We start from the raw sequence: 52390 nt of genomic DNA, 5'->3' as shown, positions 1-52390 counted from the left end.
GTGAAAAGATCTACATTATGAGCCCAATTTAGAAATTCTATAAAAATTAGTTTACTTGTGAATTGCAAGCAGACACGGAAAAAAAATTTCCCGATTTTTTCGATTAACTTGATGAATAATCAACTTGTGGTATTGTAATTGATGCAGCAGTAACTTCAATCCCTTTCCCAGAGAATAGTCGAAGATTCGCTCACCTAGTTTCATAGTTGAGCAACAATACGCGACGAGGCAAAATCCGCGGATTGCCCATACTTTCGCACGAACGATGGTCACATGGTGCCACAAAATCGTGAAGGTAGTCTTCCATGAGTACTTTCTGGATACAGAAAAAAAAAAAATTTCATTCACAAAAACCGACTTTATCCGCGATTTTATAATTTTTGCTCATAAACAAATAGGGATATCTCTGACAATTTAATCCAAATTCGAATGGATCTCAACAGATTCTTATTGCTCTTTCTTCACTGAGTATTAAAAAAAAAAAACCTGAGTTTGTTAATTAGAACCGCAGATAACAGTATCTTAGAGTTTGGCTAATATTTATTGCTGTATTTGATATTAAGAAACGAAAAAAAAAAAAAAATTTGTCAAATACTCCGAGGAATGACCATGATTCTTTTCAACATCGTGAAGGTAGTTAAAAATAATGAAAAAAATTATTGAGCAGCGTTGAACGCTTCGAGCCGTGCTCGATCGGTGTAAATGCATGGTGGGGGGTGCTGAGTCGCGTGGTGGGAGGGCCGAGCGACGCGGGCTGACCGATTACTTTGACAAATAAATATCTCCGTTAATGATTGTGGATAAGAAATTTTTTTTTAAATCTGCTTGTCTTTTTTCTAAACTTTTCGAAATTCCACTTGTATCTTCGATCCGACCTATATTAGGTCCTTTCCAAAAAAATTCATATGTATTCATTCGAAATATTGCTATAAATTATTTGAACATCATATTCAATGTAGTTTGAAAAATAAATAAACATTTTCACTTTTTCATTAACAATTTACGTAGTCAAAAAGTAAAAAACTCAAATTAATCATATAAAAAAAGTTTTTTTCCCGAATATTTTCATTGATCCATTTTTTATCATCGAAAGCTACATGAGAATGATTGTTTTTAATTGTGATCTCGCGTTGTTTGAAAAATTGTTATAAATAAATGCGTTGTTAACGAGATAAATGAAAATTTTGTTTTGGAAACCAAATCTGTGATGCAAACGATGATTTGTGAAAGAAAAATCGTTCCTTGAAAAAATTTATTTACAATTTAAAAACGGATTTGGTGATTAACAATTTCTTCATACTATTTATAAATAATATTAAAGAACCGTTTTTTTTTAAGTCATGATTCGCCTTGATCTTCGATATTTGGCAAAAAAAAGTTTGTTTCATTTAATTTATCATTGTTTATTTAACAAATAATGTGTTATAATTGAATAAATTTTGAATTTATACTTTTTTCATTGTTTTACTAAACAAAAAAAAAACTGCATTTTTTAATATTTATTTCCCAATTTTGTTATTAAATTACTTGGGTACTCTACCATTTATTTTTGGTGAGAAATTAGTCTTCAATGGCAATAACAATACTTTCGCGATAAAATTCATTTAGGTATGTAAAAAATATCTTTCCATATTGCATAGGACGTGAAAAAGAGGCTACGCAATATGTCAGCCTGAAACGCCACCGACTGTGCTCGCTCCATTTTTCATCGGACGGCTTCCTGACACCAAAGCGAGACAAGTTGACTAGGCGAGCAATTCCAATCGACCATCGTGACGCAGAGATCCATAGCGAAATGGAGAGTTTCGATAATAGTCGAGTTGTGAGGACTTACGGTATCACCCCACAGATACCTCTAGCTGACCTGGTGCCGGATAATTATTATCCGTATGGGTCTTCCCGAGCTGCAAGTCCGACGGCTTCGAGCGCTCATTCTAACGAAGATGAAACTGAGCGCCTACGATCCGAAAATGAGAGGTTGCGCAGCATCATTCGAAAAATGGAAGGACGAATGAGTCAACTTGCCACCAGCACTTCAAACCCCCACCAATCGCAACTAAAAGTTTCGGGTGATCCGGTGGATTCGAACGAGCCAAGGCCCTCCACTTCCATCGACATCAGCGGGGTGAAGTCTGAAGAGTCGCACGATGATTGACATGCAGTTGCGCCCCGAAAACACCACCAAGGCCTTCCCTGAGAATCAGCGAGATCTCGCCATGAAGATGCACTATTATTCCGCATCGGGGTACGAGAAGTTGCGTCAAATGGGACTGAAGTTGCCAGCGGAGAGGACGGTTCGCAGATGGATTGCAGAAACCGAAATCAACGTGGGGTTCTGTGAGCACGTATTCACAGCGTTGAAGCAGGCCATGCTAGACATCCCTCCCGAACAGAGGTGTTGTGCGCTAAAGTGGGATGAAATGTCCCTGATGGAACGGGAGGAGTATGACGTGAAGACCGACGTCATCGAAGGCTTTGAAGACCTTGGACCTCTGGGTAGAACTGAGCGACGCGCTAATCACGCCTTCGTGCTCTGCTTGAACGGACTGCATGCGGGCAACCAATGGCGAACGATGTTGGCGTATTTTCTGCCATGCAACAACGTGTCGGGCTCAGACATTGTTCGTTTGGTGAGGCAATGCATCGGCAAAATCAATGACGCCGGAGCTGACCTCAAGATGACAGTCTGTGACCAGGGAACGAGTAACGGCAGAGCTTATTCCGAATTGGGAGTAAGCGAAGACCGGCTTTACTTCTTTCACGGAGGGAAAAAAATCATCGCGCTCTTCGACTTTCCGCACGCGGTAAAAAACGTTCTAGGATTGTTCCGTAAGTGGGGTAAGATCACTGCAGCAGATAAGGTTGCTGTTTATTCGGATTTCACTAATACATTCCGTAGCGATCTTGGATGCGCAACGTCTAATCTTTTAGGTCATATCACGGAAGCTCACATGTGGCCTAACGCTTTCGAACGGATGAATGTCTCCCGAGCTTTTCAGGTTTTCAGCAAGCGGTTCGCTTCTGCGATGGAATTGGCGCGTCATTCGGAAGCTGTGCAACAGTTCGAGCATCTTCAATGAGAACCCCGCAAAGAGACCTCTAAGCGAAGCGAACCCACAGGTGGAGGAAGTCCTTGTAGATTTTCTATCTTGGGCGCCGCACATGAAAGTGTGCGCTAAGGGTAGATGGAAGCGACCTGTATCATTCGTAGGAATAGTGCAAACAGTTCGCGGTATCCTTATGCTTTATCGCCAGCTGCGAGAGCAGTTCCCAGGATACAAGTTATGTACAGCATTATGTAACCAAGATTCGGTGGAACAACTCTTTTCCAGATTCCGAGAACGTGGTGGCTTCAATCCCAACCCAACGTGCAGAATGTTCCGACTCACCGCACGTCACTTGATATCGGTCCGCAACATTATTTCCTCGAAGCGGGGTAATGTCATCTGCGCTGACCTGCCATACTTGGCTGTTGCAATTCCGACCGAAGAACCGCAGCTCGCCGGTGATCTTACGGATCGGCAATACGAAGCCGGTGTAAGTGCCGTCGAATTCTTCGAAGATGGGGAATTTGCACCAGTTGTTGACGACGAAAACGACGAACCTCTCGATGCACGGAGCGAAAGCGACAGTGACAGCGACGTTGAGGACGATGACGACCTCGACTTGGCGACGCAGTTACGCATGTTCCAACCCACCGCAGCTCCTGTAAGACCAGGATCGTACGAGGCTAACGCTATAGCCTTCTTCGCCGGCTATACGGTAAACAAGTTGTCCAAGGTGCACCCTTGTGACCGCTGTCGAGATATGATGGCCAAAAAGGTATCCGATACGGTCAATTCTAATGAAAGGTATACGGTATGCCGAGAATACATAAGTGACGACACGTATCTAGCTACGTCATTAAAAAGACCAACTGACAGGTACCATAGGATTGTCGAAGCTCAACTACAGTCTTTTCTTCCAGTGTTCATCCAGCACAAGCACGAGGGTGGCATACTGAAGGAGCTCGTTGGTCACGCAATTGATGCAACGACCAAAATTGACCCGCAGTGGTTCGACGAATCTGATCCGTGCAACGGCCATAGGATCTCCGGAGTAAATATTTTCACACAATATTACCATAGCATTACTTGGAGAACCATGATAAATAAACAGTGCCTATGGGTTTTCTAGGTATTGTGAGATAAACGTGTTCCTAAAAAGTACCGTGGAGTCGCCATTTTTTTGCGATTGATTACGTGATATCGGTATATTATTAATATGAACGTATTCTTATATTATTATTATTACATAATTTCATATCAATACGAACATATTAATAACTTACTACTATTACATAATTATATGTATGTGAAAAGGGAACGTTGAATTCAAAGCCGTCCCGATCCTACCGAGAGTTCAGGGTGAGCTGCTCGTGCAGTTATATTGCAGGGATTAATACCCATGTGTAAAACAGAGCTGTGAATTCGGCAGAAGTTCTTGAGCGACTCCGCGGTATGAAAAAGTCGGTCGACTTACACTTTCCTAATAAGAAAGCATTTAGTGTGATAATGATCCGTTTGGAGCAATCCAAATGTGAGCTCCCTGTAGTATGGCTATTCTGTTAGGAATAGTTCTCCCTGTTCTCTCAGGTAGGATTGGGACATTGTTGACCGACGCACGTTCATCTCATGTTCTTGTGATCGGTTTATTAGACCGTTCACTGTAACAATGGCTCTCGGTATTTTGTTGGTCTGCCGTCATCTTGCAACTCGAAGACTTTTCGCACGTCGAAAGCGAAAAGACGGGGGAAGACCGGGAAAAGTGGACTCCATTTTACTCCGGTCTCCTCCATGAAATTTGTGATACAATTGTTCATGTTTTTTTCCTCCGAATTAGTATACAGATTGTGCGTGCAATCGATTCGTGTTTGCCTTTGATCTGGCGATACTTATAAAGTGTCAGACAATCGTAAATGTGTATCGAGTGTAGCGTACCGCTTACTATCCAATCTAGGATTCAATGGGATACAGAGTGCTTCGATGGATGCAAATTCCAGTCTGACGGCAGAACTTCGTTCCCTAATATCGATACAATGATTATGAAACATGCGATTATTACTAATTCAAAATTGCGACTTTCAGATTCGGCAAACTGGCGTTCATCGTCCCTGCCGGACGAAATCGATGGACCCTATTGTATTATACCTACAAGTAGAATCTCTCATCAATCGAAATATCACTCATTGTCTGTATTTATATTTTAGGATTCGTGGCTTCAATAAAATAATTTTGGATTTTAAAATTGATTTGTGGCCTTTTTGTATCCAACTCCGACTTAATTTCTATCATTAAATGTGCCCTGAATTCTACTTTGACCTTCAATCGCTTTCAAACCTTTAGACTTCTCAAAGAATGATGGATACCTTTTGCTAGGGACATATTCAATTCCCTACAAAAATATGTCTGGGATCTATGCGGATGCGGAATCCGTCCCACGCGAGTTCGGCTCGCATTTTTTTTTAATACGCCGAACAAATCCATTAATCCACAGCTATTTTTTTTATTAGATTCTGGCGGTTGAATTGTTATTAAAAACGAAAACAGCGCGAACACTACCTAGATTTATGCAACGCTAGGAAATATTATAGAAATATGATGGAAATACCATAGAAATACCATAAAAGAGATACCATAAAGTACTATTTTCCCAAAGACCGTCAGCTGGCCAATTACATTAAATATTTCGCCAACATATAATCACGCATGCAGTCATATCTGTGATGATATCTGATATCAATATATCTATGATATCATGTTCAATATATCTATGATATTGATATGATCAATTGGTGCTCAAGTCATTCGAGTGGTACGAGCATCTCGTCGGATTGCTGCGCTCCATTTTGGATCGTCCGAATGGATTATATTTTATATTGCGTCACCGCGTATATGCCACGTGATATTTTCAGTCGGCGAATGAATTTGTTGATCATACCTACGTATCGGTCATGCGGTTGGCCGCCAATTTTCACGTTATCGATCAAGACCCTGTTTTACCATAAAATGCAGATGGCGCCCTAGGCTGGAGCTCTTATTTTGTAACATACTACCGTATGACTCCGACTTTTCGCAACTTGTCCGATCTAGTTCAATATATCTATGCTTATACATAGACGATGACGTGCGACAAATATAACAACCGCAATGAAGTTAGCGTGGAAATTCAATAAAATTTTTCAAACCAAATGTAGAAAAATTGCTCCTCAAACGCTCTTTCAGAATCCGTAATTGCTCCAGTGATTAGATGATTATTTAATTAAATATTTGCAATCAAAATTACAAAAATGGTTTTCCCCATATCTCAGCAAATTATCATTTTTTTTTAAATATTTTATCAACCTAATAAATTCCTCCCGATTAGTTTTTTTTACATTAGTCAATTTCATTCGGCAATAGCTTTCATTTATGGGCCATTAATTGAAATTACTAATTACCATTTGAATAGCCACCATAAGACTATGATGACGACATACTATAAGAGCCGGTTCATAAGAATCACACTTGACGGGCCATCGTTCACATGGGTATATACCAACAAAATCTCCGTATAGTACGGACTGTAACCTTGCAGCTCATTAAAGAACTTTCGGTTTGAATTTTATTTATAGTTATTTTATTCTTTTGAGGTTGAATCTATATTTTAACTTATTTAGTGTCATGATTTCCTTTTTTAATGATTGATTCAAGAAAAAATTACCTAGAGCCTTTCTAGAAGAATATCTTCAATCAAGTAAATAATATTCGACTGTGTTCGATCAAAAAATTTTTATGATTTGCACTTCGCCGTTTTTTTCGATTTCATAACATAGATTCGAAAAATTGCTAATAAGTGTCTTATGAAGAAAATAACAAATTATTGAAAAAAGAAATTCACGAACTAATTAATAATTTATTTCAAGCATCAAATTTACAATGGATGTTTGCAGGATGAGTTATCAGCTTGGAGGACTTTGAAACATGCTCGTGCTGATTTTTTTTTTGATGGAAGAATTAAGTAGTAGATTTATGTAAGGCATGATTACAAAGGTTTTATTGGCGAGTGTGAAATTATATTTAATATACGTAGTAATTTTATCAACTAATGAAAAAATTAATTTGAAGATTGGAAATCATCGCAATTAAGGCAACGAATTCAGATACCTCGTTTATTGTGTCTTAATATGTCCTAATATCTCGAAAACGAGGAATAACACACTTCTGGAACTTGACTCTATCGCTTTGCCGTATCATGGGGAAGCTTTGGTATTTTTTTCAGATTTTTTAACGGTGTCGATCATCGCGAAAATGACTCGTGAATGCCGCCGCGGAGCGTCCACCAAGTAGCGACTATGGAGAGTAGACAGGGTATTCTCTGTCGCTCGACGCGCGTCATTACGAGCATAGGCGTCAACAATCTCGAATTTACGCGCGCCGCCAACTTTGATGATTTTTTACTCAAAAACGAAGTCGAACGCTTCTCTGAAATTGATTCACAGGCTGTAGTATAGTTCAAAGTATATGTCAGCATTGTTTTCAAAATCTTTCGGTGCTATCCGTCAGTGTTTTAAAAATCATTTAAAATCTCATTGTCAAATAAACAAATGATAAATAAACTTTTTCGGCACCATTCATTTTTTTTCTAAATCTATGGCCTCAGCCGCGTGAATTCTAAAAAAAAAAAGTTGAATCCAACATCATTTTTGACGAAGTTATGATTTTTTGAAGAAATCGCCTCTCAATTTTTCGATTGTTCATAATAAATCGAAATTTGCACTAATTCAAAAATTCTTTGGCACAAAAATCTAACTCCCCATGGTCAATCGACATGCCAAATTGAAAAAATATCTGAGAGGTGAATGATCCGGTTCACGTGGAATGGCCCATATTTGTTTCAGTTAATAAGACATATTTCGAAAAATATTTGACCAAATTTCCTGTACTGTAAATATTTTTTTCAATTCCAACAGTACTGTTGTTCATGAAATAGTGTTGTGACAAAATTTGAAAAGAAATCGAAATTCGGAAATTTTGATATTACTGAATTGTGTCGTAAATTACAATTTTGTTGATGTACTTCAACATAAAAAATACGTTGAAACTTGTAAAAATTGAGAGCACGAAAATTTGTATCCAAAACATAAAAATTACGATTATTTGGTGTTGAAATTTCGCAGGAACTGTTGAAAATTCTTATTTTCAAATATCTCGGTATTTTTCACATCAAATCCGCAGTAAACGTGAATAAAACTAAATCAACAATTGAATATGGTCGTTTTCTGTGTTTTGTTTGCTGAAAATAGGGTGAACCCTACGTTCCAATGATTACCTACATTTGATACCCGCTATGAAAGAAAAAGTTGTTTCGATCCACATTCATCTATTCTTATGATTCTACAATTACTTCAACGTAATTGGAACGCTTTCAGCGATTCAGCGGGGATTTATTTTTTCACAAACATTTTTGGTAATTTCGGACGACATTCGACACTATTGTATGAATACATTTTATCAGACATTTCCTCGGACATTTCGGTGAGAAACCTACTCAAAATGACCGGTTTCTGTTTTTCATATTACGGTTTTTTGATACAAAACTCGCAAAATTCCAATTCTACGTGAATCTCGGCTCTGTCGCTGTTCGTCAAATGAAATATATCTTCCGCACGAAAAGTTTGTCGCAGGCAAAAATAGAAAGCCAAGACGTTGCACTTGGATACAAAACCACAAATCAAATTTGCCCGTTCGACTAGCAGTGACTATTCTAATAATTACCAAACTGAATTCAAGATATTTTCAGATTTCGTTTCTCATAAAACTTTTGCTCATTTTTTATGATCAAGTCGTTCGCGTAGTGGTGTAGTGAGTCGAAAAAGCCCGAACCCCCGGATCAACATGCTGGACTATTAGTAAAGAAAAGTTGCAATCCAATTCCAGAATATCAGAGTTACCATACGTTTAGTATTTCGAGCAACCAAAATTGAGCGATAATTTTTTTCACTTCTATGGATTTTGAAATTTTCCAACTTTCGGTCAGAAATTTTGAAATTTTTTGGAAAAATTGAAGATACCTTCCGGAGGAATACCCAAATGTCAAGGTTATCAATTCTCGCCGAAATCCCATTTTTTATGAATTATGCTACTCAATATCTGAAAGGGTTCCACTCGCGTGAGACTAAATGGAAACTAATCACCATTGATCACAGATCACCATACGATAGCTTCTAACTGAGGTATCCGCCTAAATTTTTGACCACAAAAGTTTCACTACGGAAAAGCATGAATGCCCCAGTTATGGATAAATAAAGAAATATATTTTACCTTTGTGCCCAATATTTATTGCGGCTCCAACGCGGTACCGAATACCAGCGTGAATTAATTCGCTTACCAGGCATTATTACACAATCAACAATTCGTCACTTTATTTCGATGTAACAAGTGGTTGTGATCACCGTTATCAGTTCAGACATTACGCTTACAGTGCGCGGCGCTGAACTCCGGCAGTCGACGGAGCGGAGTTGAGCGCTCAAGAGAGCAAGCGGCAGCGGAAGCAAACGCTCACTTTCCGCCTTTGCGACGAATGAGCGACGTAGTTTAGTTTTTGAACTTCAACGGACATCAGTCTCGTGTCAAGCCAAAGCTGTGGCGAAAGCCGTGTGATATTTCATTAGTTTGATAACCGTTTATCACTTGTTGTAATTGCTCTGGTGTAATCAACCATTCAAATGCCCTGGTGACCCCGATCGAAAAATATAACCTAAAAAAAAGAACTGAAAAACCGGGCATGAGTTTAACGCGAACTCCTGATAAAACGAATAAACAACCGCCAAGCTCAATGTTGGACAAAGAAGGAGCCGCGGGTGGAGAGGATCCGACCACAATTCTCCTCTGACAAATAAAAGATCTGCAGGAAGAAATCCGAGACATGAAAAATCAACAGGAAACAGAGAACCGCAGAGACTCAACGAATCGGCCCAGTTCCACAAACCAGCAAGACAACGCTCGACAACGGAACGACAACGGAACAACAACCACTCGGAAAGAAACCGAGCTCAATGCAATTGCAAATTACAAATTACCAATGTTCTGGAAAACAAATCCAGCGGCATGGTTCATACAAATAGAATCAACGCTGCGAAAAAAGAAAATTGTCTCCGACTCAGCCAAGTACGATGCAGTGGTGGAAGCCCTCGACGAGGCAACCATATGTGAAATAACAGACATCCTTTTCAATCCACCAGCAGAAAATCGATACCAAAACGTGAAAGATATGATACTAAAACGATTCACAACGTCCTCAGAGCGTCAGTTGCAGATTCTACTCTCGGAGATTCAACTGGGAGACCAAAAACCGTCGCAACTGTTAAGAAAAATGAAAGAGCTGGCCAACAACAGGGCATCGGAAGAGCTTCTCAAAACGGAATGGCTCAGATTACTACCAAAAACGGTACACAACACTCTGAAAGTCGTTTGCAACGCAACGTTGGACGAGTTAGCAGAGCTAGCTGACAGCATCTTCGAAAACACAACGAACAACGTCATGTGCGTGAACACACAAGGTGAGGAAACCACAATGTCTGTGAATGCAATAAAAACACATGAGGGAAAAGCTCTGGAAAGCAAAATTGACAACATTGAAAAAAGGTTAAACGAAATTGCTGACTGGATAAAAAGTAAACAAAAACAAAAACAATAATCGAGAAAATCAAAGGTCTAGAGCCCGCTTGCGAACTCGATCTTCATCAGCAGGACGCACCGGTCAATGCTACTACCACCAAAAGTTTGGTGACAGGAGTTACCGCTGTGCTCCACCGTGCACGGCGAAGCCCATCGAACAACCTACGAAATCGGAAAACTCAAAGAGCTGTCATCTATACAGGCGGTTGGCGACAGCAGAGTAGACTTCAAAGAACACCGCCTGCACATCTACGACAAGACGACACACTTCAAATCTTTCATTGACTCTGAATCAGTGATTTCAGTAATTCGACAAGAGTCAATAAAACAAAAATTGAAAGTTTCAGAGTTCCAACTTTCCGCAGCCAACAACACAGTCATCAAGACATTCGGAATCCACTGGACTGAAATGGATCTGGGACTGCGCAGAGCATTCAAGTGGCCATTCATCATAGCTGACGTAAAATCAGCAATCATCGGTGCAGACTTCATAGTTCACTTTGGTCTGTTGATTGATCTGAAGGGACAACGATTAATAGATTGAACAACATTGCTATCGACAAGAGGAGAAATCATCAAAGTTGCAGTTCATAGTATCTCAACAGTCGACATGAAAAAAACCTCTCCGAGCAGCGAAGGTCAAGAGTACATGGCCCTGTTGAATCAGTACATCGAAATAACAAAACCAACGTTCCAAGCCTCAGACGACAACAACGAAGACATCGCTCACTATATTCCAACGCAAGGACCTCCGGTAGCAGAAAGGCCAAGAAAATTGGCAGGGGAAAAACTGAAGGCGGCAAAAGAAGAGATCAACATCATGTTGAAGCAAGGAATAATCAGACCGTCAAAAAGCCAATGGTCAAGCCCCCTGCACATGCAAAAGAAGAGTTCTGGAGCGTAGAGACCATGTGGCGATCACCGAAAACTGAACGATCGAACAACGCCAGATCGATACCCACCACCGATGATCCAAGACCTGTTCCAAAAACTTCATGGTAAGAAAATTTTTTCCACACTGGATTTAATGAGAGCGTATCACCAGATCCCTATAGCCAAAGAGGACATTCCAAAAACGGCAATAATAACCCCTTTCGGATTATTCGAGTTCTTAAAAATGCCTTACGGACTGAAAGCAGCCACCCAAACGTTCCAGAGATTCATGTACAAAACATTCCGCGATTTCGAGTTTGTGTTTGTCTACATCGACGACATCCTCGTCATGTCGGAGAACGAAGATGAACACAAAACACACTTTAGTCAAGTCTTAGAAAGACTAAAAGAAAAAAGACTCACAATCAATCCTAGCTAAGGCTTCTTTGGAAAATCGGAAGTTAAGTATCTCGGCTACACGATAAATGAAAACGGGTACAAGCCACCACAAGAACGCATTGAGAAAATAAAAAATTATCCAAAACCTGAAAATGTTAAAGAATTGCGACGATTTCTAGGCATGATCAATTATTACGGGAATTGATTCCCAACGCGGCGGAACTGCAAGCACCGCTGAATCATCGTGAACATAACGATCACAGTATTCCCATCACCGACTGCACCGTTAGCCCTGGTAACAGACGCATCTGACAACGCGATCGGAGCAGCGCTGGAACAGGAAACAAATGGGACGTGGACACCCATCGTATTCTTCTCACGTAAGTTGTCTGAAACAGAGAAAAGGTACAGCACGTACGATCGAGAACTATTAGCAGTTTTCGCGGGAATCAAGCACTCTCAACATCTCCTGGAATGTCGACAATTTTCGGTCCGATCACAAACCGCTGACCTATGCCTTCACACAATGATCCGAAAAAGCATCGCCTCGCCAATTACGACAACTCGGTTTCATCTCTCAATTCACAACGGAGATAATTCACGTGAAAAAAGAAGAAAACAATGTAGCTGACGCCCTGTCCAGAATAAACACTATAAACATGCCAACAGTATCTCGAGTCAAGAAATCGCCGACGCACAGGAGGGAGACGACGAATTGAGACGACACATCGAGGGAACCTCATCGTTCAAACTACAGCGACTTAAAATCGACGAAAAAGAGATCTACTGCGACATTGCGAAAGAAACAGTCAGACCGTACATCCCAAAGGCCTTGAGAAAAACAGCGTTCACCTTGGTACTCGGACTCTCACACCCGAGTATCCGGAACACGGGGAAAAAGATCAGGGAAAAGTACATTTGGCCTGGAATCAAAAAAGACGCATCGCAATGGGCCAAAGAGTGTTTGGAGTGCCAACGAGCGAAGATCCACAGACACAACAGAAGCATCCCGAACAAGATTGATGTGGCAGACGCCAGATTCAATCACATCAACATCGACATCATTATGATGCCCAACGTCGACGGATTTAAATACTGCCTAACGATCATAGATCGATTTTCACGCTGGCCGATGGCAATTCCACTCAAAGACATAAACACGAAACCGATCATAACAGCACTCTTTGATAACTGGATCAGCCAGTACGGGACACCACTCAAAATCACGACAGACCAAGGACCACAATTCGAATCTGCGCTATTCCGCGGACTGACCCAATTCATCGGGGCAAATCGAACCAGGACGTCTCCGTACCATCCAGCGTCGAATGGAATGGTCGAAAGGTGGCACCGGACGCTAAAGACTTCGCTAATGTGCAAGCCGGAAATCCCATGGACTCTTCTTCTACCATCGGTGATGCTCGGCCTCAGGACTTCGTACAGAGACGATATCAAAGCGTCGCCGGCCGAAATGCTCTACGAAACAACCTTGAGAGTCCCGGGAGAATTTTTCACGCACAAGGAAGAACCTGCGGATCCGGAAAAGTTCCTAGAAAAGCATCCTAGAAAAGCATCCAGTTCCTAAGAAAAATAAAACCATCCCCAACGGCTCACCACACCAAGAAACGCTTATTCACTCACAAAAACATGAGCGATTGCACTCATGTGTTTATTCAACTCATGCGCGCTATTCATGTTTTATCGCGCCTAAAAACCGAACCCTAAATAGCCGTTTACCGACTAGTGACAATTACTTGTCATAACTCACAATGGAAATTTCTACAAGCTCGGCAACTGTGGAGTAATGAAAATAAACGTAACTATTTTCTGAGTTGTAACGAAATAGTGGGTAACAACAGCTCTCCGTTGTTACCCATTGATGCTAAAATTGAGATGCCGAATGTTTTTGACATGGAGTTTATTTGTAACCGGCTAACCTCAAACCCCAGCATTAAATCGTGCAATTAGTATCATCAACAGTTTTCTAATAAAAAAAATATATATATATACTAGCTGACCCGGCCACGCGTTGCTGTGGCTAAAGTTTTTATTATATTACATTATAGTAAACAATCTAAGAGGAACAATAAGAGAACATCAGTCACGGAGTCCACTATGCTTTTTCACACAGATGGTATTTGTAAAAAAATATGGTGATCTCCTTATTTGACTTTCTACTACTATAACCCTTTAGTACAATGAAATTATTTACGAACAAAGACGAAAATGTTGATGTTGGTATACAAATTCACTGGATTGAGATTTGATGGGAAAGTATGTTGAACACAATTAATTAAAATGTTCTTACACTTGATATTAAGCAGAAATCAATAGGTACAAAATAAAAATTTATCAGATTCATTATTTCCATTTAATTTTATAACAAATATAAGTATATTACAGTATAATACAGTAAATAACATGTGACGCTTAGACTCATGAATAAGGTAGGCAAGGCAGACAGTCTCAAACTTTTAAACATTAATATCTATTTTTTTGAATTATAAATACTTTCAATTTTAATTTAATTTAACACTAATCGGTGCACAATGTTTTTGGTTAACCTGTCTTTAGCTAACACAAATAGATTCGACGGTTTCCCAACACGTGAACACGCAACATATAGTTGCCCATGAGAAAAACATGGATTTTCCAAATCTAAACCACAAATGGACATTGTTTGACCTTGAGATTTATTTATAGACACGGCGAAAGCTAAACGAATTGGAAACTGTAGCCTTTTGAAGGGTATGGTAGAATCTGATGGTATCATCGGAATACGTGGCAGCAGGACCACTTTTCCTTTAAACTTCCCAGCCAAAATGATTGCTTCAAGAATGTTTCCGGTGATCTTTTTGATGACCAAACGCGTACCGTTACATAATTGAGGTGGATTCAAATTACGGAGGGGAATAATAGGGTAACCAATCTTTAATCGAAGATTATGTGGTGGCATTCCAGGGATATCTAATGAACTTAAAAATTCAATCGGAAAATTTACACTTTCATTTTCATCAACAACAGTATCGATTGATTTAAAAGACATCAGATCGCCTGGTAACAACTGTTGTATCTGGAAGTTAATTTCGTCAACATCAACGTTTTTGGCTGCCAAAATCGCCCGTTGACTAAGCCATTCATGATTCAAATAATTATTCTGTATATCCGGGAAAATACTCAGAATCAATTCATTTTTATCCTGAACAACAGTGCAAAAATTGTCTGGTAGTTTGATGCATTGCGTATTTGGTTGCAGTTCTATTTTACCGTTCCCAATATCTAGTAGTTGTTCGGAAAATATTTGTGCTGATGGATCATTTTGCAATTGTCCTCGCATATTTATGGTCAATCGAAGTGTTTCAACACTTTGCCATAAGAATGATTGTTTCAAACATGCATTAATCTCATCCGCGAAAGTAGAGCGAGGTATAACCGGTAAGGTCTGCCGGAAGTCACCAGACAAAAGTAAGATAGCACCACCGAAAAGTTTATTATTGCTTTTTAAATCTTGCATAGTTCTGTTTAATGCTCCAAGTGAATATTTGAGTGCCATTGTGCACTCATCCCAAATTATTATAAAACTCTTCCGCAACACTGCAGCTATTCCACTATTCTTTTTGATGTTACACATTGCGTCTGGTTTATTATGAACGTCCAATGGCTGCTTGAATGTTGAATGTGCTGTTCGCCCACCATCCAGTAAAGTAGCCGCAATGCCTGACGATGCTACTGCTAATGCGATTTTTTGTTGCGACCGTATTTTGGCAAGAATCAACGTTATTAAAAATGTCTTACCGGTTCCACCGGGTGCATCCAAGAAAAAAAAACCGCCTTGTTCAGCAGCAACAGCCAGCATAATCCGATCATAAATAATTTTTTGTTCTGCTGTCAGTAATGGTTCACTGTTCATGATAATTGTTGCTAAACTTCCATGGTCATATTGATTTTCTCGTTGTAAATCGGTATTGACTAATTGTAAGTCGGCGGCTGGACGATTAGGTGATGGCATACCATAATGATTAAGTGGTGAATTTGAAATATGCTTCATTGTACATCTCTGGTGTATAATCTATGTTTTGGCATTGATTTGTTTGTCTAATTCGGTGCAAGATGTCTTCTGTCATACAATTTTTATATTTTTCCCACAAAGTTTGTGCTTGCGAGGGATAACATGTCGTCAAAATAATTGCAAACAACTGACGAATGTTATTCGGTGTTGATGTCAACGCAGCATCAGCAAGCGTTAAGTCCCAATGGTTATCGTCTTCTAGCAATTGCAGTTTACGACATGCATCCTGGTATGTATTGAATACTCCACCATTAACTGTTCGTAAAAATTCAAAAGACATTGGTCCGGGAACATTCACCAATAACAAACGTAAATAGAAGCACTCACGTTGCTTTGGATGTACCGTGTAAAGTCTCCCCAATGTCTTAGCTTTGAATATGCCTGTAATGGAAGGATGTGGTTTTCCTTGTTTCCGTGGCTCCTATTTTTTACTGGATTTGTTCCATGTGAAATAACGTGGAACATCGCCATACACCAATGTCTTCGCGAATTGGCCAAAAACATCAGGTTTTTGACACAATGTAAAAAATTCAGTTAGAGTCGTTTTCGGAGCTTGGAACGCTCTTTGGAGAACATTTTCTCCAGTGAAGTATACACGTTGACCGTTTTCAAGATGTATTGCCAGATGTTGGATAGCAGGATCTCTTTCGTGGATGGGAAAGCTGAGAATATGCCAAATAGCTTCATTGCTGCTAATGTATCTGCCCATTTGGTATCGTGCTATTTCGTCATTTTTATTTATGTTTTGTACTTCAAATATGGCCAAATCACTGCCTTTTTTTATATATTTACAAATATACTTAATTGATTTAACAGAACTGCAAAGCTCAACATTGATATGAGCTTTGTAAGTTTTTGAAAGTAGTGGTGAGTATGGTACCACCCACTGATTATCAAACTCAACTTGATTTGGAAAGTTCGGCAGTCGCATTGTAAATGTGTGGCCACCATTCTCAGTACTTCTGCGGCGATACATTGGATAACCATCAATATCCGTGATCGTGTCATTCGTATGCGGCTTTGGGAAGTTTTTTTTACATTTTCCATTTTCCATGCACGGTGACGTCATGTTGAAAGCACCGCATGGCCCATGGATCATGTGTTTGGTGACAATATCAAATAATTCTTGATCAATTAATGGGTCTGGAATTTCGGCTGAAATTATTTGATCGATTTCTTCAGGACGGATTCTATCTTTAAGCCAAACCAAAGTGTAGGCAAGAGGCAAACCTCGCTTTTGCCACTATCGTATACAACCAACAACGTGTGATACCAAAGATTGAATATTTAACAATAAAATCAATTAAGGATTTCAATTTTTGTTTAAACACGCGTGCAGTTAAATCATGACGATGAATGGCTTGTTGTCCTGGCAATAGTAAAGTTTGTATCTCTTCCCAATTCGGATTACATGTGAATGTAATAAATAAATCCGGTCAGCCGTAATGACGTACGTAATTCATCGCATCTTGTATGTATTCTTGCATGTTCCGTGGACTGCCGATGTAGCTTGAAGGTAAAATGAAAGCATTACCGATGTCATTGGGATTTAAATTTCCATCGATATTTCCAGCGACAGTATCTCGTAGGTGAATATATTCTTCCGATCGTAGTTTTGCCTGGTTGAATCGAAGGAATCGCAAGCGTTCGCTTTCGACCTTAGCATACATATCAACAATGTATTGATGGAACAGCTGACGATATCGAAGGATATAATTAAACGATCAAACGAGCCCGCCGAAGGCGGGCGAAGTTCGATCGCAATTATATGAAGCGTCTCGTTCGAAGATGATTTTACTTGTAGTAACGTCAGTTGCGGCATATTTCACAATTTTCAGAGTTTTTTTTTTTTTTTTTGTGTGAGGGCACCCCTGACTGCGCCTCTGGTGCTATCCGGTGGCGCCCTCTATCCTCATATATTTTAGAGATGAAATAAAAAGTTTTAAGGTATAGCTCTCATGACGATGATCCGGGGTTTATAAGAATTTTTGGTGTCTCTTTAGGGGTAAGGTGGGAGGATCATCTTCGAACGAGACGCTTCATATAATTGCGATCGAACTTCGCCCGCCTTCGGCGGGCTCGTTTGATCGTTTAATTATATTACGCGTCTCGTTCTCGATGATTTTACTTGTAGACATTTAGCGCTGTCGTGATAGCTATTTTGTATTTCCGTAAGATGGTCGATACAAAAAGATTTGTTTCAGTTTGAATTGGCTTATTGTAGAATCTCGCGAAAACCTGCGAGCGTTCCGACCATCCTGCTGTTCTTCTGATTGTCCCTACATCCACGCCCTTACGTAGAGCCGCTGAAACGGCCGCGTGTCGTGTACTGTAGCCTGTGAATTGTTCTGTATTCACGCCGGCCCTTTTTAGTAAATTTTTTATCCAGTGCCCGATGGTCTGTGCCGATGCATCGTGGTGAGGCTTTTTTGTGGCGATTAACAGGTTCTTGTTGAGCGCTCCTCTCAAGTCCCTTGTATGCTCCAAATACTCTATAATCGTAGTGGCTGCACATGGTTTCGGCCTTTCTTTGAAAAAGGGGAGGGAAAGTTCTGGTTGACTTTTGCCTGGCCTTGATGTTTTTATCATATCAGGAATCTTAATAGTGATTCCCGCTGTACTTATTACTATATTTTCTGTTTTTATTAAAGCTAATGTTTGTAGCCTATGCGCCGTAACCAGGGCCAGCAAGGTTGCGATTTTTTCTGTGTTTTCCTTGAACGAAAGATTTTGCATTGCCGGCATTTCCTCGATGTAGTCGAAGACTGGTGCTACGTCCCATGTAGTGTCGTAGCGAGGCTTTGCGGGTTTCTTCCTATAAACTCCTCGAAGAAAACGAGAGATCAGTTCGCTTTTGCCGATTTCGTGTGATGAAATCAGTGCAATCGCCGATCTGTCGGAACACAGTGTCCCATAACCGGCTCCTTCGTGATATCTTTTCGTAAGAAATTGTATTACTTGTGTACTGCCCGCCTGATACATGTCGACTCCGTTATTTTTACTAAATTCTCTCCATCGCCGTAGAGAGCTTTGATATTGTTTCATTGTTGAAGGAGCTATCGAGCTCATCATAATCTCCACAGCCGGGGCATCTAGTCCTCTTTTCTGAAAAGCTTTCCGGATATATTCGCTGCCTCCAGCGACAGCCTCGCAGCTAGAGGATGAGTCTTCTTCCTGCAAGGAGATAACAGCATTCCGATTTTAGGAGGAAGGATTATCGAGTCCGAGACTTGTAATTCCACGAATAGCGGATACCACGCTTGGGATGGCCAGTGTGGTACAATTATTGTGCATTCGGCTTTTTCTATGATGATTTTTCGTAGGGTTTTTAAGACGAGAGAGAAAGGAGGGAAGGCATAGAGTCCTTCCTTGTCACTCCAGGGAATGGTAAATGCGTCGACTGTTTCTGTGTTCGGCTGTGGGAATCTAGAGCAGAATCTTTCACATTTTTTGTTCGCGTTTGACGCGAACAAGTCGATCGAGAAGGGCCCGAATTTTGATTCTATCTTCGAAAAATTTTTTTCCGAGATCTCCCACTCCGTGACTATATTTCTAACTCTCGAGGCTTTGTCTGCTTCTACGTTTTCTCCCGACGGTATGTATGATGCAAACACCCAAAGTTGTCTCGACTCACACCATTCCCAGATGTTCCTAGCTAGATCGCTCAGGTGGGGTAATTGTATTCCCCCCGCTCTATTAATATAAGATACAGCGGTCGTGTTATCGATACGGAGCAGTATTTCGCAATCCGATAGGTTTGAAGCAAAACATTGCAGTGCATAGCTCGCTGCCAGGAGCTCGAGGTAGTTGATGCTATATTTCTCATGATTTTTTTTTTTTTTTTTTTGTGGCAGTTCTAGTCTATATTCTACTGAATTAATAATCAGACCAAGAAATTCGCAGCGCTGGGTTGGAACTAGTGTACTCTTATTCTCGTTAATAATCAAACCGAGCCGCTCTAAACAAATCCTTGTTTTTGCGATGTCTTTCATACAATTTTCATATGACCGATTAATCAGTAGAATATCGTCAATATATATGACAGAAAGGATGCCTTGATTTCTTAGTTGACTGAAGACCGATTTCATAATCTTTGTGAACGTAGATGGGCTTGTATTCAGACCGAATGGGAGACATTTAAATTGAAACAATTTTCCTTGGAACGAAAATCTTAGGAATTTTCTATGCGGTTTATAAAGAGGTACTAGATAGTACGCGTCCTTCAAATCTATTTTTCCCATAAAATCATGCTTCGATAGTAAGTTTTGTGCAGTTCGGATGTCCTCCGTTTTGAAATGGGGCGCTTCTATAAACTTATTTAGTTTTTTCAGGTTAATTATGAATCTGTTTGACCCATCCGGCTTGGGCACGAGGAAATACGACGAAAGAAACTGCTCTTCGCAACTTTCGCACTCTTCGATTGCCTCAATAGAGAGTAACTCATATATGCTACTTTTTAGGAGCTTCTCCTCATATGCTGATCTAGGCGGTTCTTTGGGAGGAATTGTTTGAGCCGGGTGAAACGTAAAGGGGATTCTGTATCCTGTAACGCATTGCAGGGTAAATTTATCTGTCGTGATTTCTTCCCATTTTTTGGTGAAGAATTTTAGACGACCCGCTTTGACCCTTACCGAGCTTATTTCCTCCTCGTTTGTGACGATGTTCGTGACGACGGTCGGGGCTGCGGTCTTCCCGTGTACGGCTTCTGCTTGAACTTCATTGATTGTCGTTTTTGAGTTCCTCCCACCTGACGATAGTTTGCAGGTGGGTGTTTCCAGTTTCCCTGGGTCCGTGTTTTATTCTTTTCGGATGGTTTTTCCGCCGATTTGAGATCGGCGCACGCTTTTTCAACGGTTTTTGCCTCCTTCAACCTCTCAGCGAATTTTTCGCCATACAGCCATACATCCGATTTTGCTGCGTCGATTATCGGTTTCATTGACTTGTTTAGCATTGGCGTGATAAACGACTTTCTCGCCACCGTTTGCTGGTGATGCACGTCCGTGAATAGCTTTCCTGCATCACAGAGGTACTCGAGGAGCAATTGCTCGTCAACCCCGTCCTCCGGTGGGTTAAGAATCATGGAGATCGCTCCCCCAATGGCAGATATACCCGAGCCTACACAGTTTTGCGTGTACTCGAAATGTTGGTCACGTTTTTTCCCTATATCCGTCATCGTGGTAACGATTTCTGGATTTATCATTGGGGCTTCCGTGTACAGTTCTGCTTTCCTCGGATATTTTTCAAGGGTCTTTTTCTTGGTTTCCTCTGGACACCCATCTTCCATCCATTTTTTCCACCTTGTCTGTAAGTCTACGTCGAACGCAATCTTGATTTCTTTTGAGGCTGTTGGGTCTTCGCCCAGCAAGTCCAGAAAGTTTTCTTTCCTTGCAGCTCGTTCGCAAGTCTCGAGCTCCACGATCTCCCCTTCCTCTGATACCTTGTTGGTTTCAGGCGAGGGGTTTTGCTCTTCGGGAGTTTCGGTGGTACTTCCCGTCATATTTTCATTCTCCCCCTCATTCTGTTTTCCTGTTGAGAAAATAAGAAGAAAAGGGGGAGCGGTAGAGTTGACCTATTGGTTCGTCATTGTCTCATTGACGCTGACAGGGCGATATATCTTCTAGTTGAAGATTACGCAATTTTTTACCGTCATCTTCTCGGAAATTCGTGTGGAATTTATCGAGATGTGCAACCTAACCTCTAAAGTTCGTGTGGAACTTGTCGAGGTTTGTTTGGTCTTACTGCGAGAATTTTCTCAATGCCGATTCCGAAAGAGAAGAGAAAAAATAGCAGACAAAACGGGGGAGGGGGGCGATGAACCTGTATAATTCTTACCTGGGAGGGAATCTTGGTCATTCTTTTCTTTTGGCGGCGTGGGTTCACGCGCTGCCATGCTCTGCGTCAGCTCGACCACAAGGCTAGTGAGGTTATCCAATTGCGTTTGCATATTTTGGAACCTCGTCTCCTCAGTCCTCTTCCTTTCGTTAGATCTCGACCTCGACCTCTTTCTTTTCTTTTCTTTCGACATATTTGCGTCTTCGGAATTCTTGCTAATTTGTGTATAATTCGGATTCTTCGTACTCTTACTCGTTGTTCGTGTCGCACAACAAAACGATATGAGGATAGAGGGCGCCACCGGATAGCACCAGAGGCGCAGTCAGGGGTGCCCTCACACAAAAAAAAAAAAAAAAACTCTGAAAATTGTGAAATATGCCGCAACTGACGTTACTACAAGTAAAATCATCGAGAACGAGACGCGTAATATAATTGTCCTGATGTTGTCTAACCATTATTCGGTGTGCGTAGTAGTTCATTGAGCTAACTTTATTATTTCTGTAATCACCTAAAAAAATAAAAAATAAAATGCAATACGAAATTAAAATCTATACATACAGTAAGAAAGTAAATAGATAATTGTCAAATTTACCGGTATTTGGATCATACTGTTTGATATTAATGTGATATTCATCTTGTCCTTGCCAAAATATCAATCGATATTGTAGTGTGTCATATGAACGGTGTATGTCCGAAATCGTACTGACAGTGTTGTCTCGCCGTGTAATTTTTATAGATCTTTTGTCAGCTGGATCACCAACCATGATAACAGCAACCTCATCAACAGTTGGAGCGTTGAATCTACCAGCATGTTCACCTAATGGTACTTTGTCGGCTTTTATGACGATTTGATAATTGTCATTTTGCAGTCGTGGCGAAACTCTTTTGATCAATTGAATTAGTTGATTGTGATCTTCTAAAAAATTTTCCAATAATATCACAATTGCTCTTTCCTCTGCTTGTTCAATAAAATTATACAGGCACCGAGTCGTCACGCGCTCTTCACAATCGCCCATAAAATAAATTTGAAGAAATTTCGGATTGTTATCAGGCATTGGCATCAGTGATCCGATTTTATGGTACACCTGGCCTTGAATTTTGAATGTAGTTTCAAAATTACGTCCATCGGATGCACGATCGCAAATTTTAGTTGCCCCAAATGACGTCATTTGTAAGCAAGAATTAAATTTGCGTATCTTACGCAAAAATAATTTGGAATCATCTGAATTGCCAGTAAGAAGGGATAATAAAGGCTCCGGCGGAGCGGGTAGAGGTGACAGCACAACTTTTCCTGATGCGCAGCACATGCCGGCTGCTTCATTCCGAAATTTCAATGCCTGACAATATTGACATACTTTATCCATTCCACCGATAGCAATTTTTGAATGCGCTGAGTAGTTAATATCTGGTGCATATTCAAAGGCAAGCCGAACGAATGATGCACGTGTTAATGAGCGGCTGATCCGATGCCTTTGTCGATCCAGTACTCGTACTGTAGCTATGTTTCGTTCTCGTGCCGTTTCTGCCGTGTTCTGGTAATTGCTGAGCTTTTTCAACACGTTTGCTTCGTGTCCCTTTGCTGCTCACGTTGTTGAGATTAGATTTTTTCGGTGGCATTTGACTGAAAATAATAATTTAATCGTTTAAATATTAGAAAGATGAACTGCAAATCATGTTATCGTAGCACATTGAAATAATGAGTGCAAAATAATTTTCAATGGAGGTTAAATAAAAATAATATAAAAAAATATCTGTACAACTATTTAAAAAGTGTAGGAAATTGTGTATCATTTTTGCATTGACATTTTAATTAAATTTTATAATTATGTGATAATACTTACATACATATATTCAAATTAAATTATAAAGTTTTGATCAATGAAGCACAAATATTCCATGATCGACAGTTTGGTCTCAAAATCCAGAGAAATTCCGGACCGAATTCGAGAAAAAAAAAAAACATTCTTACAGTTAGGACATGTGCTGCGTTGTGCTACGAGAGCACAATCTTTTACTCCCATGACATTTTCTCTCCGATCGACCCTTGTCTCTCAACGAGCCGGTATTCGATTTGAGAAAAAAACCAACTTTTCAAAAAATTAATTTTGGAAAGTCGCGATTTGTGCTGAGTTGTGCTACAAGAGCACAATCTTTTACTCCCATGACATTTTTCTTTCCGATCGACTCCTGACTCTCAACGAGCCAGTAATTAATTTGAAAATCAAAACGAATTTCGAAAAAGAAATAATTACCAATAAAAAAAAATAGAGAAAATGAATGAACTAACTTCGAATGGGACGCGAATGCGGTGTTCGGGTTTTTTTTATCGTACAACACATTAACAAGAATGAAAAATATTATTTTATACGATTGCTCCTTTCTAATTTGTGATCAGTTTTTTTATGTTTTATTTAAATAGACCAGGTGATAATAATCATAACAATAATATACTAATAATAATTGAAATTTTTATATGAAGAATGGGCAGCTCATCGGAACTCCTCAGATCCCGACAGGATGTACTTGTCCTTACGTATTTTTAGCCAATAATTAAAAGCATGGGCTAATATTGCTCTGATCTGTTGACCAGGTACTTGAAGAATATAAGTGAACGGTTCCAGCAATTTGCATTCTATAATCCATAGGCAATATAAATGTGTGTGATCTGATGCCGTACTTGCAGTTGAAAATTACGGTGGTATACGCCGATTTTCAAGTTGGTCGATATGATATTGTCTTTTTTCCTTTTTATATTCTAATTGATGCGTTCAAAAGCGATCTGCATCTTCAATACGTGCGATCAGACACAATTGCGATTGTCGGTATACGTATCTTATTACATGTCACTCTGCCTGGGGGATTACTTTCACTTCAAATTCGACCGTTGTGATTTGAGGATGATCATTAAACTATCCATGACACAGATATACCGTCTTATTTATCACTTGGCTAGACAATTTATTGTATTACGATTATTATTATCATCATTGGTTAAACGTTGAATTATTTGTTCACATTACATTCTGCACGTTCATTATTAGTACGGATGATTTAAAATCGTTCGAGCTTCTACGTCAAATTTGTGGGCTGAGCAACGGACGTTTCGAAACTGTCTTCCTGGTTGTCTTCCCCAGAGTCTTGATCCGGGTCCTCTCCTTATTCCTCAAATTCCGTGGCGCACTTGACCCATGAGACGGGCGGGAAATTTAACTGGTTACAAATTTCTTTTTTTTCTGTTCCGGATGTGTGATTTTTACGCGCAATCGCTTCGTTTCCGCTCAAGTTGTCGCGTATGATCAAATTTTCATGACACCATACTTTTTTTTTTCCTGCATAATTGCTTTTTGTCAGTTTCTGGATTAATAATTTGTAATATCAATATCATGGTTCACTCAAATTACCTGTAATTAGCAATCTAAAATTAAAAAATAAAAAATTAGAAAACCTGGTGCTCCCGATAATTGTCTATCGGAACCATATACAATATATGTATTTCTTAGAACAAGGTGCACGAGAACACAAAGCACGTATGTAGTCGCTCAATATCCTCGTTCATAGCAACATCAATGTCTTGACGCCTCCCTGACGCTTTTCTTAACTTATTCTCCGTGTTTTGAATAGTCTGCTTTCTCCGGTTCCCATCAGAATATAACGTATATGCACAAGTGTGCTTGTACTTCCGTGCTATCGTCGACTATACGGGACTTTGGTTTTTTATGATCATCGTCATAATGTATTCAACGGTTCGCTAATCGTATATACGTCGTATAGTGTCCGACAGACCTGAAACTCTGGCCACCTTGGTAGCCTATGACTCCGGCGATACGGTAATGCTGTCCTTCGACAATCGTCAGAATTTCAGGAAAGTCCTGCAGCGGACACGGCATATTTCCACAGTCACTTTCGAACACAACCTGCGATCCGTAGGTCCTTTGCAGACGAGGAATTTCCCCACAGCATTCCTTCGGAGGATGATGGCCCTGTGCAATTGCCTCGTTCAAATGTTTCACTCCTTCACGGGACAATCTGTCATAATTGACACCGAGCAGAACATTTTGTCGAGAACCGGAGTTGCCACATTTTTCACAGCTCCACGTCTCTCTGAAACTCGCATCGTCTTTCAGGAGATATGTGGCCAAGTTAGCAATATTTGATGCTGCGTTAATTTTCATAATATCATTCCGGAACGGTTCCTGGGGTAATTGCTCGATATCTCGCAGAAGAAAAGCACGATTCTTATAGAACTTTGCGCAGAGGCCCTTGGTGATCAAGTCGACCGCGACGGAGAAAATGCGGGACGATGTATTAATCACTGTCGAATTGCAGACTTCATTGTTCGACATTTGCATCGCCAAGGTTTGACAGATGCTATCGAAACCACTTGTGTTATAAGGAAGGAGCACCAGACCTGTGCTATCACGGACGCTTGGACAGTGATTTCTTCCATTTGGTATGACTGGCAGCTCTGTATAATTATAGCATTCTGATTGATATTGCGGTAAGGGGTCAGCATATCCAAATCTTTTTTTCCTCTCATCATTTTTATTACGCCAATTTTGTTCGGTAATGAGTTCCGAAGGAGCCGGCAGATCCTGATCGTCGGATTCCGCAGCGTCGTCTGTAGCAGTAGCCACCCGCTCTGTCGAAAGATTCAATTTTGAATCTTCCTCCGGCAAATCAGTTCGGATGAGGTTTGGCTGATCAGACTTGACGGGCAACGGTTCTTCACTATCATTTTGCCCTACCATCGCAAGCTTCATTCGGCCAGAGAAAGATACACATGCCAACTTACGAATTTATCCACACGGAGGGGCAGCACTTGAATTTTCGCCACCCGATGTTTTAAATCGTTGAATTCCGACTCGACAGCCGCCGAGGTAGCATTCACGGTCCCGTAGCCAAATATCGGTCGCATAACTTCGGTGTATGGTGGAAAATAGGGAAGTAGGACTCTCAACTTCTTGGCTACTTCGGGGCAATAAAATCCATTAACGTCATCGGATTCCAACTCCTTGCTGACAAATTCAACGCAATCTTCATACATCTGACCAGCCCACTGCCATAGGTCCGTATCGGCCATGCACTGAAAGAAATGACTGAGGTTTAGGAGCAATATTTATCTGGCTGGACAATTCTTGCTATGGTCGACAGAAAATTTTTGTCATGCCACTCTGCTGTTCGTTGTATTCGCAAACAATAACGTGTTGTTACCGATACGATTATTGCTGATAGCATGTGCTCAGTGCAACAATACATTGGATGACCAGAATAATATGCAAAAAACTGATTCAGGCAGAATGACTTATTTCTGATCTAACACCACAAAGATATCGTGTGGGAAGCATTCCTAATTCCTCTCACAAATATATTTATTTCGTACCGAGACGATTTAATGTGTGTTTGCATCAAAAATGACGTATCATCAAAATCAAAAACTATATCATATTACTCGAAGAATATCTTCCACTCAATACACTACGGATCGCATAGCTGAATCAGCTATATTTAATATATTTAACCCGGGTGCATATACGTAGCTCATCCAACTATACGCTCTATTCGATTTGTACCTCCATTGTATACGTAGCATAGCTATACGCGTACCTAAATGCACGTATGGTTGTACCAGCCATACGTCTGACTACCATTGCTATAGATATACCTGACCTTGTAGTAAGCGGCAAGACTGTATAGTTGGTGGAGCCATACGCGTGTGGTACAGTTGCCGAATATTCGTATACGTCCTCCCCTCCCTTGAAAAAAGTGCCGGGAATCGGCTTTTAATTAGTTCTAGCGCATCGGGACTGGATACGGTTGTGTAGTTGAAGCGTTCCTTACGAAGCATTGTTGTAGCTGATTTAATTATCACAGGTATGTATTAATTCTATTCATCGTATTATTGGTCATTGAGCGGGTGAGTCAAGATTTGAGTTTACTGCTTATATAAATCTTAATCATTTGTGTGTAGATATAACAAATGTGGTTTGAACATTTTTTGCAGAGGCAATTATATGCAGGCAAAATAGATACTTATAGAATGGATGAATTTGTCAAAAATATATTGCAAAGCTGGGGTTTAGCTGATCAGCTTCTTCCAATTTTTGAAGGTATAGTATTCCGCGTATATGAAATCCAGGTTCCATTGGATGAATAAAATTTTGCGTTCCATGCATTAAGTTAACCAAAACATCACAATAAGCGAGTCATTTTATAAGGCAAAAGTAGGCAAAAGGTGCTTTTAAGGGGAAAAAAATTCCAGAATCCTTGTATGGCAATACAACGTTAACCTGCCAAGGTCCACGTTCTCCAATTTTTTGTTTGATTTTTTTTTTTTAATTTAATTTCATTGGTTTTCCTTCATTGATTTTTTTTTTTTTCAAACAGTAATTTGGTTCATTGTGCGTGTTTATTCCAGTCCTCTCTAGTATTTCTATGCATGATGCACTTACATGTACTTAGCATATTGATTGATTTGGATCCTTTTTTCTCCGAAGAATTTAATTTTACGGTTATTCTTGAGGAACGACTTTTTGGTGGCGATCGATTTGAAAAAATTAATGTAATTGGCGATGTTTTTTGCACCTGAGGTTACAGCTTAACGTGGAAATGTGAAAGCATAAACGCATTACTCCTTTTTTTTTGCTTTCTACCTAGTCGATTCGAGATTTTGTTGCGAAAGTTTAACTTGTATCATCAATTAGTTTACCAAAAATAAATAGCAAAATTTTGACTTACTACGCATACATGTTTTGATTGGCATGATTCTAGAGAATTGTATTGATGAGGAAACGTTCAAAATTTTATACGTAGAAGCAATCGCTTTGCTTATTCCCAAGATAGGCCTGCGACTCAAGTTCGTGAGACATTGGGAAACGGAATTTAAAAATCCAAATCCCTCCGTCAAAGAGAGGGACACAAGCGCAAACGAAGTAAGAATTTAACAGTTTTCTTTCACATGAATATCTCACATGGGTAGAAAACCCGAACTGCCGTGTATACTGCAATATTTTTTAGGCAAAACCGAAGCTATAAGACGCTCCCCTGAATTCTACTGCATTATGATCTATTGACCTAGTATTAATCTTGGAAAATCGACAAGGTTCATTAATTACAAGATTTTTTTTGTTTTTGTTTGTTATTAGATAGTTTTTAGTAATAGTTTTCCAGTGATCGATATTAGCGACTTGGGAAATATTTTGGAACAATCAGGTACATATATTATAATTGAATCAATCGGAAAATTATGACGAGAATTAGCGCTGTTGGTTAACCGGTTGTTTTTTCCTCTTGCATAGATCGCGATAACTGCAGCGTCCAAGCTAACCATCCAGCTAGTTCAAGCTCCGTAGGTAGTTTATCAGACGCAGAATTCTCATTAGGCCACCAAAAATCGAGTTCTTTCTTAGCTTTACTGAAAAAATCAGTTAAAGGGATTGGCGTCATCAAACGACATAGTTTGGGGCATAAATTTGACCAAGAAACCAGATTAGCTTTGGCGGAGGCTATCATATCGATAGAAATATTAGAATATAAAGATTTTAGGTACGTGGAACATCTGCTATTCCTATCTTCTTTTTTGAACACATACGTTTGTGCAAACATATTTTTGATATGAATCCAGTAATATGGTATTTCATAAAATTTTTGTTATATTATGTGCAAATAAGTGGTCTTTAACAGGGTGATTTTTTAACTTTCTCATGATCAACTCTAACCGTTCTTGTCTCATTCTATTACGTTCATCTCTATCTGGAAACGACGAATGATGACTCAAAGAGAAAAAGAAAACCAGCCCAACACGAATATAGCATAATTCCCTCTTTTTCTCTCACTGGCCATTCTATTCTTTATGCATCAAAGTCGTGTCGCATATTATTATTATGAAACGTCCCACTCGATTCGGCATTACAATTTTACTCTCACGCGCGCAAAAAAGTTTCACTTCAAAAATTGGAACCGTTTAAGAGAAATTTGAAAATTCACCCTTATAAGTACCACTCTAATGTACATTGATTTTAACCTGTTTATCAACGTAGAATTCCTACACCGCGGCTAATAGAACTAGCTGAGTTAATCGAAACAACGTTCCCGCCTGAAAAAGCAGCCACATATTATATACCTTACAAGCTAAATAACATCACAAAGCAACGAGTCTTAGCCAAAGGGAAATTATACGACAAGTATTGCGCATATCGATTGTTCCTGCGTAATTCAGAAGTTCTCTCCTCGAAGAAACGCCGTATTGAAGTTGGCAAACCAATAATTTTAAGATATAGAGAGAATCTTAGATCTATTGGTAAGCACAAATTCTTTCAACTTTACGTTAGTAATTTCAACTCTTGCACAATCGAAAAACATTACAGCCTCATTAAAATCGCCAGTAAAACCAACTAACCGTTACGCCATCGTATATGCGTCTGCAAATGGGTCGTACATTTTTGGAAAATAATTTATCATGATATTCAAAAATACTGAACTCGCTAGCCACACTTGTTAGCCACACGCTCTTATTGTCAGTGTAGACTTTCTGGCATAATATTTCAGTTAATCAAGTAATAAATAATGGGTTTCATATAACGAACTTTGTCATTCTCGTCTACCTATAATTGTTATTCTGTAAAGATTGCAATTGGTATGATGTTTGTAGAAGAGTGTGAAGACGTTACGGTGAAGATCGATTGGCTGAAAAATTGCCTGGAGCCGTGGACAACTGTCGAAAAATATTGGCAAGAAACAGCCAAACACAGAATCAACCTCCTTACGACATCTACAGGTTTGACCTCCGAGGAGTATATGACGGAATTCAAAACATTGAAACAACCGCTTGGTTTGAATTTGGTGAGTGATTAAAGTATTTTTCGTAGTTTGAAGAGCGTCTCGGCGGTGCTCGCTTTAAAGCAAAATTGAATTCTTATGTTTTACACTACGATTGACATCTATATTTCGAAATCCCGTTTGTTGTAGATAAAAATAGATTTCTCTGTGGTACATCCTGAGAAAACCCTCTCATTCTGTGCAAAATGGCCAGAATTTCAAGAGCGGATTGTAAACTATTGCTTCAACGTAAAAAATAATGATCCATCCGTAAAGGCACTACTGGATCTTCTCCAAGAAAACATCTTGAATCACCAAAGTGACGAACGCTCAGTTCGTATTACTTCTGGTGAGACATATTAGTAATTCCATCGTTCTCCAAATTAGCCATTCTAATTGTCGTGCTTTTTTTTCCGCGTTTAGAACTATATACACTCCGCACAACAATTAGCGGGCCACCCTGTTTTCGCTCCGAAAAACGTCCGATTTCGAAGCCTCATAGTCGCATAACTCATGCAAACAATCGTACGGAAAATTTGAAAAAACGCTTTCGAAAGGGGGGACTTTAACCGTTGGAATGACATCAGAAAAATTGAAATCCGATGACTGAAACACCCCGTGCGCCTTCTCAAAGTCAAAAGTTGACTTCACGTTTTCGGCGTGACTTGAGTCAAGAAAGTATAACTAGTGAACAAAGGAAGGTAATTCAAATCGACAAGAAGCATGTGAAAGGTGAAGCTTCAAGCTTCAAAATTATTTTTTCTGCAACTTTCTACCTCAATTTCTCGAGCAGTTATGAGGCTTCGAAATCGGACGTTTTTCGGAGCGAAAACAGGGTGGCCCGTTAATTGTCGTGCGGAGTATAAGATTACATTATACGTGTAGATTCTCTAGCGGTGATTGCCCTTCGACTCCTACCGTTACTTTTACCATGTCCTTTCATAAAATCGTTGATCAAAGCGGGGAATACTAAACCGTCTTGGAGACCAACTAAAGCGGAAGTACAGAACGAATTCCTACTGCACGTAACGGTGAGTTCAATCTATTTTTCAATATTATACTGGGTATTTCGACCGTCATATTGTCAATGTAGTCCAATTTTTAAACCTAGGGCATCTACAAATATTATAACGTTGCACTTTCTGATCTCGGGGTTTTCTCTCCTGATGTTCAAATAAACGCCATGTACTGGCTACTAGTGCTTTGTAGTTATCTGGTATAACCGAGACTGTCCGCCAGTAAGAAAATTTTAATTTAGCCGTATATTTGTTACAGAGCATCAGCGAACTTGAGACGGAATTGTCTAACAGAAAACAGAAGCACGAAAAGTACGGATTAACAGATCAACCGATCGCGATAGTTGTTGGCGATAATCTTCAGGCAATAGAACAGTGCCTCGTCTGCGTGAACACTATCAAATACCGTGTGGAGAGTGTTTTAGCTGCCGTTGATGCTACTTTCCAGTGCTTCTTCGCTTTGCAGTTGGAATACCCACGTGAGGCAGAGCTACCCTGGTTGGTAGTACAGCAAGAAATTTATGAAATGACAGACGAAACGGCAAAAAATATCCCTAGCATAACGACCCTCATCAATGATCTGGGGGCCTATTCCTGAGCTCCATCGAACGGTATTCGTGCGCGAATTCCCTAGATATTCGAATGACTTATCCATGTTGGTATTCTCGAGCGATCATCGAATATTCGAATTCGAATAATTCCGTTTGAATCACATCGCATGGGTATAAACCATTCGAAATCAATAATTCGACTAAAAATCATGCAAAAGTAGACGAACACAGTGACTTTTATAACAAGTATGGATCTACAACGTCTGATTAACTGGAATGCTGTAGAGTTGCTTGAAAACGCAGAAATACTTGAGGAGCGTCCACGACGAATCTACAATCGTCAACGCGATCCATTTGAGTTGAACGACGATCAGTTCATACGGTTGTTTAGGCTGAATAGAGATCTAGCAACGAAGTTAATCATCTATTCGATGAGTTGCATGATAATCCTCACCGTCGATCTTCCGCCTTAACTTCTGAAACAAAGGTCTGTTGGCGATCTGCGAATACATTGTGTAATTGGAATTATCTTATATGATTGTTATAATTTTAACTGCAGTGTTCACTTTGTACTTTTACTTCGTGTGAAAAAATAATATATAATCTCAACCACCATTATAGGTACTTACAGCGCTCAGATGTTATGCGTCTGGTAGTTATCAAATGGACGTTGGTTACAATTACCAATTAGCTTGTAGTCAGCCTTCTGTAAGTCGTTGTCTACGAGACGTTAATTCATTACTCAACAATCCTGTAATGTTCAACGAATGGGTACACTTCCCAAGGAGTATTCCGGAGTTGGAAAGCCTCCGTAACAGGTTTGCATGAGAATTTGTCCAAACAGGCGACTTTCTATTGGAAATGCTTTCAATTATGAATCAGAAATTACATACTATATCGATAGTAAGAGCAACGTTGGAATTTCCAGATTCTATACAGATTATGGATTCCCGGGAGTATGTGGTTGTGTCGATTGTACACATATTGCAATAGTCCCCCCAAGTCGGCATGATAATGTGTATCCCGAACACGTTTATGTAAATCGGAAAGGGTATCATTCATTGAACGTACAACTGGTAAGTTATAGCTTGAATCTCCAGTAAGACTATGAATAGAATATACAATTTGACTTCTGCAGATTTGCGATTCGGGTATGAAAATAATTCACGTGAATGCCAAATATCCCGGAAGTTCACACGATAGCTTCATTTGGAACAATTTAAATGTGTTACCGTTGTTCCAGACCTTACATGCACGTGTTCATGATCAATTCCACTTGCTGGAGAATTTGTTATATATGTATGGTATTAATTGTATATCCGTATGCGACAGTACTTGTACTTCATCGGTTTACAGGGGATTCTGGTTACGCCTTACAACCATGGCTTTTGACACCAATACTTGAAGCAGCATCGGAGACTCCGGAGAGCAACTACAATAGCTGCTTTACTAGAACACGTTGCATTATTGAAAGATGTAATGGACTTATCAAAATGCGCTTCAGATGTCTTTTGAAGCATCGAGTATTACATTACATCCCCAGTGTCGCTGCAAGAATAGTAAATTCTTGCGCGGTACTTCATAATATCTGTTTAGACGCCAATGTTGTTATACCACATGATGAAGAGCCATACGAAGAACTTGACTTTGGCATGTATGATGCAAATGTTCATGAAGAACCAGTCTTCCGTCGAGTGAATCCAGACTTGGCAAACGCAAGAATCAAACAAGCGAGAATAGTGCGAAATTTTTTCTCAAATTAAATTGCTATTAGAATGAACACAATATTTTTATAAACACAAAAATAAAAAATATATACTATAAATCGAAATAAAATGAATATTTGAATATACCAGTAAATTTGAATGTGGGAGACTAGAAAACTTTGGTATCTCTTTCCCACATAATAATAATGAGAGGAGTGTCCGAATAAAACCAGATAACTAGTTTTATAATTCAACTATTCCAGATACTCCTCAAGATACTCTTTCTGCATGTCCTGCTGGTCCTCCTGCATAATATCCTGGATGCCCTGCGTGTCCTCCTGCATGCTTCCCTGCATGTTCTGCGCGTCCTCCTGCGTGCTTTTCTGTATGTCCTGCTTCAAGTTTTCGATAGCTATCGCTATTCGCTGTTTCGCGGCAACATCTAATTTCAGAAGCTTCAGTTTGGCATCATGATAATCCTTACGGATCTTTAGCTTGCTGTCATAATAATTTTTACGGACTTCCAAATCTTTTTCAGATATGCAACTGAGGTTTTTCGTGTAATTCGTAACTTCGGTAAGACGACGGGCTGCAGATATAGGCCTGGAGCGTGAGAATACAGCTGCAACATATCAATTCCATTAAAGCACAACATCAATATATAGGGATGAAATTGGTGGGACAGAAAGAATACGAACGTCTACTAGCAGGTGAGGCCGAGTGGTTGTTATCTTTATCGCGCATTGAAGTGTTTAACTTCTTTACAGGAGGCTGCTTTGCTTCAGAAACTTTCCCTGCATATAATTAAGATTGTTTCTTGAAGAGACAAGGCGGAAGAACTGTCAATAACTATTCGAGATGACTTAAGCTGCTACCGTCAAACTTACTTTTAGGTGCTATGTATTCTATGTTGTCGTCCATCGAAATACTGCTACATCCTACTGCTACATTTGTACCAATGTGAGTACTCGTTGAGCCTGGAAAATTAACGATTAATATTTGTCAATTCATTAACATGCAAGATTTTTCCTTCGGTGTAAATACAGATGTATACCCTGCCCAAAGAGAGAATTATAAACTAGGAATGAACGAAAACTCGTCTTTTTCGGGCATTTCGCCACCCACTGATGAGTAACATCCGTCAGGTCTCGAGTGTGCGTTCCAAACCTATAAGATACTGGATGGTGCACAATGCACACTTTTATCTCCTCAAGTAGGGCATTTCGATGCCCAAAATAAATACATCTTCTCGTCGATCAGAGGATAGAAATCAAAATTCACACATCTTTCGAAGTACCTTGTTCTCTCGCTGTGGGTTGGCAGATACGTTTCTGCAACACTGAAGTCACAAGCTGTTTTCTGTAGACCTCATCATGTGCAACGTTATTATGATTAATATCATTCCATTCTTCGTGTGCATAATTTGATGACTCGTCAATCTGATCAGATGGGGCAGTGCAGTCAAAGACCTGTAAAGAGCCGAAGTCTGTATGAATATTTATTACGTAAAACTCTGTGATATAATACAAATTTTGGTAATTAAGTGAAATAGGGCAATTCTCTATTACAAATATTAAATATTTAATTCGTTTTGTACTGAATGATGATTCAATGAGCCAAAATTTTTTGACAGCATAAATGTCTTTGCCTGAATTCCTGTTTAAAAAACTTAACAAGATTAGATAGCTGTCATCCAAGGTTGGAACCTATCGTGACAGTCAGGTAACTGGAATATTTGTAGAATTCAAGTAAGTTGAATAATTTGATTATCACTATGATGAGGTACTTACAAAAGTTGTCTCCGATTCATTGACAGTCGTGTCACCGATAATCGAAGTTGGACCAACCAGATCAACAACACTATCCTCAAGTGGTGTCAGTGTTTGTGTCTCACTTGGACCTCCACCGGTTTTACAAGCATTACGCATATTACTGGCCTTTTTCTTCTTAGCATGTGATTGCATATCTTGCCAGCACTATCAAAAATATTGGTATATGTTTAGCTGTCTTTAAATAAAGTGAGTTAATATTTTACGGTATGTATGAAGAATTGTTAGATATATTACTTACTTTTCTCCATTGCATCCAATCTTTTTTTGCACCTGGTATTGCATTCATATCTTGGGCCACTTCCTTCCACAGATTTTGCCCCATTTTATATGTGAAATCTTTATTGAATTTTCCAGATACCAACTCCGGATGCTGCTGTAGGAAGTGGACCAACATATTTTTCTGATCCTGAGTTGGATTCCCCACACGTTCCATCTTTATATGCTATACAGAAATATGAGTCATGAAGCCATGTTACAATATGTTGGGATTATTATTGAAATATTGTTCCTTGAATAATGATGAATAAGGTTTGATTGTAATTTCTATTCTCATCGTCATAAAAAACTTGACTCGCAGGGTTATACATCGATCATGCATATAAATTGCACCGGTACCACTACCGGCACACATAAAGTACGATATTATTTTTGATATAATATGAAACGTTGTTCTCACCACTTAAATCTGATTCCTCGCAACGGAGATTGTTATGTTTACGTTTACAAAAACGAAAGTGTTTGCCCGCCACTTTCCCGCACCTTTCCCATCGTTCCTCCATCCGATTAGTAGAAATAATCTTGACAGTACGGCAACATTGCATTCGCTTCATGCATCACACGTGATGCTCGTATGGTGACTTCGACCATTCGACGGGTGCTCGAGAATGCACAAATCTATTCGTGGCCGAATATCGAGTAATCGAATCACTCGTAGACGAATAACGTTCGACAGAGCTCAGGAATAGTGCCCCTGGCCCACCAAACTGGTTCGTAAAATAGTTATACACACGAACGGTTAACTATCTATTGTTAAGTTGATTATTGAGTTTATTTTTTAGATCATTTATTATTAGGTTTAAGTTGATAATTAATCGTACCGTACCGTACGCATCCGTACTTTGATAACGCATTAAAATACAAAAATGCCGCTTTGTTACATTTGTAATACAACTTATGGGAAGTTTAGTGATTTATGGAAGCATTTGAAAATGATTCATCGTCTCCACGGCAATAGTAAATTTCGTTGTGGAGAAAATCACTGCCTACGGATATTTACAAATATTAATTCCTATAGAAAGCACTGGTCAGCACAGAACGATGCTTTAGCCATAGAAACTGCTACCCCATCTAATATTCCATCGCCTCCACCAACAAACGTTGTTCCACTCGAAAATCCGGACATGAGTCGATTATCATCCATTCAGAGTGCAGTAATATCACAAGACCATTCTCATGAACCTACGCCTTGTGATTTCCAAGCCAAGATTAAGACAGATGTTCTGAAGTTGATTTCCAATTTGTATAGCCTACCTACTTTACCAAGAAGCCATATTCAAACCATTTTAAAACTGTTTGATTCATTTTATAAAGACAAGGTTCAATTTTTACGTCAAGAACTACAAGTGTTAGTAAAGAATTCTAAAGATATTCCTTCCAATATTATTTCTGAAATGTGCGAAAAATTTGACCTATTAGAATCTGCTTTCAGTAATGTTCAAACCGAACACCAACGTTTTGGTATGCTTTCCAATAAGGGTTATTTGTTTCTTCCGAGATCGTACATTGTAGGTCGAACGTTCCAACGAACTCAGGCTACTGACGGTCATGTGAATACTGCTGAAGTTCAAGTGACGGGGCAAATATTTCCTCTAAGGCGTGTTTTGAAAGCAATATTTGAAATTCCGCGAGTTTATGATGAAACCATGAATTACAAAAAAAAAATTAGAAAGTGAGACTGGTGTTCTATCAAACTTCGTTCAAGGAAGCTTGTGGAAATCTAAACTAAAGAATCTACCAGGAAAGATAGTCCTCCCGTTATTTCTCTTCTTTGACGAATTTGAAGTAGGAAATCCTTTAGGAAGTCATGCAGGTGAAAATAAGTTGGGAGGTACATATGTCAGTGTACCTTGTTTTCCACCTGAGTACAATTCATCAATCTCATCTATGTACCATGCACTTCTTTTTTTCGCAAATGATCGGAAAAAATTTGGTAACCACGCCGTTTTCAAAGAATTGATCCAAGAATTATTCCTACTTGAGAATGAAGGAATTGAAATTGTTCTGGAAAAAGGCTCCACAATGCTATATTTTAAGCTTGGATTAATTTTAGGAGACAACTTGGGTCTTAACACGATTCTTGGGTTTGTCGAGAGCTTCAGCGCCAATTTTTATTGCCGTTTTTGCAAGATGAATAAATATGATATGCAAAAGAGTTGCGTTGAAAATCAACAACTATTACGCAATAAAGAATCGTATAATAATGACGTTATGATCAACGATTGTACTCTTACAGGCGTCAAAGAAGATTGCGTGTTTCACGATCTGCCGGATTTTCATGTGGTTCACAATCTGTCAGTGGACATAATGCACGACCTATTCGAGGGAGTGTGCAAATTCGACATGGTAGAAATAATCAAATACTTTACACAGGTTGTAAGTTTATTTACGCTTGACGATTTAAATTCCCGTATCATGTCATATGATTATGGACCAACTGTGACTAACATACCCCAGAAATTTCCGAAATACATCTTAAAAAAAATAGTATCCACATGTCAGCCTCAGAGATGTGGTCCTTTGTTATACATTTTGGCTTGATGTGCGGTGATATGGTCCCCGAAAATGACCCAGTATGGCAATTTTATCTAACACTAGCTGTTGCCCGCGACTTCGTCCGCGTCAACAAACAGAATAAAATATTTTAAAGTACTTCTGCGTAAATTATATTTTTTGTTTTATTTTCTTGTGGCAGAAGAACATACTGATTTTCTCCGCAACCCGATCTTGACAACGCGACATATAATTGGCCGTGTGAAAAGCAGTCTTCACGTAAGTCAATTCCAACGTGTTTAAACGTTTGCCCCTGTGATTTATTAATTGTTACAGCAAAAGATAACTTAACAGGGAATTGAATTCTTTTAAAATTAAAAGGTAAATCATTTGGAATCATCGGAATCCGAGGTATAAGCACTGTTTCACCGACTGCTGGACCAGTTAAAACGATTGCAACGATCACGTTATCACGCAGAAATTTGACTTGAAGTCGGGTTCCGTTACATAAATTTGGTGGTTTAAGGTTTCGGAGTAAAATTATTGGGGCACCTATTTTTAATTTGAGGGAATGTGGGGGAAGGCCACTCGGGTTTAAAGAATTAAGAAACTCTTGTGGGTAATGGACCGCATCTTCTGGATCCATTACATTATCGATAGATGTGTAGGTAACTGTATCTCCTGGAAGTTTAGTTAAAATTTGATTGTTAATATCGTCAACGCTACTGTTTCTCGCCGCCAATATTGCTCTTTGACACATCCATTGATAATCTTTATTTTCTATTTCGACAATATTAGGATAAACTTTCGATATAAGTTCCTCAATGCTAGTCACTCTTTCTCCTAAATCGCGATCAATTTCAATTTTATTTTCAAAATGAGGTACTTTCCCGTCTCCTATTAAAAGTAACTTTGAAGAAAAATTTGTACTACCTCCCACCAAATGTGCTCTCATATTCGTAGATAGTTTTAAGGTATGAACAAATTTCCATAACGGGGAACTTTTAAGGCAAGACTTTACAATGTCTGCTCTAGTTCCTCTTACTATTACCGGTAGAGTTTGTCGAAAATCCCCAGCAAACATAACAGTAATACCACCCATGATTTTGTCACAGCTTCTAATATCTCTAAGAGTCCTATCTAGAGCCTCTACATGAGCTCTATGGATCATGGTACATTCATCCCAGATTATTAAACTGACGTCTTGCAAAACTTTTTCCAAAGGGCCATTTTTACGAATAGAGCATACGCTATCTTGCTGTAAAGAAACAGTTAGAGGTAGTTTAAAAGTGGAATGAGCTGTGCGTCCACCTGCTAATAAAGTTGCGGCAATTCCTGACGACGCTACAGCTAAAGCGAGTTTTCCTTGAGACCTAACTTTTGCTAATATAAGATTAGTAATGAAAGTCTTGCCAGTTCCACCTGGAGCATCCAAAAAAAATATTTTTCCTTCATTAGAATGAACACTGTTCATAACACGGTTGTACGCCGTCACCTGGTCATTTACTAATTTCGGTTCATTTTCAGTAATATAATTATTTAATTCATTTACATCATACGGCTTTCGCAATGCTACTTCCAACGGATCCAAATTATTATGTGAATTGTTCCTTTTTGATGCAGGAAGTCCAAAATCAGTTAATGACTTATCACAAATCTCATGAATCTTATCTTCAATTATGATAAGTCCAACATTGTATATATCATCACTATATGCTAATGTCATATCCTGATTCTCATTACGCATTCTGTTTAACAAATCTCCACATAAATCATTGCGAAATTTGTTCCATAAATCTAAGGGGTCAGATGGCTGGCAAAATATGAGGATGATGGTAAATAATTCTCTTAATTTTGTGGCTGGCTCGGATATGACAGCATCTGACATGGTCTTTTGCCAATGTTCATCTCCCTCCAGTAAACCTAATTCCTTGCAAGCGCTTTGATAAGTTTGGAAAATAACACCATTAACGGTCCTTAGATGTTCAAACGACATTGGACCGCGAACATGTTGCAGTAACATTCTTAAATAATAACATTCAGTTTGTGTTGGATGAATGTTGTAGACACGGCCTAAAGTTGTGTCTTTTTTTACACCGGGATATCCTTCAACATCTTGCCCACGTCTTCTTCTTGAAAATGAATTTCTTTCCCATACGTAATACTGGGGTACTTCGTGATACAAAAGTGTTTTTGCAAAATCGTCTCTTTTACAAAGATCAAAGAACGCTGTTAGTGTCGTTGATGAAGGATTATTGACGCGATCTTGTAGATTTTCATTATCATAAAAATAAACTCTTTGTCCATTTTCCAAATGAACTGCTAAATGAACTACTGCCGGAAAACGTTCATGAATAGGAAATTGGAAAATTCTCCAGAGCGCTTCTGAGGAACTTATATAGCGACCATTTAGATATTTTTCTACTTCATCATTATTATTTTGTAAAGAAAATGTGGCTTGATCAGAGCCTTTATGAATATAGTTACAGATGTACTTAATAGCTTTGACCGATTGACAAAACTCTACGTTAATGTGTGCATTGAAACTTCGTGATAGCACTGGATTATATGGCACAACCCACCTATTATCCACGCTCATTTCTGTACCTTTGACACGAATTATTGCGGTGTTTCCACCATTATCTGGAGACCTGCGCCTGTAAGTTGGGTAACCGTCATCCCCGGTTTGTGTTTCAGAAATAAAATGCCTTGGGTACTTTTTAGAACAAATGTTTTCTTTCATACATGGTGATGCAGGATTGTGAAATCCGCAAGGACCATGTATCATATTTTTTATGACAATATTATAAAGAATTGGATCTTGCTGTTCATCAGGTATTTCAGCCGATATTATTGCATCTATAGAATCTGGTTGTACTTTGTTCGCCAGCCACAATAAAATGTGGGCGTGAGGTAAACCTCTTTTTTGCCATTCTACGCTGTAAACGAAGGCTTTCGATGGTCCAAAGATATTTTTCTTCTATGTCTATAATTTTCTTGAGTTTTAAATGAAATACTCTAGAAACCAAATCATGTCTGTCGTAAGAATTTTGATCAGGTAATAATTCAATTTTTATTTCTGGCCATTCGGGGTTACATGTGAATGTAATAAAGAGATCTGGTCTTCCAAACTTCCTGACATATGTCATGGCATCTTGACTTTTCTCATTCATGTATCTGGGGGATCCTGTAAATGACGACGGCAATATAACCTGCTGGCCAATGTTAGAAGCGTTTATATTGCCATCATTAACCACGGCATCTCTTAAATGAATGAACTCTTCTGCTCTCAATTTTTTTTGATAAAGTCAAGCCTCTCAGAAATCATTTTTGCTGCCATATCAACACAATATTGGTTGAATAACCCTTTGAAATAATGAATGCTGTTAAAGTCATTACTTCTAACCATGAGTCTAAAGGAATAAAACTGCATACATGATACAGTTTTAGATCTAGCAGCAGTATTCTGCTGTGGAATATTTATACAGTATCCGTCATTTCCAAAGGGAAACAGTAAAGGATATTGAAGTGGGTCATAAGATCTATGAATTTCAGAAACTCGTTGAAGTCGACCATCTCTCGCATTTAACACAATATCTCGGGGACCTTTGTCTTCATCTATTAAAAAAACAGCTACTTCATCTACTATGGGTGCATTATACCGACCTCGATGCCCGTTATGAGGTTTCACATCAGCATGAATAATAAGTTTCAAATCATCCGTTGGTCTATTTTCGAGATTATATTTAAAACTTTGAATATACGTATTATGATCGTGAAGATACGTTTGTAGAGCGTCGATAAGGTCGGTTTGCGAGGTTGGGTTTATATTTGAGCGCAAAGATACCTGATCTGCATGAGAAACAAAATATATTTGTAAAAATTCTGGTTGTGCACCTTCAGCTGGAAGTAAATTACCGATCAAATGATAAACTTGACCCTGGACTTTAAAAGTGGGCATAAAGTTTCCCTCACGAATTTCTTTGGCTCCAAATGAAGTCATCTGAAAAAGTGTATTATATTGTCTTGAGTGATTTAAAAAATGCTTTGAGGATGGATGTGAGCCTGATATCAATTCTTTAAAAACTAATGTTGGTTCCGGTATTTTAGGTATATTTACTTTGCCACCACTACAACATAGTCCAGGAGCTTCAGCTACCCATTTTTTTGCTTGGCATAAATTGCATATCTTATCCATTCTGCCAATATCAGTATCATTTAGCTCAGCATAGTCAAGAGTACAATCATAAGCAAATGCAGAATTCAATGAATTATGTTGCCTGCGGGTTCTATTCCTTGCTGATCGTGCATTTTGCTGAGCTAATCGATGAGAACGGTCAGCACTTGATTCCCGTTCGCGGTTTGCCAAAGTTCGGGCATTCTGTGAGGCCAAACGTTGTGAACGTTCAGCACTTGATTCCCGTTCACGGTTTGCCAAAGTTCGTGAATTCTGTGAAGCCAAACGTTGGGAACGTTCAGCACTTGATTCCCGTTCACGGTTTGCCAAAGTTCGGGAATTCTGTGAAGCCAAACGTTGGGAACGTTCAGCACTTGATTCCCGTTGTTGGTTTGGCGAAGTTCGGAAATTTTGTGAGGCCAACCGCTGCGAACGCTCAACACTAGTTTCTCTAGCACGGCTTTGTTCATTGATCGCTCGTTGAGTATCCAACCTATGCATAGTTTCATCCGCTGTTTCATTGCTGCGCAAAAGTCGCAGCCGTTTTGCCGTAGCTGTCTGTCGTGAAAGCTGAGTTCTTTTTCTAGGCATTATGTTTACAAAAAAGATAAAAGAACGAACGAAGAAATTGAAACCGTGTTTCGTAAAGTTTCTTTAAAAGTATTAGGTTTTATTACACGATGAGATATAGCCGAAACAACAAAATAAAAATACTATAAAATGACAAATTTATAACGAAAGTAAAGATAAAAGAAAGAACAAAGGAAATTAAAACTTAAGTATTAGGTTATACTACACTATGAGATAGGTATAGCCGAACCAACAATAGAAAACTACCACAAAATAAATATTTAAAACAAACGTGTTAATTACACATCGATATATCGCGAAAACAAAATGAAAAATTAGTAAGATATAGCCGAAACAACAAAATAAAAATACTATAAAATGAAATTTATAACGAAAGTTAAGATTAAATAAAAAACAAAGAAAATTAAAACTTAAGTATTAGGTTATACTACAATATGAGATAGGTATAGCCAAAACAACAATAGAAAACTACCACAAAATAAATATTTATAACAAACGTGTTAATTACACAACGATATATCGCGGAAACGAAATGAAAATTTAGTACGCTGCATTCAACCGTTCCGTAGGGAGCCGACCACGCGTCTGAGCCGCGCGGCATGGTACCTCGTAGACGCAGGCGTGGGCGGTGATGCCTCCCCCCTCGCCCGCCGCCGCCGCCCCCGCTCGCCGGTCACAGTGTCTTGGACATCATACGCGAGTGTCAATTTTATTGCAGTTATTTTAAAATTCAAAATTATTGTAGTAACTTCTGATTTGTTTGTTCGTATTAAGTTATGTCAAGGTACAATTTATTTCACAATTAAATATTGATATACAGGTTATAATGAGTCAATAGTATAGATTAGATAGTGCTTATCATGTTGAATAACTTTTCCTAAGACGGTATTTTCATATCTCTCAAAATTTAGCTGGGCTGTTAAGGGTTCTGCATCAGGTTATCTAGACCTTCAATTTTATTACGTTATTAGAAAGTGCTTATCATGCTGAGCAACTTTTCCTAAGACGGTATTTTCATATCTCTCAAAGTTTAGCTGGGCTGCTAAGGGTTCTGCATCAGGCAGTCTAGACCTTCAAATTTTTTCTTTCATATCATTTCCACGGCATTTTATTCTTTCATACATATTTTTTGGATAACTTGAACCGTTTACGCAGCGCACGCAACGGAAGTCTCCAAAGTTGAATAATTTTCCCCGTTTTTTCCACATTTTCCTCTTATTCTTCGTCCCTATTGGTCGCACTGTAATGATATATAGCCTAAAGCCTTCCTCGATGAATGGACTATCCAACACAAAAAGAATTTTTTAATTCGACCCAGTAGTTCCGGAGATTAGCGCGTTCAAACAAACAAACAAACAAACAAACAAACTCTTCAGCTTTATAATATTAGTATGGATTACGTCGAATGGTAGCTCTGGTGACATCTCCATCTGTTCAAATTGAATGCTCTATACTTTTAGAAAATTTAGTTGAGGAGCACCACGAAATGTTTATACGCTTGTTCGGCAAGCATTTGAAACCGAAGAACCATAATCTTACACATTATCCCAGGATAATGAGAGCTTGTGGGCCTTTGATCCACTTGTGGTCTATGCGATTCGAATCTAAACATCAGGAGTCAAAGATTACGGCTACAAGTTCTAAATCACGCCGGAACATTAGTCTTACCATAGATATATTGAACTAGATCGGACAAGTTGCTGGCAAATTGTAGTGTCGCGACATGAATGTAGTCGGCGCGCTCGGCGAAAATATCTTTTTTGAGGATTTCGCTTCAGGACGCTGTTTTACTCACAGAATTACCTAAAACCCCATGATTTGCTTAACAGGTCGATATGATAATTTTATGAAACTGTTCGACTTGACCGACAGATATGTGACCAAGCGACATGAGCCATGTTATACACGGTATCCATAAATTTTTAACGTGATATATTAGATATAGTTATACATGGCTGTTTTACCCGTGATAAATTATTGCAGTAATGTCTCAACAAGCAGAACACAAAATCCAAAAATGCACGAATGCACGGCATAGTGGATTGTACCCTCCATGTAAACAGGATATATTTTTCAAAGTGTTACAAGGTGTTTTCTCAAAAACTGAGGATTATTTTGGAAAATTTTTGAAACAAAAATTGCAGAATCATAGAAGGAAAATTCAATAATACCATGGACATTGAAATTTAGCTGGATTGTATGGGGGTTTTGAGGGTCACTTGGTTTTCCGAGTGGAAATCCATATTTTGTATTGCAGATTCGTAATCTACAAGAAAAGCTAAGCAGCATTCGTACAAAACATATTTTTCATAATCATCATTTTGCAATTATAATATACAAAATTAATTTTACACGCAAAAACTAAAACTTCTGAAGAAAAATCGCGGAAGACAAAGAGAAGATATTAGAAAGTTTAGAATTCTATAAATTTCTGAACGAGGAATTTTGGCACTTGAAATGACCGAGAGGGTTTTATTACTTGCCGTATCAACAGTTAATGAGTAATTCTGGTTCTAATTTTTTTCCAACTGATTATTGTGTATTAAAGTGTCCAGCAAGTACCTAAATTTTTTTATCCCTCAATATTCATATATAAACTGTTGAATAAATTTTTTTTTTGCTCATGTCTCCCAAACGAGCATCGCGCGTGGAAGCCGAATCAGGCGTCATCGGTCATTTTTTCATAGCTCAATTAAAATCATAAATATTCGTGGTGCAGTTCAGGGAGGTTGGACTTTTTTTTAGTGTGTTTTCTGCTCTTTTTGAATCTTTTTCAGATCAAATTTCAGATAGCCGCAATAGTTTTCGAGATATCCGCAAAAAACCGAACCCTACTTTTTTTCCATTAAATTGTTTATTACTTTTGTAATTTTTTCAACCGCGTTGTCATGCGATTTCTGAAGTTTCTCGAGCTCATTCCGGATCCAAAAATCACCTTTACATTGAATTCGGCGAAGGCTAACTGAAATTTGACCAAAAGGCACTTGTTGACTAGACTATAGGACTAGAAGGACGAAAAAAGAGCGAGGTGCAAAAGTGACAATTTGCTGGGAAGCGAGTGTCGTCGCTTTGATGCGCGGCGAGCTAAAGCCTGGTTGCTGGTGCGAGTGAGGTTAGTTTGGACAGAAATCGTTTAGACGGAATCCGTTTCTACGGAGAAAATTTGCCCAGGGTTCGTTTGGACATAAGAAATTTCGACTTAGGTTCGTTCGGATACAAATGCAAACGACCCTAAGTCGGTCGGTAGAAAATAAACTAACTAAAGAAAATGAAACGAAGAAAATGACAACACGTTAATGATAGAATTAAGTTCCAGTGAAAATTAATTGAACAATCTAATTTCTTTGAAAAACTTGTTACAAGTTTTCTTCTCACTTAGAAATCATTATTTCCCAATTGATTTTCAATTAATTCTCCTTTCCTCGGCATCTTTGGATTTTGATTTTGGTTTTTTTTTTCTAAATTTTTTCTGTACTCGAAAATCTTTCCACCGTGACATATTACCAAGTTTACAAAAAGCTAAACAACGAACAAACTCCTACTCGCAAGCCCCAACAAGAATAACAGTTATATTCAGTTTTTTTTTTTTTTTTTTTGACCGATAGTTTGTGTTAGCGAACATGAAATACTACTTTTTTCCAAAGCCGTAATATTGCGAACTATACTGAAATTTTTTTCAACCGAACAAGAATAATTCTCCTTACAGAAAATATTGTATTTCAGATTTTTGTATTCAAATGTGAACAAATTATCATAATATCCATTTGCACTGAAATCATCCTAGTGATGAGAGAAGCTCATCTGCTGCACCGTAATACCGATAGTCCGCACGAGCGTGTTATATTTTTTCGCGCGTCACCGTCTATAAGGATGAATTTGAAGATTGGATCTACAGATCGTTCGTGCGGTTGACCGATAATCTCTCAGAGGTCGATGAAGGGTCTGTTTTACCATGAAACGCAGAGGGCGCTCTGGGCTGGCACTCTTATTTTGCGACTTAATACCCTATGACTCTCACTTTTCGCAACTTGTCCGATCTAGTTCAATATATCTATGGTCTTACCATATCAATAAAAAATCAATTGAAATTATCCGCCGCTATCATGTCTAGGAGTATGTTCTCAGATTCGTTTACCTGCGGTCCAGGCGATAGAGCTACTCCTAACGAATTGCCTATCTAACTCGACTGCAATATAAAGATCCCTAAAGATAAGGATATGCTTTTCGTGAAATGGATAACAAAATTCGGAATTACTTATAAGCCTGGCATGGCTATTTGCATAGGCGACGATGATGGCTTTCCAATTTTTACGCTCGTCAAATACATAATTGTAGACACGAACGAAATATTATTCTTGTATCAGGAATTACAGACTATGTTGTCTCCTCATTTTGATGCATATCAAATTTGTTCATACAACCTAAGTTGTGAATGTATAAATATAAGAAATATGTTGCACCACATGCCATTGCATGTAACCAAAATGTACGGGCAACGCTTCATAGTTTTACGTCACTATTTATAAAAATAACATACATAAGTTGCTACTATCCGAAATTGAAAGAAATAAAACTTCCCAAAAAGCGATTTATCGTCAGAAATTTTGAATTGACCTTTCTCCTTCCTTGCAAGTCAGATACATTCTGCACGCATTAACCCGAAATGCCAATTGACTTGACAGTTTAGTATCGCTGATGAGGCCAACAGGTTCTACACGCACTCTCCAGAAGTGACTTTTGACGCAATAGTCCAGCATTGCCGATACAACCATACAGTCTGCACGCACTGACCAGAAGAGACATTTGCCCCGGTAGTTCGGTATTGCCGATACAACCATACAGTCTGCACGCACTAACCAGAAGAAACATTTGCCCCGGTAGTCCGGTATTGCCGATACAACCATACAGTCTGCACGCACTAACCAGAAGAGACATTTGCCCCGGTAATCCGGTATTGCCGATACAACCATACAGTCTGCACGCACTAACCAGAAGAGACATAGCCACCATGGCAAAATATTGTTTATCTGAACACCACTATACGGCAGTTACTGCTATCAGCCATATGGAAATAAAATTCTTACTTCAGCTATTCGAGCTCAACCATAATAGTGAAGGTGTCGCAGCTCTATTTCTGGTCGTCACTATATCAGCAAACTATTCTAGCTGATGCGACCAGAATTATTGCTGTGCCCCATACGAATTTCTTTCAGTGTGACCTGTTGATCGATGTTGTCGGGGTCCTGTTCACCAGAATCACCGAGGTGATCCTCATCAACATCAACCCGAGTATCACCCCTCACGTGCATCGTCAGCACCGACCGTGCACGGTCTGCCAGAGAGTTGTTGCTCAAATTCGGGGTCAATGTGAGAAGGAGTATGGCCTTGGCGATCTCCTCTATGTTTCTCAAAGTTTCCTGTTTTCTTAGAATTGCTATCGATCTAAGATACAATTGACGCACGCGGGGTGGTTTCCCACCGAAGCATTTCCACCTAGAGATCATGTTCGCTAAATGACACACGTCTAGCCTCACTATACAGGATGGTAGTCGGGTTGGTGGTAGCCTTATCGCTTCAAAACATACGCACAAATAATGCTTGAGGCTAGGTTGCTGAGCAGATGCTCTCGCAACTGCTCCTAATAAAGCCCTATCAAAGTCCGTCACAACTTCCTTCGGAATGGGGAATGACGATTTTTCGATCGTTTCTGCTCTTGAAAATTCGAAGAGCCAATACGCAATGGCATTCGTATTCTGTGCCGCCGAAATCATTTGGAATATTGGCACTGTTCGCGACTCAACTTGTGCCACAGCTTGATATAGGTAGAGATGTGGACTCAAATCTCCATTTAGCAATCTTAATTTTTTTTGCAAGGGAGCCAGTTGCATTAATGTACAGCGTATTTTGAAATTTCTCAAAAATTGCCATCTGCGCCTGCGTCCGATAATGTATGAAGAACGGGTCAACACCAATCGCCCGGATTGCACCTTCATACTTCGAACTATACTTGAATGACTGTAAACTCTCGTATACATTCGATATCTTAATACCAAGAAAATGATTTTGCCTCTCCTCCGTGGCTTTTCGCAGGACTGAACCTTTGAATAGGTGAGCTGGTTCATCATCCCCAAAATCCATCAATTCGTCTGCTTTGTTCCTTCTCCATATACAAGGTAATACATTACCATCGACCAACTGTTTGGCGCGTGAGTAACACGACCTGAAAAAAAGCATAAACATTCCGGACATTTTGCCGTAACGCTCATGTAATACCCGGTTTCAGATGATTTCATGTTTTTGAAACTAAGCGCGCAGGGTAGCTTAGTTTGGCTGAATATTTTTGCGTACAACACATTGGTTCACGTACGTCGTTTCAGCGTACAAAGTCTACGCTTGCCACGCGATTTGAATATATATTCGACTTCCTCTGGTTTCATTTCGTCCCATATATCATCGATATTTAGGAAAAGTCTATGCGATTTTCACCGTCAACAGTATCTGCGGTACTGTTACCGATAGATTCCTTTTTGCGAAAAATAAATATTGAAAAACTGCAAGAGTTCCGTGTGAATGTCATATCTGTTTAATTTTATAAATGTATTTCGGACCGAGACGATGATCAGAGTCCATCGCATCCGATACATTTCGAAATACATCTGATCTCGGTGGAAGGACTGTCCCGTAGACTTTTAAAACCTTGAAATGCGGCAGGCGCAATAATTGCCTCAATTGGGCAATATCTGGCCGGGGAAACATACCGCCGAAGCAGTTTGGATTGTAATTAAATATGACTCAAAGAATCTTCCGTGTCGGTAAAACGTATAGTAAGGCAAGAGTAAAGCGTCAGCGAAGAAAAAGATATATGAATATATATATATACGCCCCAACTTATCTTTCCTCTATAGATATATATTTTAATATCTCGGTATTCGTAGATAAAAAATTCAGCGTTATTTAATTCTGGGGGCAAAACATTCGATAATCAAACGCAGAGTTAACAACAAAGCGCACGAAGTCAGCACCAGAATGAGGTATGGAAGCGCACCCAACCTTCACCGCTGCCACTTATCCCCTCCAGCGCGAACTAGAGCCCCACCTGATTCGCTCTACCGTGATCGCTACTGAATGCGCTACTCCAGAGGCCTGACCAGCGCTCGCGTAGCACTACTCGCAAATTCTGCCAGTTCACACTGAAAAAAGTCATCGGAGTAAAAGATTGGACACTCGTAGCACAACTCAGCACAAATCGCGAATTTCCAAAATTAATTTTGTGAAAAGTTGGTTTTTCTCTCAAATCGAATACCGGCTCGTTGAGAGTCAAGGGTCGATCGGAGAGAAAAAAGTCATCGGAGTAACAGATTGTGCTCTTGTAGCACAACGCAGCACATGTGCTAACTGCAAAAATGTTTTTTCTTTTCTCGAATTCGATCCGGAATTTCCCTGGATTCTGAGACCAAACTGTCAATCATGGAATTTTTTTATTTACGGCACAACGCAGCACACTTCATGCGCGTCATTTTACGCTAAAGAAAATTCTGAAATTCCAAAATGGCGGTGCTATATTTTTTTCTTGACCGATATCTCGGCACCTACCACAGTAAAAAAATAATTTCTGGCGGCACAGCGACCTGTAACTCGTCAAGAGTTCAGCACAATCAGTGTTTTTCGTTTTTTCCAAAATGGCGGTGCTACCGAAAAAAACGTTTCTGGGCGATTTTGAAGAACCGGTTCGACATATATTTTTTCGGTTTATGGCACACTTTAGCACAAGCTGAGCACAATCCGGCACAATTTTCGAATTTTTGAATTCTCAAAATGGCGGTGCTAAGTTCACGCACATGTTGGAGTGCGCTGTGCAGCGGAAAATTCGAACACTGGTGTACTGTACATGGACGTATAAAATATAGGGACGGAGCACAATGTCCCATCTTAGGTATGGGGGTGAACTTAGTAGATCGGGAAAGAAAAAGTATCCCCACTCAAAGGGTGGACAGCTCCGGATTGGCGGAGCACTGCGCATGAGCGCAGTACGCCGCGAATTAAATCAAATGTAGCCCATTACTACATCGTTTGTAGTGCGAAAGACTCGTCTCATAAAATAAAACCTGCCACTTCAAGCTTTTTCCGGGATACAATTAACAACTAATATCACGCATCAAAACTACACTTTCGCATGTAAATATTGAATATAATTATACACATAAACATTAATCATGTGTAATAACAGTACAGTTGCTGTGAAAAAAACATTCAAACACATAATTCAAAGTCAAACTTATTTATTGGGGGAAAAATTCCATATGTACAATTAATACATAGCACAGTCACACAGTTGGTGTCACAGTCGATATTTGAAAGGTCTTCTGAAATGAAGAATGCACAATTTAAGTTATTGTAGAAAAATCATTAGACGAAAATCACATTCAGCTATGCAGGTGACAAAACAAAATCATGCGAAAATTCGTAAACTACTCGTACAAGTGCATAGAAATGATGGTAGCATCTATATGTGTATTATACAAAGGTAAGGGAAAAGGAATAATAGGATGGTGAAGAACAGGTAAGAAGGAACTATAAAATCAGAAAGATCGAATGATCTTTTATCTAACAAGGTGTAGATTTATACGTATGTGTATACACGTTCAAATCTAAGCTATGACTATTCATTACAAATTTTCGTGACATTTCCACGACATTTAATGTCTCCTGAACTGAATTAAATTCGTGAAATGTTGTCTAGTCGAAACTTCGTTGCTTGTTGCTGACTTTGCAATATAGAAAAGTCTCGTTTTAATATATGTTTGAATAATACATCTTATTAGATGGATGCGGTGGTTGTCAAGAGCATCCTGATCATTGCCATGGTCAATCAAATTTTTGAAGACGGCTTCGGAGCCAATAAATTCTTTCAAAGCCATGGCTGTGAGATACATTTCCGAATACTTTTTTTTCAATAGTGATTTACCTACATTGCCTGTACTTTCATTAGATGCAAATCTAATAGCTTTTTCAGCCTTTTGGCAGATCAAGAAAACGTCGTTGGAAGGATAGAACAATCCACCCT

At 39.2% G+C, this 52390-nt stretch overlaps 7 protein-coding genes across 7 annotated transcripts; 1 reads left to right on the top strand and 6 right to left on the bottom strand.

Annotated features, from left to right (window-relative positions):
• Positions 1–14493: 14493 nt before the first annotated feature.
• Positions 14494–17708, bottom strand: LOC125501895. The gene is made up of 5 exons (XM_048659019.1): positions 17493–17708; positions 16471–17281; positions 16366–16419; positions 16096–16293; positions 14494–15956 (listed from the first exon to the last, which is right to left on the bottom strand). Exons 1-5 carry the CDS (start codon positions 17706–17708, stop codon positions 14494–14496), a joined length of 2742 nt encoding a protein of 913 aa, XP_048514976.1.
• Positions 17709–17754: 46 nt separating this feature from the next.
• LOC105690997 lies at positions 17755–19235 on the bottom strand. The gene has a single exon (XM_048659052.1). The coding sequence runs from the start codon at positions 19108–19110 to the stop codon at positions 18163–18165; it is 948 nt and encodes a 315-aa protein (XP_048515009.1). The 5' UTR covers positions 19111–19235; the 3' UTR covers positions 17755–18162.
• A 926-nt stretch (positions 19236–20161) lies between these two features.
• LOC125501911 lies at positions 20162–22216 on the bottom strand. The gene is made up of 2 exons (XM_048659051.1): positions 21871–22216; positions 20162–21564 (listed from the first exon to the last, which is right to left on the bottom strand). The coding sequence occupies exons 1-2, from the start codon at positions 22061–22063 to the stop codon at positions 20675–20677; spliced, it is 1083 nt and encodes a 360-aa protein (XP_048515008.1). The 5' UTR covers positions 22064–22216; the 3' UTR covers positions 20162–20674.
• Positions 22217–32794: 10578 nt separating this feature from the next.
• LOC125501919 (putative nuclease HARBI1) lies at positions 32795–33795 on the top strand. The gene is made up of 3 exons (XM_048659067.1): positions 32795–33069; positions 33180–33327; positions 33390–33795. The coding sequence occupies exons 1-3, from the start codon at positions 32915–32917 to the stop codon at positions 33654–33656; spliced, it is 570 nt and encodes a 189-aa protein (XP_048515024.1). The 5' UTR covers positions 32795–32914; the 3' UTR covers positions 33657–33795.
• A 266-nt stretch (positions 33796–34061) lies between these two features.
• On the bottom strand, positions 34062–36222 carry LOC125501894. Its single transcript, XM_048659018.1, has 6 exons — positions 36028–36222; positions 35748–35933; positions 35255–35663; positions 34845–34934; positions 34656–34751; positions 34062–34579 (listed from the first exon to the last, which is right to left on the bottom strand). Exons 1-6 carry the CDS (start codon positions 36220–36222, stop codon positions 34212–34214), a joined length of 1344 nt encoding a protein of 447 aa, XP_048514975.1. The 3' UTR covers positions 34062–34211.
• A 2635-nt stretch (positions 36223–38857) lies between these two features.
• Positions 38858–40554, bottom strand: LOC125501893 (ATP-dependent DNA helicase pif1-like). Its single transcript, XM_048659017.1, is given in 4 exon segments — positions 38858–38871; positions 38988–39980; positions 40142–40184; positions 40186–40554. Coding segments are annotated over 4 exon segments (1419 nt in total).
• A 466-nt stretch (positions 40555–41020) lies between these two features.
• On the bottom strand, positions 41021–43326 carry LOC125501892. Its single transcript, XM_048659016.1, has 4 exons — positions 41958–43326; positions 41497–41841; positions 41141–41435; positions 41021–41027 (listed from the first exon to the last, which is right to left on the bottom strand). The coding sequence occupies exons 1-4, from the start codon at positions 43324–43326 to the stop codon at positions 41021–41023; spliced, it is 2016 nt and encodes a 671-aa protein (XP_048514973.1).
• Between the last annotated feature and the right edge of the window lie 9064 nt (positions 43327–52390).

This window comes from Athalia rosae, chromosome 7 (genome assembly GCF_917208135.1).
Source record: "Athalia rosae chromosome 7, iyAthRosa1.1, whole genome shotgun sequence".
NCBI classification, from domain to species: domain Eukaryota; kingdom Metazoa; phylum Arthropoda; class Insecta; order Hymenoptera; family Athaliidae; genus Athalia; species Athalia rosae.
The sequence above is the reverse complement of the archived record's forward strand: the minus strand, read 5'-3'. Positions and strand labels throughout refer to the sequence as shown.

Excerpts from the sequence above, each read along its gene's own strand:
- LOC125501895 (XM_048659019.1), bottom strand. The coding sequence starts at position 17,708 with ATGTATGCTAAGGTCGAAAGCGAACGCTTGCGATTCCTTCGATTCAAC. Across the intron at positions 16,420-16,470 it reads TTTCACATGGAACAAATCCA|GCATATTCAAAGCTAAGACA; the intron begins GTAAAAAATAGG and ends CTTCCATTACAG. Across the intron at positions 16,294-16,365 it reads CACGGTACATCCAAAGCAAC|TTAATGGTGGAGTATTCAAT; the intron begins GTGAGTGCTTCT and ends TTTTACGAACAG.
- LOC105690997 (XM_048659052.1), bottom strand. The coding sequence starts at position 19,110 with ATGATGAGCTCGATAGCTCCTTCAACAATGAAACAATATCAAAGCTCT.
- LOC125501911 (XM_048659051.1), bottom strand. The coding sequence starts at position 22,063 with ATGTCGAAAGAAAAGAAAAGAAAGAGGTCGAGGTCGAGATCTAACGAA. Across the intron at positions 21,565-21,870 it reads TGACCAAGATTCCCTCCCAG|GAAAACAGAATGAGGGGGAG; the intron begins GTAAGAATTATA and ends TTTTCTCAACAG.
- LOC125501919 (XM_048659067.1), top strand. The coding sequence starts at position 32,915 with ATGGACGTTGGTTACAATTACCAATTAGCTTGTAGTCAGCCTTCTGTA. Across the intron at positions 33,070-33,179 it reads TTGGAAAGCCTCCGTAACAG|ATTCTATACAGATTATGGAT; the intron begins GTTTGCATGAGA and ends TGGAATTTCCAG. Across the intron at positions 33,328-33,389 it reads ATTCATTGAACGTACAACTG|ATTTGCGATTCGGGTATGAA; the intron begins GTAAGTTATAGC and ends TGACTTCTGCAG.
- LOC125501894 (XM_048659018.1), bottom strand. The coding sequence starts at position 36,222 with ATGGAACGTGTGGGGAATCCAACTCAGGATCAGAAAAATATGTTGGTC. Across the intron at positions 35,934-36,027 it reads ATTGGATGCAATGGAGAAAA|TGCTGGCAAGATATGCAATC; the intron begins GTAAGTAATATA and ends TATTTTTGATAG. Across the intron at positions 34,580-34,655 it reads GGCCTCACCTGCTAGTAGAC|CTGTATTCTCACGCTCCAGG; the intron begins GTTCGTATTCTT and ends GATATGTTGCAG.
- LOC125501892 (XM_048659016.1), bottom strand. The coding sequence starts at position 43,326 with ATGCCTAGAAAAAGAACTCAGCTTTCACGACAGACAGCTACGGCAAAA. Across the intron at positions 41,842-41,957 it reads CTTTAGACTCATGGTTAGAA|AAGAGTTCATTCATTTAAGA; the intron begins GTAATGACTTTA and ends AATTGAGAGCAG. Across the intron at positions 41,436-41,496 it reads CGAAAGCCTTCGTTTACAGC|TACAACCAGATTCTATAGAT; the intron begins GTAGAATGGCAA and ends TGGCGAACAAAG.